The 61,048-nt window shown below is 42.3% G+C and overlaps 3 protein-coding genes across 10 annotated transcripts; all 3 read right to left on the reverse strand.

Moving 5' to 3' along the window:
• Positions 1–1,039: 1,039 nt before the first annotated feature.
• Positions 1,040–18,435, reverse strand: LOC143158973 (glutathione S-transferase A4-like). 2 transcript variants are annotated; one of them, XM_076335439.1, is made up of 7 exons: positions 18,419–18,435; positions 9,656–9,762; positions 8,894–8,945; positions 5,230–5,362; positions 4,741–4,882; positions 3,574–3,702; positions 1,040–1,323 (listed from the first exon to the last, which is right to left on the reverse strand). In XM_076335439.1, exons 2-7 carry the CDS (start codon positions 9,740–9,742, stop codon positions 1,201–1,203), a joined length of 666 nt encoding a protein of 221 aa, XP_076191554.1. In that variant the 5' UTR covers positions 9,743–9,762; positions 18,419–18,435; the 3' UTR covers positions 1,040–1,200. The 2 variants fall into 2 exon arrangements, with proteins under 2 accessions (XP_076191554.1, XP_076191553.1); XM_076335438.1 differs by lacking the exon at positions 18,419–18,435 and adding an exon at positions 14,511–14,593.
• Positions 18,436–22,328: 3,893 nt separating this feature from the next.
• LOC143157840 (glutathione S-transferase 3-like) lies at positions 22,329–33,708 on the reverse strand. Of its 3 annotated transcripts, none has more exons than XM_076332922.1 (7): positions 33,653–33,708; positions 30,744–30,849; positions 28,844–28,895; positions 26,893–27,025; positions 24,961–25,102; positions 23,676–23,807; positions 22,329–23,125 (listed from the first exon to the last, which is right to left on the reverse strand). In XM_076332922.1, exons 2-7 carry the CDS (start codon positions 30,828–30,830, stop codon positions 22,982–22,984), a joined length of 690 nt encoding a protein of 229 aa, XP_076189037.1. In that variant the 5' UTR covers positions 30,831–30,849; positions 33,653–33,708; the 3' UTR covers positions 22,329–22,981. The 3 variants fall into 3 exon arrangements, with proteins under 3 accessions (XP_076189037.1, XP_076189038.1, XP_076189039.1); XM_076332923.1 differs by having other exon boundaries at positions 33,649–33,697; XM_076332924.1 differs by lacking the exon at positions 33,653–33,708 and adding an exon at positions 33,429–33,504.
• Positions 33,709–35,003: 1,295 nt separating this feature from the next.
• Positions 35,004–60,740, reverse strand: CILK1 (ciliogenesis associated kinase 1). Of its 5 annotated transcripts, XM_076332927.1 has the most exons (15): positions 60,654–60,739; positions 60,117–60,197; positions 56,895–57,074; positions 54,944–54,998; positions 53,277–53,398; positions 51,223–51,302; positions 48,674–48,806; positions 48,035–48,206; positions 47,310–47,477; positions 44,599–44,895; positions 43,314–43,504; positions 42,538–42,689; positions 41,004–41,132; positions 39,138–39,251; positions 35,004–38,672 (listed from the first exon to the last, which is right to left on the reverse strand). In XM_076332927.1, exons 3-15 carry the CDS (start codon positions 56,993–56,995, stop codon positions 38,518–38,520), a joined length of 1,869 nt encoding a protein of 622 aa, XP_076189042.1. In that variant the 5' UTR covers positions 56,996–57,074; positions 60,117–60,197; positions 60,654–60,739; the 3' UTR covers positions 35,004–38,517. The 5 variants fall into 5 exon arrangements, with proteins under 5 accessions (XP_076189042.1, XP_076189041.1, XP_076189044.1 ...); XM_076332926.1 differs by lacking the exon at positions 60,117–60,197; XM_076332930.1 differs by lacking the exons at positions 35,004–38,672; positions 60,117–60,197 and adding an exon at positions 40,414–40,438 and having other exon boundaries at positions 39,152–39,251; positions 60,654–60,740.
• Positions 60,741–61,048: the final 308 nt, after the last annotated feature.

The raw sequence follows: 61,048 nt of genomic DNA on the forward strand, positions 1-61,048 counted from the left end.
CAGTGCTGCCAAAGCAGCAGCACCCCTAGCCTGCCCGCATTTCAAAGTGGCAGCTCAGGCTCAGGTTTTGCCCTCTGGAGTTCTCCAAAGATCACATCAAACACGAGGCAGTGCCAGGGCACGGACGCTGGAAGACGCTGTCTGTGTTACTGAATTGTAAGCGACTCGCTCAGGGGTTATTGGTCTGTGCCCGCTGCTCTTGCCCACATGGCTCCCAGCTACAGTCAGTCCACGCCAGGGCCCAGCTGCAACAGGCCATCTGGATGTGGTTACACAGCTTTGGGTAATAAGAGAGTTTAATAGTGTGTATATGGCCTCAGAGCCAGGGAATGGAGCCTGGGGCTTCTTGTTTTACTAGGACTAGCCGTTGGTATCCAGAACTGGGGCTAGGAAGCAGCTGAGAGTCCCCCAAAATGACAGACAAATGCACAGAAAGAAGCATGAACAGATACTGAACCTTAGTGATCGTCTGTTTGACGATGTGGCTCTGCCCTCCCCATCCTCTGAAGAGGTTCATCACGTGAAGAGGTGCACAGACTCCAATGCACTGGGAACAATGAACTAAGGTGCCTGGAAGAATCACATTAAAAAGGTAGAGGAAGAAAATAATGGAACATTGTAAGAGCTGGTTCCTAGGCAAGACCTGGGAAGTGTGAGAAACCAAAGAGATTTGGCTTTAGTAACAACAGATGAAACTAATACTAAATTAGAAGTTTCACTCACACAACACTCTAAAAATAATGCCATGTAAGTACTTACTCACCAAAATTGCTCTTGAAACAAGTCTACTTCTTTAAAGGATAAGTGATTCAGTGAGTCTTCTGCTCTTTCTTCTCTTCCATAGCTCTTATTCGGAAGCCTATTTTCATCCAGAAAATATCTTCTTCAACAAGTTACATTCTGACAATACTAACACTGCATTGGTCTTTTTCCATAAGAATAAATTCCCTACCCTACAAATAGTTCTTTGCTTCCATACTCCTTTGTTTTCATGTTTTGCCAAGAATTTGATATCAATAAAGACAAATCTGTTGTCACGTTGCCAGAGTAATCAGAATGCTTTATTTCGGTTTTGGGGTTTCTTTTACCATTGCTTTTAACTACAATGATACTAATTTACTGAGCTTTCTGCTTCCTTTGGTTTGGGGTTTGTTTTTTTTTTTTTCAGTGTTTTGGGTCTCACCAAAGGTAGCAAGGCATTCATTTCTTAAAAATCTTCAACACAGTTTCTATATAACATTCATCTGGTGGGGGTTTCCTTGGGCTGCCAGGCTGCAGGAACTTCTTAATTGTAGGCATATTGCTCATTCTTATTTTAAAAGCCTAAAAAATAAAAACAACAGAGTAAGAGAGAAATTCCAGCTACTCCAGTAGCAAACAGTGCTCCTTGCACAGAACAACTGCTTCCTCCTGCTGCTAGAAGACATCCTAACATTCATTCAGATCTCGTGCCGTCTACAGAGTCTCCTTCTGTCCAACAGGAGAAGGACCCAGCTGCTGCAAAAAGCCTGTTCTTACCAATGAAGGCAGTACTGGAGCAGAAAACATCTAAATCTCTGCTGCCTGAAAGAAACTGAAGGCAAAAATTCAGTATCCGGGAGCACCAGAGGATAGTTTTGAAGGTACAAATACACTAACCCAGCTCATGACCTTTTTCTTTTCATTGCTGGTTCTGATGGTGCAAACTCCCGTGTGGGCAAACCACGATATATGTTAACATGATTTCCATTTTTACTACATTATGTAAGTATCTGAGCTCTGTTTGCATCTAGCATGGCCACTGTTGTCCCACTGTCACAGCATTTCTAGGATTGCGTGGCTGAAGGTGAAAAGGCTGGAGGCATCCTTGGCTCAACTCAGTTGTCCAGTAGAGCCTTCTCGTACTGTGTTGTAGCCTGAGGTAGCCAAAATATCTACATAGGGCTGGCAGATATAACACAGCCCCTCAGGGAGACCTATTCCCTTCTGGAGCAGTGGCTGGAGGCCAGGACTAAGATTAGGGAAGCGTTGGGCATCTCAGGTGGCAAGAGATGCCTGTATTAAGGCAACTGAGTCAAGGATCCTGAGACATCTCATTGTACAGACAGTCAGAGAGGACTCACTGGTGCAGATTGCAAGCAGCTGGAGACCCCACAGTTAGCTGAGCAATCTTAGATACATAAGAACCTCTTCTAACAATGGGGCTAAGGGCTTCACAGAGTGACAGCCAGTTCTTGCTGGCAGATGTATGAACATAATTTCCTCTTCCTTACAGGCAGTGGAAGGATAAGGGGGAAATACAAGAAGGAGCAAGAAAAGTAAAAACTGAAGTAAGTAACCACCAATTTTAGAAACTTTTTCCCTTCTGGCAGTGAAGGAATCCCTCCTTCAAGGCATGGCTTCAGCAGAACTGTGCCCATGCCTAGTGGCTAGGATACTTTGCTAGAAGATGGGAGCTAGAGGCAAGAATTACCTGAGGCTGCAAAACTGCATATGGGATAAAATCTGACACGTTACTGCCCACTTCATGGCTGAAGTGCCTCATTCTGTCACGCTAAATTCAGGCTTAAACTGTTGGGGTTGAGATTTAAAAATTTTTAAAAAGTAATTTAAAAAAAAATCAAAACCCTTTTCCTCATCAGTTCCAAGCAGAAAACCTAACTGTGATAGTCTGATGCTGAACTGTTTCTTTTGTTAATGGGAATAAGACCAAAGTCTTATTCCCCTCAAATTAACAGTTCGTAAGCACAAAGAAGCATGACCTCAAGCCTTGCATCCTCAACCCAGATTTGCAGTGCCTACACTGCTTTATTACCATGATTACAGGCACATGGGAGGACTGCTGAACACTATCTGCTTTTTTCCAGTCACAGACTACTTGGGTCCACTGTATCTCAACTCTTAATGACTCTTGCAGGTCATGCCCTAGGCTTGCCCATGCACTGTGCTCTATAGCATGCTGCACACCTGGAGGCTTCTGATTTCTGGTCATGTCTCACAGCAGAAGTGCCTCACTTCTGCTTTGTTTCAGACTTTGTACATGGCACAAAGGCAGAGAATTCATCCTCAATTGTATCGAGTTGTTTATTGAAAGAAAAGTGGCTTAATGCTAAGGCTTGAGTTTCTAGTCATACTGTAGAAGGCAGAAGTGAAGTGAGGTTACTGGGATCCCAAAATTGTAATACCAGCCAGTACAGAAAATGGCACACTGTACCTTATTCTAATGTGTCAACCTGTATCACAGACTTAATTTGTTATCTGGTATTAGATAGCGTCTACTGGCAGGAAGCAGGAAAATGAAAACAAGGCAGCTTAGATCAGTGATTCCCTTGGGATGACATTAATTTATTTCTATTGAGGAGGCATATACCACTCAAAGAGGGATAGGCATACCTGAACAGGGTTAATCAGGAGCACAGTGTCTTACAACAAACCAGCTAAATCAATTCCTTCTTGTGCTTGATGTTAAGCAAACATACGATAGTGACAGTTCCTCAAAGAGCCCACACTCCTGATTTACATAGCATGGAGAGATGATCACTTCAGGATTGCCCTCTAGCTCCTGAATACAGGCATGCTCAATAACAAAATTACCTGCAACTGAGGAAACCCCGACAGCACAGCAGGTATTTTCTCCTCCACTGCTAAAATGGCTTCAATTAGCTGCACATCTGCCCAGCTGAATTTGTTGCCCACGAGAAAGTCTTGGCCGTGTTTCAAAACCTGTAGAATACAAGAGAATGTGGGCTGCAGATGAGAATGGGACATATGATGCCTGGCAGCTAAGCCTCACAGCACAACTGTAGAACTGAACAGCGATTATATCTGAAATTTCAGGGTGGAGTTTTCAGCTGGAAGCTGTGAGCCTAAATCATTTCATTATTGTTGGGAAAAAATCTGAACTCTTGTAGTACACAAGCTTCGGTCACTCGGTAATGATGAATGATGATAGGCACTGGGAACAGGGACAAAACCATGCACTTAAGTAGACTAGTAACAGTAATAGAATTAGAAATAGGGATAATGGAGGAACTAAAGAGTAGCTTGGAGAATTTATAAAATTGCCATTTAGATATTTCATTTAAAGTTATGTCCAGTGTTGACACCAGGAAGCAAACTTAGAAATGCAGAATTACAATAGCTAACCAAAGAAAATCCCTGCCTTTGGGAATAAGTTATTATAGTCATAAGAACTTCTAGGACATTCAGCCTTTATTGTTTTCCATCAAGACTAGATGAATGTTACAAAAGTGAGAAATGTTGCCAGATGCCTGAGTCATATGGGTTTGGTTTGTTGTTTTCAAAAATGGGATGTGCAGAAATCTATGACTTTTGTTTTTCTAAAGTACTCCTAATCTCTCTACCTGATTTATTTGCAAGGGATTTTTGCATTCTTCTAATGAAAATGTTCCAACTGAAATTAAGTATAGCAGAGAGATGTGCTCTAAGCAAATGTAAGTGTGGAACTATCCCCTCAAGGAAAAAAGAAATCATACGTGCTTGCTTTTACTTTAGTGAAAAGTTTTGCTGTATAGCTGAGAACATATTGCTTTGTTTGCTTTGTAGATGTTCAAATAACACAGCCCTGACAATACAAGCCAAGAAATAGAGAAAATGTGCTGCTGTATTTCCCCTCCTTTGAAAGAGCCAAGAAAGCTGAGGATTTGGAACTGACCTGCACTACAAACATGTTCTTATTTTGGGGAAACTTTTTGATATGGTAAATACAAGTTTTATAGACACATCCTCACTGTCACTTACCTTTTCAAAGACTGGGAAGTACCTGTTAATTGCCCTGTCCTTAATTGAGTCAAGATTTTTCTCCTTTGTCTCAGGTGGAGAGAAAGGAAACACCAAAATCATTTGCATCAGATCTGTTATGCCTTCCACATACATGTCAATCCTATTGGTGGGGGAAAGACAGTAGAAAAGAGCATAGAAGTTATTTCATCTGTTTTCCAATTAACTAAGGCAACTTACAGAAATTTCATATCACCACCGTAGTGCCAATTTTCACAGCCAAAACTAAACATAAACTAAACCTAAATATTTTTTAAAAGGACTAAAAGCCTGTTTCTGTTCAGCAGCATTTCAGAAATAGTGGTTAAAACCTAAGCAAAAACTAGAGTCCTGGCTTTTTATGTGTTAGCCTTTCTCATGCCTTTCTACTGGATTTACAGGATTGAATTTATTATATATAATGCAGCTATCAAATAATTGCTCATTAAGTGAAAGGAGGTGTTACAGTACAGGGCTCTCTCCTTCAAGTCTTTCCCATAGAGATTGTATTTCCCTGCTATGTAGCTGAGGATGGCTCTGGTCTGCACCATCTTCATCCCATCAATCTCAACCAGAGGCACTTGCTGGAACATCAGGACTCCATCTAGGATGGAAAGTTGAGGGAAAGCTTGTTAGTTCCTCCTAGACTGCTAGCTTTACAGGAGAGCGAGAGACTGAGCACATTTCTTTTGCAGTGTAGGAGATCATTGATGTCTTGCCCTAACTGTAAAACTCCATGCAGTAAACTAACATTGTGGGAAGGATCAAATATTGACTAGCCTGCAACACACTTTTGTAGCTAGGTCATCACAGTGCAGCTGGGCCCCTCACTTTACAGCATTGCCAGAGCTTCACTGGCTGATGGGAGCTGGCACCGCCTGCTCCTTTGCACTTCTGGACCCTGCCTCATGCTGGCAGGAAAAGCCTGAACCAGCACTTTCAACCCAAGGGATCGGAGGAGAATAAAGATCTGTGTTAAATCTGAACTTAAAAAAAAAAAAAAATCCAATTATTTTTAATGCAGATTAGTTCCCTGTCAGGGACATATACACATGACTAGAAAGAATGAGAGGGGTAGTACCACAGCAAGACTGAGCTACAGGGATAAAGGAAGAGGTCAGGCCACTTTAAACATCGCGAAGCTACAGGGTTAGAGGCAGGGACTGTGACAGCAGTTGCCGTTTAAGTAAGTTTTACACAGTCACTCCAAGGACAAGAGTTTGAGAGTCCCCATAGATTTTCATTACAGACCTATCCTCAGTGTTGTTCCACAACAATTTAAGCCTATTTAGATATGTCTTCGTAGTCCCATTTTCTCCTGGTGCTGGTAGGAGCATTTGTCTGAGCCTTCAGTGAGGCAGCTCTGAGAGCTAAGCTGACGTAGACATTCAGCATAGCAAAGTCAGTCTTTTCTAGACCAGTTTTCTGCTGGACTAATTCACTGTCTTCAGAGATAGTCCCTCCTCCACTTACACATTAAGGGCATCCAGAGAACAATCCCACCCTGTTAAAATCACTGCAAAACTCCAAATCCAGCTAGGCAGCTGCCACTTTGCATTGCTTGAAGTTAATAATTTTTTTTTAATTGCTCAATTTTAATCCATTCAGTGCATCCTTCTTTCAGGTATAAGGGTTCATTTTAACAGGCACATCTGTTTACTTTTTTCTCCACAGAGCTATTAAAATACTTTGCTAGTCCAGAATTAATAAACATTCTTCACTCATTCTATATTATTAATTTACAGTTTAAATTCAAAGAGTAGTTCTCTCTGCAGCAATGAATAGCCTGTGTTTGTTTCTTGTAAACATTCACAGAAAGATCATGTGTCTTCATGTCCTTCCAGAACACACCTCTGCAGCTTAAGGAAGAAGTATTACTTGGTATCTATCTAGCAGAAACACAGTAGAATGGGAAAACTAACAGCTCTGCAAGGATATTTTTCAGCAGAAAAATGTGAAGTGAAAAATAAAATCTGACTTTCTGGCCCTTGACAAAAAGTGATGCAGCAAATGTAAGTGAACGGAATGCACGGTTTGTTTCTTATCTACAGAGAAGAGGTATTTCTCCCGTATGACCAGTAGCGGACTGCTTCTTTTCGCTTTGCAGTGAGAACCACTTCACATAACCACTGCATAGAATATATATGCAAGATTAAAAGCAGTTTGCCAGTCATTTTGCGGATTGAATTGTGCTGTCGGAAGGTGGCCTGTGGAGCATACATTAAAAAACCAGTAATCTAGACCTACTATTTGTCACCGACCAGCAGAGCGTGTTGAAATCCAGGTAGCAACTTGGGCAACCCGTGGCTGCACAGATTGAGCCAAGCTAGTCATCCCTCAGGCCAATGGGTACAGATCTGGCCAGGCCAATGCTATTTAACTCTCTCGGCCTCCAAAACAACTGTCTGTCTGCAAGCTGCCTGTTGGGAACAGCTCCTGGCCTAGGCTTCATCCGGGACGCTGCTGGGACATTGCTTAGAAGATCATCAGCTGGCATGGGCCAAAGTCACGCCTGGACCATTCTAACAATGTGGTGGTGTCTAAACACAGGATACTCTAGCAAAAAGCATGTTGGTAGGAAGAGAAAAAAATTAGAGGGAGAGGTAATGTGGGGTTATTTGTGTTCAGTCATGCCCTGCATGACCGTCAGAATTCCAGAGGTCCCTTTATCAGGGTGACTAACTAATTTGTCTTTCTTCAACCCATCATATTAAACCCAACCTTTTTCTTTGTGTTCTCACCCTCTTAAGCTCATTACATACACATAAAAGCCCTTGATCTTTATAAAACTTCCCTATCCTTTTCATCACCATTTAATTCTTCTCTCTGGATATGGATAAGCTTGGAGACTGTATCCAGGATTGTACCACTCTGTCTGGATTAATTAGTCCTGTGAAGCAAATTCAGATTTGGGCTTTCAGTACCTGAGCTATCATATTTAGAGCTACAACTGCTGTCTTTACACTGCACTGCCCTCCCAGGTTGTCAGATTCCCAGCCAGCTGGACCTGCAAATTTAATTCTGATCTTCTTGATACCCCTTCTTTTTTATTTCGGTCATTTTAGTTTTCATGTCAGAATTTCTTTGAACACAGCTTTTCCTTTCTGAGCAAGCAGCCAGAATGCAGGTGAGTCCTCTTCCAAGTCTCCTAGTATGTCTTGGCAAGCTCAGCCTGCTGTGAGGTTTCTCTTACATGTCTTGGGCAGCAGGTCAACTGCAGGGCAGGTGTGTTCTGTATTGCTCCTCACAGTCCCAACTCCTTCCCTACACCGGCAGCAAGGTCTTATCCTTCCAGGGTGGCTGCGGAGGGGTTCGCTGCTGGATTTAATCTGGCCAAAAATCAAGGGCAGTGGCGGGGGGTATGCACTGGTGTTTGGGAACTGGTCTCACTCACAAGGTTGACACGAAGCCTTTGTGGCTTGCTGCTTTGACCATGTCAGACTTTCCGCAGGTCTCCCTGCTGGCTACCTGTTTTTTAACTGGGGGAAGCTTCATGGCTCAGGCTTGTCCTGCTCAGGACTGTCACTAGTGTGTTCGCACAGAGCCTAGCACAAAGGAGAACTGGCTTTCCTGGGGATTTTGGTGCCTTGCTGACCTTTCATTTAGGGGCTTATCTCACTGACGTTCAGAACCAACATACAGGTACATCTATACTAGTCAACAATAGCTCAGGCCAGCTGGCACAGACTGGCCACATTCACTCTATTCAGCTGTCTCTGCCTGTAGAGCATGGTGGTCACATCTAAATGACATCTTGGAAATGGCCCTTGGCCTGGGAAAACTCCCAAATGATGCCTAGGAATTGCTTCGGGAAGCGCTATTTGCCCTGAACCAAAAATGTGCTGGGAACCATGCTAACAGTTCAAGAGCATAGATAATTATGTTGCATTGAATAGTAATGTTTGCTATCCCTGTTTAATGTACTGCAATAAACACAGTCACAGAAGCTATGGCTTTTAGCTTATAGGATTTGTTTGGCACTGGAAAGAACAGGTTACTCAAAACTAGTATTTCAGTATTCTAGGTATACACCTGGAAGTTTGCACTGGTTTAAATAAACTAATTTTAAACCACAATTTTAGCTAAATTGGAGCAATTTTTTGAGGGACTAAGTCTCAGGTGTTGGGATTCTTACCTTTGATTAACTTCTCATACTGCTCTCTTGTTTCCAAAAAAACTTCTTCAAACTGGAGGAGAGAGAATAGTGTTACATTGCTGTATTTGAACATTTTTCTTCTGTAAGCGATTGCACATAACCATGCACAGAACGACCAAACCAAGCAAAAGATAATGGGCCGGATCTTCAACTGCGCTGTTTGGCCGCAGATGTCCTGAGGATCCCCCACGCATCCTCGCAGCCAGGGAGGAGCAGAACATCCTGGCCACTTCTGCCTCAGGGCACTGATTCAGAAATAACCTAAGTGCAGGTAGAAACAGAGTACAGACATCTACAGGAGGAAGACAGGCTGCAGCCAGTGCCAAGGGAAGCACAAGGTAAACCAACTATTTCTAACCCCATGCCAGGGCATGTAACTCAACAACACTCTTTTGTTTATACAGATTGTAACTGCAAACTAAATAAGACTGAGTTAAGGTGGTTTTGCACAGCTGGAAAACTCAGGTTAATTAAGGGCCTTTAAATAAATCCCTATTTTGACCCATTATGATTAATTACTTCAGGGGACTGATACTAGCTCTAATAAACTCCAAGCTCCCCTGAGTTTGCATCCCAAATATTCACCACTGAACAAGGTAGTTACAAACATGCAGTGCCACTGGCCAAATGAATTTAGCCACCCTCTTGTAGCCATTTATCCTCCACATGCATGTTAAATTGTTCCTTACTGAGGCCAGTTGAAAACACCAGTCTGGAACACTGTACTGAGTGTCAACTAACCTCCACACCGGCTGCTGCCAACAGCCATCGTACGGGCTCCATTCGCCCCCTTCCATTACAGTAGGTAAGCCTGGGCTTCCCCGACATGCTTCTGAGCTCCTGGTTCCCTGAAAAACATTAAGCAGAAAACAGCGTCTCATAAAACTGGTGTAAGTACCATTATTTTGAGGGGAGAGAGAACCTTTTATTCTCACTATGCCTGTTGAAGTTTAAACTTCATCTGGTTTAAAACAGAAAATGAGAGATGGACCAGTGACACCACACAGCCTGTGCTAGGAAAGGAAAGATGTGCAGATCTGTAAAGCCTTCCCCAGTGCTACTAGGGAGGTTTGTTATGATTATAAGCAAACACAGACATGTTTAAACAAGTGGCATGAGTTCTGAGCTACAGGGGGAACCTCGCTGCATTTTAAGACAGTTATACAAAGCCACTGAAAATCCCACCACATCCTCAGGGAAGTCACTCACTCACCCTCAATGCCATCATCCTCATTCAAAAGATGAAAAGAAGAAAAAGAAAACATGTTTTACTGGTAGGCTGAAATTTGTCAAGCTTTGTTTGCCAGATGTTGGAGCACATTTTGCAGCTTCAACTGCCATCCACTTCTTTCCTCAAGTAGGGGCAAATGAATTGTTAATCTTCCCTTTATTCCATGAAACAGGCTGAGCTTCCTTGGCTGTCCTATTGAATGGCTACAGCCTGTTTCCTTACTGCTTAAGGCAGCCTTGAGGTGTCCCTCAAAGCCAGATCTGGAACCTAGTTGCATTGGCTTCAGGTGCCCCCAAAAGTATCCCCCAGGGCACCGGGGACCTGCGTGTCCAGGGGACTGGCACATCGGAGGCTGTCTGAAGCTTGCTGTAACAGCACCTCTCTCTGCGCCACGAGCAATAGAGTGTGTGGCAGAGAGAGCGTGTCTGTACTGAGCTGTTTCATACATAGGGACAACCAGCTGGTCTATTTGCGCTGACACTTGAGTATAAGTGTTTGCAAAACCAGACCTTAATTTCTCTGTGCTTCATTGCCCTAATTACTAAAGAAATGGGACTAGCATTCCCCCTTCACAAAGATGTTAGTATCATATGCTAATGATTGGGAGAAAAAAAGCTTAAAAATGGGTATCTTAATCATGTCCTAATGGCTCAGAAACCAGAGTAGAGTGCCTGATTTTAAAAAATAATTTTACAGATGACCCCAGTTTTCTCAGAGCTAAAAACCAAAGCTGCAACATTACATCTGTCACACTTTGCATCCACCTGACATTTCCCATTCGAATCAGGTTCAGTATGCTCTAGTGATGTGTTTTCTTCAAGTCACAGTGCCTTGTAAGTCTACTTAAAGTGCATTTGGAACATGCTTTGCCAAAACTTGGTTTTAAAGAACAGTCAGATTGAGAGTTCTCCCTTGAGCAATTCTGGTAACAACCAAGTCATCTTACTACAATAAATAGGGATATTTTGGGATGTAATTTAGACAATATAATCCCAATACACATAAAGGAAAATATTATCACCTCCAGTTTTAAAGTGCAAATAGCTGTTGCTAATTACAATGTTTTGCCTCTAAGTGGTTTTATTAGTTTCTGCACGTTGTGCGACTATCTTTCACTATATGGCAGTGCAGCTTATCTGTGTAGTTCACAACAGCTAACTAGTGCCTCTTTCATTATCGTACTTCTCAGATACATTGCATCCATATCATTTCAACACACATTGCCCCAACTCGTAATGTGCAGAAACTTACAGTAAACAAGTCTTTCCCTTTAACTAAAGAAGCCAAAGACTACAATACCAAGAATATGAAACTTAATCCTCTTGGAAAATATATCTATTTTTTCCAGAACAAAAGCAGAAAAGCCTTAGGTATCATTTTATCATTTTACATGAACAAGAAATTCTATATGGCATTAAGTTACGTGAGAAGAACAATGACAAATGCAGAACAAAAACCTGTCATCAGCTTCATTTTTTTTTTTTTATTAAGAGTAACTGTCAGCTGTAGGTGGATTTTAATTGTCTTAAGCTTCTGACACAGAAAAAAAACCCTTGTTTTTTGGTAAAGTCTCCTCAATCTTTAGATCCACTGAATATACCTCCATTGACTATACGGGGACCTGACACGTAGCTCACATACGGCTACATTTCAGTGCCTTGGGTCTGGACCTGAGTCTTGCCCTGAGGGCTCAGTTTAGTTACCCATTCCTATGTGTCTACTGACACTTGAAATTCCCTAAAGGTGGGCAGATACAACCCTCGACTTACTGGAGACGGGACAACATTTTTCGCCTTAAATCAGTATACCTACTCATCCAGACTCTCAATGCCTTTTTGCATTTATTTGGGGAAAGGTACAGCTAACATAGACAAGGCTGCCTCAGGACTTCACTCAGTCCTCCACTATTTTTCTAAAATTTTAGTAAAAGTTTTGTACGATGTTGTGTTTTAAAAAAAATTGATCTGTTTTTGATACAATATGTTGATGATTTATTAGTAGCCAAGGAATCTTGTACAGCTGACACCCATTCCTTACTGTTTGCCTTAGCTGAAAAGGGCCATCGGGCCTCTCCACATAAGTTACAATTTTTATAAGAGAAGTGTAGAATATCTGGGTTACATTCTCCAACAAGAGGAGTGGCATTTATCTAAAAACCATATTAAAACCATTCAAAATCTTCCCTGACCAGTTACTAAAAACAAACGCAAGCCTCTTTAGGAGCTGTAGGATTCTGCCACCCCTGGATAGCTGCTTCCGAGGAAATGGCAAAACCCCTGATACCGATTATTGCTCAAGATGCTGGAGAACCCATTCAATGAACAACAGACAAGGTAAAGACATTCAAGCTTGTCCTGGTTTCGGCTGAGATAGAGTTAATTTTCTTCCTAGTAGCTGGTACAGTGCTGTGTTTTGGATTTAGGATGAGAATAATGTTGATAACACACCGATGTTTCAGTTGTTGCTGAGCAGTGCTTACACTAAGCAAAGGACTTTTCAGTTTCTCATTCTGCCCTGCTAGCGAGTAGGCTGGGGGTGCACAAGAAGCTGGGAGGGGACACAGCCAGGACAGCTGACCCCAGCTGACCAAAGGGATATTCCATATCATATGATGTCATGCTGAACAAAAAACTCGGGGGGTTGGCTGGGGAGGCGCGGCTGCTGCTCAGGAACTGGCTGGGCATCTGTCAGCGGGTGGTGGGCAATTGCATTGTGCATCACTTGTTCTGTGTATACTTTTATCATTATTATTATTTTCCCTTCCTTTTCTGTCCTATTAAATTGTCTTTACCTCAACCCACGAGTTTTACCTTTTTTCTGATTCTCTCCCGCACCCCACTGTGGGGGGAGTGAGCGAACGGCTGTGTGGTGTTTAGCTGCCTGCTGGGTTAAACCATGACAGTCCTTTTTGGCGCCCAACGTGGTGCTCGAAGGGTTGAGATAACGACAGATCTGACCAGAGTGTGTTAAAACAAATTTGTTATAAGCATTCATTGTATTAGGTTAATAGTCGCTGGCCGCAATGTTGATTTATTTGCTTTCAGAGTTGTTGTGCTTGTTCTCAGAGTTGTGTTATGTGACACCTTACTTGCTGTATATGTTCCCTGTTTTGCTGTTTATCACCTCTGGGGGCTGGGTCAAGGTTATCATTTTGCTGTACTTTGTAGCACTGGCTTATGATATGATAAAATTACTGGTCGTGAGACTAATCTGGTATTTATACTCAGCATTGCTGTCATCTCCGTACTTTGGGAACCATCTCTCAGAAACTATTAATAATTACACTCTTTACCTTTTCTCCTCGGAGAGCCAATTTATGCGGAAGACAAGGGGGGACACTTTGCCCCGCTCCTTCACCTTCCCCTTCTCCTCCAGGCTAGTCACAATAGCTCTTGAGAATTTTGAATACCCTTGGGATGTTCAAACCAGCATGTTCCTATTGCTGTGTCTCCTGAATGTGGTTCAGGTCTTGTTTAAGGTTAAACAACTATTCAAGAATACCACCCAGAGATCTGCACCGAAGCTGGATACTTGTGAGTGGCAGGGTGTGTGGGATGGTATGGGCAAGTACCTAGGACAGTGGGCACCTCCAAAGTTTTGGAACTTCACCCCTGAGCAAGTACAAAATCCTGAAAAATTAGTAGATATTTGGAAAAAGTATGCTGTCACCCTGGCAACTCCAGAGAGACACAAATCACTGCAATGTGCTGGGGCCTGGCCCATGCCTACCGTGCCCTGTTCAACACTTATTCAGTACCCTCAAGGGGAAGAGAAGGTCTCTGGGTCTGACAACAAAATGACAGGCCCTGTGGTTACTCCAACCCTGGCGACAGGCACTGCAGCTGAACCAGAGAACCAACCCGTGCCAGTATCAGTCACCTCTATACACAAGAAGAAATATTGGATGCGAAAGTCAGCTCGTTTAGTAAGGGAAGAAACTCATCCTAAGAAAGGGAAGGAGGAAGAAGTGGATGAAGCAGGCTACTCCGAAGCAGGGCCACCACAAGAACAGGAGGAAGAAGAGGCAGAACTCATAAACGAGGCAGTAACGACCAGATCCTTATCCCTGAGTGAACTGCGAGATATGCAAAAAGGTTTCAGCCATCATCCAGGCGAGCACGTTGTCACCTGGCTGCTCCAATGCTGGGATAACGGGGCCAGTAGCCTGGAATTAGAGGGTAGGGAAGCCAAGCAGCTGGGATCACTTTCCAGGGAAGGGGGCATTGACAAAGCGATTGGAAAAGGGGCACAAGCCCTCAGCCTCTGGAGGCGACTCCTGCAGGTGTGAAGGAAAGGTATCCCTTCAAGGAAGATGTCATATGTCACCCAGGCAAGTGGACCACCATGGAGAAGGGTATCCAGTACCTGAGGGAATTAGCCGTGCTGGAGGTGATTTATGATGACCTCAACAACGAGCAGTTATCCAGAGATCCAGATGAAGTCATGTGCACATGACCCATGTGGCAGAAGTTTGTACGGAGTGCACCATCGTCATGTGCCAACTCATTAGCAGTAATGACCTGGAAAGATGGAGAGGGACAAACGGTGGATGAATTGGCTGGTCAACTCCGGCAATACAAAGAAAGTCTCTCTTCCTCCCTACAGGCCTGCATCTCGGCTGTGGAGAAACTGTCCCAGGAGTTCCAGCAATTCAAAGAGGATATGCCCTACTCCTCATCTGTACGGACCAGTATCTCATCCATTAGGAGTAAGCGTTCCTCTGCTCAAGAGAGAGGACGTAGTGGGTACACACCATGGGGCACCCTGTGGTTTTACCTGCGTGACCATGGCGAGGACATGAGGAAGTAGGATGGAAAACCTACCTCAACCCTAGAGGCACGGGTACGTGAGTTACAAGGGAAAACAATCACAAAAGGGGGCTCTTCCAGGAAAATTGCTGCTCCAGTTTCCAGTGAACAGTTCCCCAGACAGAGTAGAAGGGCTGATCCTACTTCAGATCTTAATAAAGGGAATTCTGATCTGCATTTACAAGAAGTGAGTAACGAATACTATGACCAGGACTAGAGGGGCCCTGCCTCCAGCCAGGTGCAGGAAAGGGACAACCGGGTTTACTGGACTGTGTGGATTCGGTGGCCTGGCACATCAGACCCACAGGAGTATAAGGCTCTAGCAGACACCGGTGCACAGTGTGCCCTAATGCCATCAAGCTATAAAGGGGCAGAACCCACCTGTATTTCTGGGGTGACGGGGGGATCCCAACAGCTAACTGTATTGGAGGCCGAAGTGAGCCTAACTGGGAATGAGTGGCAAAAGCACCCCATTGTGACTGGCCCAGATGCTCCGTGCATCCTTGGCATAGACTACCTCAGGAGAGGGTATTTCAAGGACCCAAAAGGGTACCGGTGGGCTTTTGGTATAGCTGCCTTGGAGACGGAGGAAATTAAACAGCTGTCCACCTTGCCTGGTCTCTTGGAAGACCCTTCTGTTGTGGGGTTGCTGAGGGTCAAAGACCAACAGGTGCCGATTGCCACCACAATGGTGCACCGGCGGCAATATCGCACCAACCGAGACTCCCTGATTCCAATCCATAAGCTGATTCGTCGACTGGAGAGCCAAGGGGGGATCAGCAAGACCCGCTCACCCTTTAACAGTCCCATATGGCCAGTGCGGAAGTCTAATGGAGAGTGGAGACTAACAGTAGACTATCGTGGCCTGAATGAAGTCACGCCACCGCTGAGTGCTGCCGTGCCGGACATGCTAGAACTTCAATACGAACTGGAGTCAAAGGCAGCCAAGTGGTATGTCACAACTGATATCGCTAATGCGTTTTTCTCAATCCCTTTGGCAGCGGAGTGCAGGCCACAGTTTGCTTTCACTTGGAGGGGTGTCCAGTACACCTGGAACCGACTGCCCCAGGGGTGGAAACACAGCCCCACCATTTGCCATGGACTGATCCAGACTGCACTGGAACAGGGTGAGGCTCCGGAACACCTGCGATACATTGATGATATCATCGTGTGGGGCAACACAGCAGGAGAAGTTTTTGAGAAAGGGAAGGAAATAGTCCAAATCCTTCTGAAAGCCGGTTTTGCCATAAAACAAAGTAAGGTCAAGGGACCTGCACAGGAGATCCAGTTTTTAGGAATAAAATGGCAAGATGGACGTCGTCAGATCCCAATGGATGTGATCAACAAAATAACAGCCACATCTCCACCAACTAGCAAAAAGGAAACACAAGCTTTCTTAGGCGTCGTGGGTTTTTGGAGAATGCATATTCCAAATTACAGTCTGATTGTAAACCCTCTCTACCAAGTGACCTGGAAGAAGAACGATTTCAGATGGGGCCCTGAGCAACAACAAGTCTTTGAACAAATTAAACGGGAGATAGTTCATGCAGTAGCCCTGGGGCCAGTCCGGGCAGGGCAAGATGTAAAAACTGTGCTCTACGCCGCAGCTGGGGAGAACGGCCCTACCTGGAGCCTCTGGCAGAAAGCACCAGGGGAGACTCGAGGTCGACCTTTAGGGTTTTGGAGTTGGGGATACAGAGGATCTGAGGCCCACTATACTCCAACTGAAAAAGAGATATTAGCAGCAGATGAAGGGGTTCGAGCTGCCATGTGGTGTTTAGCTGCCTGACTGGTTAAACCACGACAAAACTTTTGAAGCAAGCTGCATCTGCCCTGGGACTGCCAGACTATGGTAAACCATTTACCTTATTTGTACAAGAAGGGCAAGGAACAGCCTCGCTATGATAGCGTATCTAACACGCTGAACCCTGCTACTGTACTCCCTTCACCTGGGGAAGAAACTCCACATCACGACTGTGTAGTAGCCACCCATGAAGCCGAAAAGACTCAAGAAGAATTAACAGACATGCCGTTTCTAAATCCCAATCTGGAACTATTTGTTGGCACGTCCTCATTATCTGAGCAGCAACTAGGTTACAGGTTATTCAGTAACTACTGTGAATGAAGTAGTGGAGGCTTCACCACTCAGTTGGAAGCTGAGCGCACAAGCAGCCGAATTAATTGCATTAACAAAGGTCTATCAGCTGGCCAAAGAAAAGACTGTAAATATTTATGAAATATATATGACTGAAATATTTATGCTCATTCTCAATATGCATTTGGAGTACGCCACAGTTCTGGGCAGTTACGGAAGCTGCGTGGGTTTATAACTTCTAGTGGAAGTAAAATATCAAATGCTCCACAAATTACTGAACTGTTAAAAGCTATACAATTGCCAGAGAACCTTACTATGATTCATCAGCCAGCCCATACCAGCGGAAGGACAAAAGAAGAGGTAAGAAATCATCTAACAGGTACTGGCGCTAAAGCCACAGCACGACAGCTGTACGAAACCACTGGGCTTACAAGCAGTCCAGCGGTCTGACCTGATGTTGCTCACTCCTGAAAAGATATGTTTGACTGTTCCTGCTGAAGAAATTGACTCTTGCAAAAGGTACAAGTGACCAAAGACTCCCAGGAAATATGGAGAGCAGATATGGAAAACCTTCCTATTTTACCTAAGCGATACCTGATTCCCATAGAAAAAATGCATCACAATCCAGGGCATTTTGGGACTGCTGCACTAGCCCAGACACTGCTGAAGAATTGGTTCACACCAGGAGTTTACACTGGAGCCAAATAAGTAACCGTGTCTTGCATGCATTACCTTTAGCCTTAATTAATATTTAGCAAAGACCTCAATACAAAATTTGTCTATATACAAATGTTTTTACTGCTTTTGTCTAAACTCCATATTTCCATCCTATTTCCTAGTGAGCCTTAATGACATGCCTGTCCTGAATTTCTCTGAGGATGCTTCTCAGCAATGTAAGAACTGTTTAAGAGGGAATGGTCTTTCAGAAACAGCATTATCTGCGTTCAGTGTGAAGTGCCCTTTAGCCCTGGAGCTGGGAGCGGAGTCCAGCGTACCAAATGGGCCAGCTTTCCTGCTCAAACCCAGAAGAAACTGCCACGGTGCTAGAGGCTTGCACTGTGTTCTCCCACCCACCTTTGCCTTCCCACACTTTGTCCCCTCAGCGGTTTTATGGCTGCCTTGCTCAGCTCTGAACTGTACTGCAGGATTCATTTCCTGGTTAAAAAAGGTCTTTCTCTTGCTTTCTCTCTCCTGCAGCTTCCAGCTGGTGAGTAACTATCGAGCCATGCTTAGTCTACCTGGCACACAAACTAAAGAGAGCAGAGAATTTACATTACGCCAGCAGATGCCCTAATAAATTTGGAAGTAGCTTCACTATAAATAGTTGCTCAAACGCTTTAAGAAAAAGGAATTTGTAAGTTAGTACTTACCTTCTGACCTTAACTCAGCCTCCGCCCAGCACAGGCAGGTTCCCCAGGGGTGTTTAAACTTCGGAGCTCGGAGGAGTTTCCAGCCATACCCAATTAGAGAGAAAAATCTCCCATTGCTATTAAGCTGGCACTACCCAGCTTAAAGACGTACATCTCTGAAAATTGCCATCCAAGGCAGAGACTGTCTTTCTTTTTCAGTTTGCTGATTTGACTATACCATGTGGGTAGCCTCATAGCTTCTATGGTAGCCATCTATTCAAACTGCTCTCTTGGAATTATTGGGGCGTTTTACCCAAATAAAAAGGTGAGACACTTTAAAACACTGAGAAAATTATAGATTTTTCTGAGTCATATTTAGGGTAGCAGTAACCATTTAAAGACTAACCACTGAAGTTTCTAGGCTTATTTCACTACTTAATAGTAACCCAGGTTTTTATTTTCAGTGCTGTACGGCACAGGAAAAATACCCAAAGTATGGGATAACAGTGCTCAATTACTTTGAAATACAGTTTGCCAGTATCGAACTTACTTAGTGATAACTTGGTATAAAAAATAGATGAGCAGTTTATGTCACAACTCACCCCATGTCTTAAGGCAATAGCATTAATTTTGGAAATTGAGTGTATGTGGCTAATACTCAGTTAGAGATGAAATAAACTACAATTTTCCTACCCTGTTTCCATGAAGAGTAACTGCTTCAGCTTTGCTATCTACGTTTCAGGTGAAAATACTAGAACTGAAAGTGGATGTGAACAGACACAAGGATGGCATAGCAGATGGGAAATGGGATTCGGGTGCCGAAGATCAGGTTCTCACCTCTAGCATAGACCCACACGTGGTGCTGGGCATCACTTTACACCCCTGCAGCAGATGTCAGTACAGCTAATCTGAAGATCTGTTCACAGAACCCATGCTGTTACCAAAATTGTATTTACCAGTCTAAAGCCATGGCTGTACTAACACAGCACATCAAGATGGGGAATCTCAGGACAAAAACCTCTAGGTAACTATCTTGAGGAAATCCTCCCGAAGCTGCTACTTTCTTTTTTCCTCACAGTTATGGTTTCTCTGCCTGGCAATTGCTGGCAGTCTCTTCTAGAGGATGCGCTTCCACTAGAGGCTTCTTGCAAATTTCTAATTTATGTGCTTCAAAGGTTGATGGTGTCAGCAAAAAACAACTGTATGGTGCTTCTTTACACTTTGCCTAATTCTAACTTTCTCTCAGGTTCATCATTTAGTGAATAAAGCACAGCAGTAAATGTATGCTTCTGTATTGTTTCTGTGTCAAACCCAGTCACCACCCCCCAGAAAATTCCCAAGTATGGGTCGGAAGTCCAGCACAGGCCCAGAACTGTTCCCAGCGGGCAGCATGGATACGGCACCCTATTTTGGAAGCTAGGAGCATGGTGTAAATGCATGCTGTACCACGCTAGCTGGCAGCAGTGCCAGCCAGTGGTCCCCGTATGCCTAAACCACTAATGTAGATGTGGCTACGGTAGGAGCGCGGCACATGCACGAAGGGATATCCGAGGAAGAAAGGAGCATTTGCTCATACCTGTCCATGATGGCAGCATTGAATCAAGATTAATCTGTTCCTGCTTTTGAGGTCTTTGATATCAGCATGTACCTGAGTGCAAGAGCTGGTTCAGGACCAGTGACCACAGAAGAGCATGCAAGTAACTACTGTCTCCTTGTTCTTTCTGCAGCCTCAAATGCTGCCAATGGCAGCAATAGGCTTGATGGCAAAGAAGAAGGGGAGGAAGAGGTCTCTGATTTGAGGCTCAGGGATGAGCGGTCAAGCAAAGCGTTCTGATCCTTTTTGGATTTGCTGAACACAGCCACATTCAACTTTGACTGTTGTTCCCCCTCCACACATTCCTGTTTGCCAGAAAGACTTTCCCCCTTGTTCTCTCTCTATTTTGCTTCCGGCACAGCCTTTCATAATGTAATTATAAAGCTCCTTTGACATCTAAAGGTATTGTATCAATGAGGTTACTGTTATCTATAACTTGAATAGCTGGTCTGTAAACCTCTAGAGTAGAAAAGAAAATTAAGTTTCTTTTATAAATAATTTGTTAAGCCATGCCCGTGAGTATTCAGGCAGCTGGCATGGAGCCCAGGTACCACTTCAGTGGTCTTGGGTTGGGCACAGGCAGGTTTTCAATAGTGTATATACCATGCCCTGGCATGTCAAGTTCCCACTGCGCTCTGTGAACACGCTTCATTGTGCTGTAGGTTAGGCAAGTCCAAAGTCTTCTCGAAACGTACCTGCCTGCAGTCCTCACAAACCACTAAGCAGCTGGCTTGGGGTCCATGCCCGATTCCAGCTTCCAGCAGCGTCCTCTCAGAGGCGGGGGCAGGGTACATAACTAACTGCCACTAGAGAATTAAACAAGGGGGGTTAGGAGGATTCTCCCCATGCGGCTTATCAAGCTCCTAAACTGAAGCAGAACACCACTGTGATAAAAAATTAAAGTCCACATGGATAGTTAAAACAAGTCACGCGTCACTCAAGCCTAGACTTGCTGCAAACCTTCAGCCACTGCGCTGGTCCTGTCCTGGAAGCTTTACTGACCGCCCGAGGACAAGGTTAACCAAGCCTGTATTCACCCTCACACATATTTCTGTAAGCTGTTTGACACTTATCCAGACCAGCGTCACAGAAGAGTCTGAAAACAGTTATCCTAATGCTGATTTACACCCCTTGCGCTGCTGGCGAGGAGAGCTTAAATGGAGAGCCAGTTTACAGAATGTTGTTATTTGGATCATTTAGTCTTTACTGATACAAGTATCTCAACCTGGTCAAAAGGCTGGTTTATACAGGCACAAGGTAGGCAAGATCAAGGCTTCAAAGCCAACTGAAAAATAACCTTAGGAGTACAAATTTCATTGTGAAGTATTTCTCTTAAATAACTCATGTATTATAACGATTTCATATTTTGATAGAAACTTGTGTATGTTCCCTCTATTTGGTCTCTGGCGCGTGCTGTGAAACTTTCTAAAACTCTCAGTTTATGTGCATTGTCACAACTAAAACTAATAATAATCTAAGCTTAGGTTTAAAGAATCTTTTTATTTTCAAAAGAGGGTGTAAAGAAGTAAACCAGAAATTTCAATCCTGTTTTTACCTGATGTTGACCAATTATAAAGCTGGACAACAAGGTTTTGTATTAAACCAATCTGAGATTAAACCAAGGACTAAACTGTAATTGCAATTGACATTAGGAAGGCAGGTGACAGATAAGCCAGCGTAGGTCAATGTAAACCTTGTATTCCTGGCAATGAGGGAAAAGTATTCGTAGTGCTGAGAACTTGTCGCGCTGAGGCTGGGGACATTGATGAGCTCTTAAGTGGGCAACTCATTCATCAAATATCAGACGAGTGTACTCACTGCATTCCAAGGTCAAGCAGCATCTTATGTCTCAACCCACAGCTAACACAGGAATTAAACAATGCCATTAGGGATTGAGCACAAGTCTTTTCCTGTAAACCATAACATTAATATAGAACTATAAATTACAGATATGAAACCCCAAGGTAACATCCTACAGAGCAGCTTTTCAAAGCGTAAGTGCCACTTACTGGAGTGATTAAAAACATTTGAAATTTCTTTGTCAAGTCATCTGCTGAAACCATAGATAAAAAAAAAAAAAGAGGAAAAGAAATAACATTTTGAGTTTGGCAGGTATTAGGCCTTAGATAGGAACTATACCAGGTTTGTGTGATGGTTTAATACCTCTCCTTCACATCTCCCTTCTCTGGTTTATAAATGCAAATGAAATGCCTTTGCGTGAGGCATATGGGTTAACAAGGATCCCCTTCGTATCAAGTATAAAGAACTTATCCTCCAAGGAAAGTAAAAATGAAGTTTGCAAGCCGCAACTTTCATTCATGACACATCATAACAACATGACCACATAAAAATAAAGTTTATTTGATTAGAACAGATCCCTCCAGATACAGCAGTTACACAAAAATGCCATTTGGCAGTCAATTTGTTTCCTAATTCAGTAATGAAAGAAAAGCGCAGCTTAGTTATAAAGGCACAATGCTGACATTTCAGACAAGTCACTGATGTCCAGTAGAACTGGCAAGAGAAACACCTCCCTCCTACTTTCTTTAAAAAACACTTGTTTCATTTGCCTACAGTGATATTAAAAACAATAAAGACCTGAACTGGAAGCAATCATGATACAAAAATCCGATCTGGATCTCAGAAAAAAGTCTTCAGAAGTAGCAGAACATGCTGAAGCTGTCAGTCAGCAACTCACATTTCTTTCTTTTTCGCTCTTCCAAAAAGTCTCCAGGAAGACAGCATGCTTGCTGCCATTTCACTTGCTTAAAATTACCAGAAAAATCTCAAGAACAACAAAGGAAAAAAATAGGCTAAGTAGTAAAGTGTTATGAAAAATACCTGCCTACTGTATTTTGTAGGAGAGAACACGAGATACTGACCATTGACACTCCTTTCAAACACCCCTTCACCTCTCCGCAGTACAACTGTACAAGTGCAATCTGATAGCCCTCGTCAACCAAGCACAGCTGTTGTTTTAGCCAGGCACACTAAATCGCTTTTATGTCATAATACACGCGGAGAACTCTCTTCACAGTCTCCACGTATTTGTCATCAGGAACAGGTTTTCTCTGGCTTCCTGGCTCTAGAAATTTCTTGATTGTGGGGATGCTGCTTATCCTTGCTTTAAATGCCTAAAAGGTAAACAGTAAGTACATGGTATTTAAAGAACAGAAAGTAACGCAAGAAAAAAACAATTTTACTGATTTGTGTAACATCCTTTAACAAGTTGTATGTGGAGGCAAGACAGGAAATATAGTTTTAGCCGTGGATGAATTTTACTCCCCCTCACTCCAACCTTGTTATTTTAAACAGTAATAAAAGAGCCCCCTGTCTTGTATTGATATGGGATGAAGCGGAAACAGTTATCTGTGGTTTCAGATGTGTACTTTACTCAGATCACTTTCTGTGATCCAGAAAATATCTTCTGCTTAAAGGTATCACAGAACTGGGGAGGGGAGGGGAAAAAAAGGGAGGGTGAATTTCTTCGGATCTGTACAGGGATTACTCCAGAAAACAACAGATTCTCTAGATGAAACATTACGACGTTCTTTCTAAAGCAAGACTACAATGAGAAAGGAGTGACAAATGCTCTTGTTTTGTGGAATTATCTACACGCAACAGACTTTGAAATATCATTTATCACATTTCCAGCCATATGAGTGTATTGTTAGTGTAAGGTACCTGTAACTGAGGAAAGCCTGAGAGCACGTCTGACTTCTTCTCTTCTACCATTAAAATGGCTTCAAGAAGATGAACATCTGCCCAGCTAAAATTGTTGCCAACAAGAAAGTCCTGCCCATGGTCTTTCAAAACCTAGAAGTGTCGTAAATGAAAACGTTCAGATGTGGATAGCCAGCTGGGGTTGATGTTTTCAAAATGCACAGGGACGCCTTCTTTGACAATACTTACTGCCTCCTCTTCCTTTCACCTTTCTCTCCCATGCAACTAGGGATACTACTAGTGTGGGGGACGTGGGCCCAGTGCCTGCAGTCACTGACCATTTTACGGGATATCTATGAGCAGTCCTCACAGCGGCAATCTAGAATCGCAGGGTTTCCCTTACCCTTCCCTCCTTCCTATATCCCTAAGTAACCCCACGTACTGGACTACAGGGTTAGATACCGCCTTGGTATTCACTCCTTTCCAGTCTAATAAATCTTGAATTTTTCTGTATGTAGTTACAGCTTCAATGGGAAAATAGAGAATGTAAAAGAGAGGTGATCAGCCTAAAGCACTGGGGCTAGGATGCAACAAGTGGAATCTAGGGCAGAATGAACTCTGGCAGCCATCTATAGGAAAGCTGGTATTTAAGTGGGAAACTGTCTTCCCTGTAGTCTTTAAAGCAGAAAAGCAGCTATTTCTGCCAGATCATCCTGTCTGTGTATATTAATTTCCATTGAGAGCACCTCTTGGGTCCTGTCTCTCAAAGGATCAGTTAGAGAAACACCAAGATTCCAGTACGGCTTAAGCAGCAGACCACTCAGACTAGAAGACAGCAGTGATAGCTGTGTATTACTGTGGTTAAAAAAACACGTAGATGTATTTGAAATGTTAAACGAAGCTGACAATTAGCTAGTCTAAAATGGCATTGCCTTTGCAATGCATGTTACACCGTTTCATTTCTCCCCAAACCAGGAAGTTGCTATTTTAACTGTATATAGCTACGTTTACCCATTCATTGGATTGTAACAGTTTCGAGCCCAAGGGGATACTTGGACCCTTCAGTCTGAATGTTGATGCTGCTCAGACCATGAAATCTCACTTAGGAATTTCTGCATTTAACCCACCCCAACTTGTCTCATACTGCTCTGACCTCCCTCTCATCTCTCCAGCCTGCAGACAGTATGATGTCCTGGTTTAAAATACTGCGCTGACACCTTTCCGTTTCTTCTGCTTTTGGTAAAATACCCAGTGTTCCCATTGTTATCCTTCCAGAACAACGGAAGGAAATGATTCTCCTGCATACCTTTTCATATGCTGGGAAATACCGGCTCGTCGCCTTTTGAACTATAACAGCACGTTGCTTCTCTTTATCCTCATCCGATAAGAACGGGAACATCAAAATGAAGCCCATAAGGTCATCGGTTCCTCCAACATACATATCAATCCTTAAAACCAAAGCAAACAAAAACCTTAAATAAGAAGGCACCTTCATAAGCAGAGTTTTCTTATATTTGTGTTGTCATAGTAAAAGTTTAATTTCCCACCTCCCTCATGAAAATAATTTTTGCAGTTAAAAAAAAAAAGTGTCACAGCCTGAGTCTCACTCATATTTGTAGTGTTGTTGGCACTTTACTTGCCTCATTGTGCAGGATTAAACAGCATTGTACAGAGGTTAAAAAAAGTTTAACTTTGGTGTTACAGATCACTTCAGAATCACCAAAGAAACACACAGCACCACGAGAAGTCATCCCCAACTGGCTTAGTTGTCTGGATGTATCCCAACTTCAGGGTTTCATCCAAAGTCCAAGTGGTGCCAAATAGATTAATAATGGGGTTGGAAACCTGAAGTCTACCAGGTTCCGCATCTAGCTGAACTATTAGTACAGCAGTTCTTCAGATCGTCCCTTTTATCCATTTTTCCAGAGCTCTGACAGCAGGTTTTATACTGTAGACAAGACTCAAATTTAAATTAAGTCCTCATGAATATGAATAAAATATCTGGTAAAATAGTCTAACAAAGCCTTCTAACCACCCTATGTCATAAGAGATTTGAGTTCCTGCTGTGTAATAAGACTAACTGCCGTTTTTGTTGTCAGGCAACAGCTTCTTGAAAAAGCCTCTGTAAGGATTAAACATGTTATGTGCAAGAAGCTATCAGATATTCCTGCAAGCCTTAATGTATGCCAGCTTCTCACCTGCATCTATCTGGTCTTCCTAAATTGCACTTCCACACTGTACAAGACCAGCCGTCCAAAGTTCTTAAACCTGGAGCTAATCACAGCAAGCCTTCCTCCAAACACTGATGCTCCCTTCCCCCGGCCCAAGAACAAATCAACAAATATACTTCATTTATATTTGCTGGTAAGACAGCAGGAATAGGCTCCAGGCTAAATCTAAAACTCGATGGAAGGGAATTCCGTTTGAAGGAAGAGGTACGCAAGGAATGCAAGCTACAGGAAATGATGGCTTATTAACAACACAAATAAGCTGATAAGCTATGACTGAGGCTCCTATCTGAATATGCATTCTTTTTTTTTTACTTCCCTGAACCTGCTTCAGCCAATTCTTCCAACCATTAGCACTGTTTAAGGCAGTTTATTGTAAAATATCTATTAAAGTTGGATGCTTTACTAGCTGACCTTTAGTTTTCCTTCTTCTGAAAAACAATAGGAAATGGACATTTAAAGGCTACACACTGAGATAGCCCAGTCACTTTTTTTTTCCTTCACACAGACACAACATCAAGACCTGGATTTAATTTCACGTGAAACCAGAAGTTTTTCAACAGCTTTTAGCTGTTCTTTCCCCAACTCCCAAAGACCTAAACCGTGCGCTTTTTACAGTGCTGTGGAACATCATGCAATCACAGATAACATGAATGACAGATCTTATTTTGCAGCCAAAAGTTAAAAACTAAACATTGCTTTCCAAAAAGCTTTCTGTTTACAAAAGTAGTTCAACATTTACATGCCAGTCACCTCTCGAATACCTGCGTCAAGCTGTATTAATCTTTTACTAAAGCACAATAAACCCCTGCTGCAAATATTTTTATGTAAAAATCATCAAATTGGAACAAATCAGTTGGCTTGCATCTAACTGTGGCCTGTCAGGCTCACTGCAAGTTGTGTGTCACTGAGGAACACAGGTGATTCTTTGGGTGTGCAAGTATGCAATTAATTCCAGATACAGCTAAGCTACTATAATAAATTCAAGAGCAGTAGTACTGTTACAGTACAGGGCTCTCTCCTTCAGGTCCTTCCCGTAGAGGTTGTACTTTGCTGCTATGTAGCTGAGGATGGCTCTAGGTTGCACCATCTTCATCCCATCCATCTCCACCATGGGCAATTGCTGAAATAGCAGGGATCCACCTAAAGGGAAAGCCACACATTATTCTACCAGATCTACTAACTCCACATCAGATTTCTTGCTGTCTTCAGAAGATCATTACTTTTATGGTAAGCTTGCTGTGAGTAGTCATTATATTAAACTGGGGTTCTTCCATGCAAACAATAAATTACAGTGGTGCAGACAAATTAAACTGCAGAACACAATTATTGTGGATTAACATCCTTCCTTTAAAAAAATTTCACTGAAGTTGCAGTCAGAACTGTGTACAGCAGCTTTTATGCTGAAATTGAAATACAGTGGAGACAATCACACTAAACGTATCAACTGAGTAAAAAGTGTCTAATTCTAAATACATAAAAAAAATTCTGTTCCATTATTTAAAACACAATTGAAGCAAACCCGAATTTCTCCCTTACAATCGGTATCTTAAGCTAAATCAGGACATTCAATGAAGTTTTAGGATAAGTTTTTGCAAGTTACTGAAGCCCAGAGTAAGTTTGTGGGACCAGGTGAGACACGTAGACAAACGGAGAATAGAACAACCCAGAGGCCTGGGAAATGCTCCAGGTTGGAAAGACATTCAATTTTCAATTGCATCTGTGGTGGGTTGACCTTGGCTGGACACCAGGTGCCCACCAAAGCTGCTCTATCACTCCCCTCCTCAGCTGGACAGGGGAGAGAAAATATAATGAAAAGCTCATGGGTCGAGATAATGACAGGGAGAGATCATTCACCAATTACCGTCATGGGCAAAACAGACTCGACTTGGGGAAAAAAATAAATTTATTACTAATCAAATCAGAGTAGGATAATGACATATAAACCCAGATCGTAAAAACACCTTCCCTCCATCCCTCCCTTCATCCCGGGCTCAACTTCACTCCTGAATTCTCCACCTCCTCCCCCCCAGCAGCACAGGGGGACGGGGAATGGGGGTTGCAGTCAGTTCATCACACATGGTCTCTGCCGCTCCTTCCTCCTCAGGGGGAGGACTCCTCACACTCTTGCCCTGCTCCAGCCTGGGGTCCCTCCCACAGGAGACAGTCCTCCACAAACTTCTCCAAAGTGAGTCCTTCCCACAGGCTGCAGTTCTTCATGAACTGCTCCAGCGTGGGTCCCCCACGGGGTCACAAGTCCTGCCAGCAAACCCGCTCCAGTGTGGGCTCCATGGGTCCACAGGTCCTGCCAGGAGCCTGCTCCAGCGTGGGCCTCCCACGGGGTCACAGCCTCCTTCGGGCACATCTACCTACTCCACCATGGACCTCCATGGGCTGCAGGGGGACAGCCTGCCTCACCATGGTCTTCACCACGGGCTGCAAGGGAATCTTTGCTCTAGCACCTGGAGCATCTCCTTCCCCTCCTTCTTCACTGACCTGGGCGTACGCAGAGTTGTTTCTCTCACATATTCTCACTCCTCTCTCTGGCTGCTGTTGCGCAGGTTGGTTTTTTTTTCCCTTCTTAAATATGTTATCATGGAGGCTGTGATGGGCTTGTTATCACCGTCATGGATGGGCTCAGCCTTGGCCAGTGCCGGGTCCATCTCAGAGCTGGTGGCATTGGCTCTATCGGACAGGGGAAACTTCTAGCAGCTTCTCACAGAAGCCACCCCTGTAGCCCCCCCTGCTACCAAAACCTTGCCACGCAAACCCAATACAGCATCTGTCTGCATATGGGAAAAAAATCAGCCTCTGAAGCTGTTCACAGCTCTCAGTTTTACTCCCCTCTCTGCTGTGTGGAAAGAAAGTCCCACACAGTCTTTAAAGTCTTCTCTTCACACATCTTCTCTGAGACTAAGTAAAGTCTGCTCACACTTTTCTTGAGGTTTCACGTGGACTCACCTTGCAGGAGCTTCTCATACTGCTCTCGGGTTTCCAAAAACTCTTCTTCAAACTGACAAAAAAGAATGAGGAAGAAGAGGAAATGAGCGTCTTTTCACATTTCTAGAACAGATACACTTTTTAAGCATCATAAAAGAAAAGAGAATATATATCATGGTTCCTTCCATTCCAGGTATGGCTCTAAGGGAGAAAATACCAAGGGCAGAAACACTGGCAAAACCTCTTGGACTGTCACATTTACAAATGCTGCTAAACGCAACCCTAGCAGAAAAACAGGCAATAAGAACTGGAGTGAGGATGGTTTGTTTAGTATTGAACAGGCAATTTAATGTGAGACTGTCAACAACACACACTAGGCTGTCCTTAAAATGCTTTCTTGTATGTGGAAAAAAGCTCTGCTGTGGGATATTTTGATTTGGGACCTAGGCAGGAACAAATTCTTAGAAAGTTAAAACAAAGCTTTTACAAAATAATGTAAGTGTTATGCCCAGCAAGAAGTTTAGTACAGAAGCATGTTTAGGACACCTAAAAATGAATTATTCACCAGGTGAGAAACAAAAAGATACAGAATTGCCTATGATCAGAATGTTGTAGTTATATTCAATATGGTTGAGAATGGCTGGTCCAATCAGTGCCACTTATGGAGGAATTCAGTTCAAGATTAAGACACCAAAGTTAGATGTCTACATGTACGTGTTTGCATGTGCCATACATGTCTATAGTCACTGCAGACCATGGAGACTAGAAAATGATTGAGCTTACCAATCCCTAGATGCCTAGGTATGGACTCCCAAGGATCCTTCCTCAGTCAACCTCTCTCAGAATACCTGTGCAACTTATGTTAATAATTAAGACTTGCTATACTAGGGAAACCCCCGAAGATTAGGCATACTAATACTGTGCCAATGTTCAACCATAGTAAGTGTGATCACAGAGTCTAAAATTCAGAACCCAGGTTTCTGCTGATGAAAAGCTGGGAAAAGAATATCCCAAGGAAAAATGTAATAATTGGTACCCGTCAACAGGGTTTTTTTTTTTAATTAAAAAAAAAGAGAGGGAATTAAAACATAGGGACAAACGATGCAGGGAAGCAACCAGTTGTGTCTTCTGTAAGGCCTTCAAATAAAGACTGGTGGTCTTTTTGAAAAACTCAGGTTCCTTGTCTCAGTACAGGGGTAACCATATGACATGTAACAGCCTACTATATAAAAGAGGACACTCGGAGCAACTACTAGTCCTGAATTATCAGTTTATCACCAAGATAGATATCAAATGAATAAGTAAATTATATCCCATAAAAATAATTATTTTAAAGCGGTGTCTTGCTTCTCTGGTTTACCCAAGTATTTTTCTTCCTGCTCTGAGATTTTTAATTTTCCTACACATGTAAGTCAGTTTGCTCACTTCACCCTGTTAAGCCTCATCTAAATGATGCAAGTAAGACAAAATGTACTTTGTGCTATAGCTTATTGTGGAGGATGCAGCCAGTGGAGTGAAAAATAAAACAAAAATCTGTGTGTGAGCATCCAACTGAAAACAGAAAAACTAGAGAAAGCAAATTCGTTGCTGTTTTACCTGGCACAGATAATACTTGTTATGCCAGGAACACATCTATCGTTCAGCTCAACAGCTCTGGCTCAGTAATCGAATGCTTAATTAAGCATTACGCATTCTTGCATTAAGCAAGAAACTGGTTTACAGTGTCAATGCTCAGAAGACATGTAACTTGAAGCCATACTTTTGTGTGCCTAAAGTAAGAGTGTTTAATTATACTGAATAGGCAATGCCCATTTACTACTGCATCTTGGGATGCCTTTTCTTTTTTGGTTAATAACCTGCAGTCTGCCTCAAAGACAAGCTTACCAATGTGCAGCTTAAATTTAAAACCACTAAAACAAACCTCGACCCCAGCTGCAGCTAACAGCCAGCGAATTGACTCCATCTTGCCTCTTCCATCAAAGTAGTAAAGTTTCAGTTTTCCGGCCATGACTTCAAGCTTCCGTTACCTAAAATAGTTATAAAAGATAGTAAGTTAATAATGCTACAAAAATCTGATGGCAGCTGGAATAATGGTTCACAGGCCACTCACATAACAAAGATTTAAGTTAATTTTTGACAAAACATTTCACTGAAGTTTCAGTCTAAACTGATTTGGTTTCAGTCACAGTATTTCATAGTCTTTTCATTCCCCTGAAATTCAGGAAAAGTAAGCATCAAGTTGCTAAGTAAGAGATAACAGAAAAAAATAAAGTCACCACTAAGGAAATCCTTAAAACTTTTAGAAAATGTAAGTTTTAGCACTAGAGTTAATCAATCACCGCTGAAAGCCAAGTTTTGATCAAAGGGGAGAAGAGGCAGTAGACAGGTTTTTCAAATCTGGCAGTCCTTATATCAAAGAATGCCAGAAGTATCTAAACATTAATCCTATGCATACTTCGGTGAAGTATGGGAACGTATTTTCAAAGCCTCTCACTTTTCTTTCTAGCTGTGGTGATCCAGGGTCAGTATGTGATCCGGAATCAGTAGAAACTTCAAAAGAACGACCAGTTTCTTCTGTAATAATCCAGAATAAAATGCAAAGATTCAGAACTGGTGCACTACTTATCCTTCTACTGGTCGCATTTCTTGCTATTAATAAACCCTGTTGCTAAGCAAAACTTTAGACTTTTCAGTTGATCAAATAGACCATGCTTTGTAAGCAGCATTTTAGTTCTTGAATGGCTTCATAAACAAGGCTATTAATTGTTATTTTTTGAATAGACTAGTGTTTAGGTCTCAGCAGGAAATGGATTCCACTGTAGAGCCATAAGCCAAAGGAGCATCAAATTTCATCATACTGGCATTTCATATGCAGAACTCTGTAATAGCAACTCCTTGCTGCAACTGAGAGCTGTTTTCCCTCTGTAGGGAGATTTCTCGTCACTCCAGTCCACAGTTCAAGTAATCCTGGAAAAGAGGCTGTTGGCACGCGAACAATAACCTCCAGTTCCCAATGTTGCAAGCATTCCTTCATAAGCGGAGGGAAAAAGTGACCTTTGAAAGACCGTGAGCACACACAAGGCAATGATCCGCTTGTTAGCCAACAGGCACGAAAATAGAACACAAAATATGAGACTGCATCTGACCACAGGAATTCAGATGAGCCAGGCTATTCAGCCCTTCAGGCCTGCTTAGGGGCCTCCCTTTCTTCTTAGGTAAGTCACTGGGAACTCAAACATTGCTGAGTAGTATCTACACTGCTAATAAATATAACAGTGCATGAGAAACAGAAAAAAAGACTGAAGAAAAGTATCAGCGTGAACTACGTGAAAGAACAGAATGAAACAGGAGTTGCTTGTAATACAGCTAAATTCACAGAAGAAAAAAAACCCCAAAGGTGATTTTTAACTTGAAGTTTAAAAAATTAAAGAAACAGAAGAGTCACTTTTCTTCAGTGCACCTTCCTAAAACATGCTCCTAGCAGGCCAACTGACATGTCACAGGAGATAAGCAAGTCACTGTTGCCAAGCACATATCAATGCAGCAAAGGCAAACAGAAGGTAAAGACATGGTGGTTGCTTATCTTGTAAATACAGGGGGATCAACAAGCTTTGACGTGAGCTGTAGTGTTCTGGTTCCTAAGACTGAGCCTGCCATGCAATATTGGAAGAGAAAGTCCAACTTGTGAACTGAAATCTGATGGAAAGAGAGCACCCTGGGGATGGGCAAAGAGCTTCTCCCTTCCTCGCTCTTCTCACGAGAAGTAAAGGAGGGAAAATGGCAATTTGTGGTAGCTGCAATCATAGGGAGGTTGCCGGTCATTCCCCTCAGCCTGGTATCTCAACAGCAAAAGGGACTTTGGGAAAAAAGGATCTGAATTTACTCCCTTCTTGTGATTTATGAAGGCCACCTGGGCTAACAGGGGGAAAGAGGGAACATAAATATCTGTGCAAGAAGTCATCGCTCCCAAGCTAGCCACACAGACCAGAAGAACATGGGTGAAGAGGGCCAGGAGACCAGCTGCGCCTGGCACGTCCTGCATATCCAAGACTCCAGGACCCGGTTTTCACTGCTTGCATTCAGCAGCCCTCAGCCCAACAGCGGCCGCTACCTGCCTCACCTAACACCAACCGGGGGGGGGGGGGGGGGGGGAAGTCCCCTGCTCAACGTATGACAGGTAGTAGCCCCCCGGGCCGCCAACTCCAACCCCTTCCATTCGTGACAGGTTCTTCGTAGACACGAGGTGAAGAGCGGTTCATGGTACCAAATGGGAGCCATCACGCCGATAGTTGGCGGCGGGGGGAGGGCTTGGAGGCAAAGAGCAGAACAGAGCAAGCCCTCACATGAGATGAGGAATGCTGGAGTGCGCGTTCTTGTACAAGCGCTCGTTAAGTGCCGGGCGAGCAGCCCGGCACCAGGGAGGTTATCTCCTGATCAGACACCCGAATGCCAACCTGAACCCAGCACAGCCCCTCCCCCGCCCCCCATACCACAGGAGCCAAGCGAGCCGGAGGACACCAGGGTGGTGGTGGGAAAAGAGAAATCACAGAAACCCGCATTATTCACACAGAGAATGAAGAAAAAAAAAAAAACCAAGCGAACATACACGGCGTTTAACTAGCGAGGCAGCAGTGATTCCCGCCGCAGACCCCCGCAGGCCGCGGGGCGACACCCGCCCGCAGCTGGCTGCCACCCCGTGAGGAAAACGGCCGGGCCGGGCCGAGCCGAGCCGAGCCGAGCCGAGCCGAGCCGAACCGAACCGAACCGAGCCGAGCCGAACCGAGCCGAGCCGAACCGAGCCGAGCCGGAGGCCGGCGCGCACCTACCTACCCCGCCAGCAGCCGCAGTCGCCACCGCCCCGCTCCCAGCCTCAGCGCTACGTAGGCGGTGACAAAGCGGGACAGCCGCCAATGGGAAGCCGCTACTTTGCATATTTCGCAAAGGCTTCTTGCAGGAAAAAGTAGCAAAAAAAACGTTAAAATTTTTGAACTGTTTAGCCCGAAACGTCTTGGCGTCAGAGAAAGATGATTCCATGGTGTGTGTGACCGAATGTTCGGCTTCGGCGGCATCGCCATAAGGTGAAGATGGTCGGGCATCGTGACCCGTATATGCCGCTGCGGACGGAGTTGTGTTCTGGATGTGAGGGCGATCTGGCTGCGACATCTGTCACCCCATTGATCGCCAGGGTTGATTCGGCTGATCTGGCTGGCTAGGCGGGTGTCCCCTTCCTCCCTCACCGCTCCATGTGCGTCCCTCCCGAAGCTGCGCGCTCGGTCGAAGAGGACGACCTTCCCCGATAGAGACGTACCGTTCATCGGTCAAGGGTATACGGTAGCTGCGCTCCCCTGCTAGAACCTCCAAACAAGCTCAAGGTCCATTTGTAGGAGAACGTAGGGTAGTCAAGCTTCCAAGACTGCAGACACATCCAAGTGAGGCACTGCATGGGGCAGTCTGCCATTGTTTTGCACCGCTAAACCCACCAGAAACAGCCTTTTCCAGCCCGCAGAAACTCCACTTAGCACATACCCTTATTCACACTGCGGCGGGTGGTGCGTGCGCGATGGGGAATGCTAATACAATATATCCACCCCTGCGGGCCATGCTGTTTATCACTTCTCCCACTTCCATCCCCCAGTCACCTACGAATCCTCGAGCACATGCCGGTTACAGCCTGGCATCTTTGCACTTGTATTTTTCACCTGGTTCATCACCTGTACAATTCATTTTAAGCCCACTTGAACAGTTAGCAAAAGGGCTGGGTTTGTAAGTTATCAGCTGTCTTCAGCTTCTACTGCCTTGAAAGCAGTGGGAGAAGGCTGAGGAGAGGTGACACAAGACACAGAACAATTTAGAACAGACTATTTCAGTTGGAAGGGATGTACAATGATCATCCAGTCCAACTGCCTGTCCTTCTTCCGAGGTGTTACCTGTTTTAATTCAGCGTTATTTAACTCAGTGCTTGACATCCAAGCACTAAACTATTAGCTTTACACAGAGCTCAGAGTATACTGCAGAAACTACATGCTTAGACTCGAATCACGTGGCCAATGAACTTGCAGAAAGAGCACGGCTGCCAGGAGGCGGTACCCCTCCGAGAAGGCACCAAATGTAAGGCTTACTTGAAAAAAAACAACCCACAACTAAACAAACAAACAAAAGCCAAACTAAAGCGCTTTTATTAAAAACTGAATAACAGATCAAGACTTTAGTCAATATTTCTTCAAGAGAACTTTATTCTGGGCAGGAGACTTGACACAGAAGTAATGAAACAAACATTTATAACATTTTTAACATTTTTTGAACAGAAACACTGAATAAACAAGAACCGTTATTTCTTTACTTACTCTGACAATTCCACCCTCTCCTTCCACGTAAATTCAATTAATTATATGTTTTCCTCCTCGCATTATGGAACATCCTACTCATATCAACAGCCTTATCAGATACAGAAATACCGTGGGTTTTCTGGCTTGGGTGTGGTTTTTTTTTTGCTAACATCATGGCACTTACACAATACTTCTAAGAAAATCTGGATTACAGAGGTGAATGGGTCCACTGTCAGGCTTCTTTATTTCCAACGGTCATTATTACATGTTATGCGTAAGCCTGAGAAAATGTAAACAGTAGAATTCTAAAAACATTTCGCATAAAGATGCTGCTAAACATTAAAACACAAAGTAGTAGGTTACGTATGATAAATTCTCAGATATGCTGCTTGTCCAGATTTTGGACCTACATCTTTTCCATATCCGTATTGCACACTGAAACAGCACAGTAAAATACATAGCTCAGTCAACTCAGTCCTTACTCAAAAACAACTCTTTCCAACTTCAGTAGGAATTTCCTTGAGTAAAGGCTACAAGTGCTGCCATTATACTTAGCTAATTTTCTGCTCCACTAAGGCAAAACTAGCAGAAGTGATTCTGAATATCCAGATTATTAGCTTTTTTCCAAAATAAAGGCTTTAATCTGGGAAAGGAGGAGATATGCCAAAAAAGTACTACTTCTTTTTCTAATATTTTTGCTGGACTGACCAAAACCTGAATGTTACAGTCAAGAAAATCACTGCAGAGCTGATAATGGCTCAGCGATTAGAGGCCAGGCTCAGATTCATCCTGTATTACTTTCAGCATGTGGAGTAGTCCCCATCCTTAGTGGAGAGACCCAGGCATCTCCAGAGGGCTACTACGTTCTCAGGTGAGCCGAATTTCTCTCGAGACGATTCTCACTCACCACTGGTTTAAAGACTCAGCTCACAATAAAGGAGCTCACGCTTAGGTGCCTGCAGTTAGGCAGGATGAGTCCACGCCTCAGCAGCCCATTCTCGTGACTTCTTCGTCTCCTGCTTCCACCAGTAGGAATTAAGCGTATGGAACAGACTAGTTCAATTGCCTACTTAGGTCTAGGAATACTTAGGACAGGTTCAGGGTGTTCCCTCTTGAGACCAATTATTCAGTGATAAAATAAATTAAATGATATCTAGAAATAAATACAGATGTTTATTTCCACCAAGAGAAACAACTATCTTTCCTCACAAATATACATATTTCCCTTTCCACTTACCCAAAGACACCATTGGTGTGTGCTTTAGAAATCGAATGGTGCTTTATTTTACCGGTATGCATTGGCATCGCTGCTTTGGAAGCAGTTAGGTATGGTTTGGAGTTAGTAGTTGCCATGAACAAATAACGGAGTAGCTGGACACACAACATGTCCTTGGCATGTGTAAGTCTTATATGCATACTTTTTTTTAGCGCATAGACCCTTTTCCTCCCTTTTTGTCTTGTACTGTCTCACTGTGGACCGAGTCCATAAAAGCAAACGGCGACCAGTGCCGCTCACGGTTCCGCCGTAGCACTGAGCCAGCAGCCTACTCTAGGGTACAGTTTCCTCGAAGTCCCACACGTTCTCCATGGGAAGTACTGAAAAGGCCAGCATGCGTGATCAGCCTCCAGTCCACAGCGGCTGCCCCTTGTGGGTGCCGGCAGATCCCACAGAGAGGATCTCATCGACACACTAGCCGTTCAGCTCCTTCGAAATGGCTGGATGCTGAGAAGCATACCTGCTCTGATCCCTTTAGACTGGATTTAAGTCTCATAAATACACGATTTGCCTGATCTGTTCATAAAATGAGCTCAGAAAGGTGAGCATTTCTGTACACTTCTGCAGGAAGATGCATTTTCACAGCAGACTTCAGCTTTGGTGGTGCTGTTCCAAAACACAACTATAAAAGATGTTCTCCCACAGCACCGTACTGTTTTATATTTCTTCTGTGGAAGGAGGTGCAGGAACAGCCAAATGCTGACTGTGATCTAAATTAATCTTTTGCTGGTGGCTGGACTCTGGCACTCCTTTCCGGTGCAGAATTAAACCAGACTATGGGGCTATTTTCTTTTCTCTGTAACCTGATAATTCATTTTCTCTTATAAACTGAGTTAAACTGTTCAAAGACCTGTACCAGTTTCTGTGAAATCAACCACAATTTTAGAACGTTTTTTAGCAGGACCAGGTAGGGTCCCATTTTTCCCGGTAGGGCCTGATTTACAGAAGCTGACATATTCTTCACATTGTAAGTGAAGACGTATTGAAGTGAAGAAAAACTGAAGTAAGCTTAAACTGACTCATTTCCTCTGGATTTTTTTTTCCAGAAGTGGTTTAAAACAGTTGTGAAAATTAAGTCAGCTGCATAGATATTGTTTCCTTAAACTCTGCTGCTGGCATATCACTAATACTTTGTTACTCTGAAACCAGCTTTATAATTGTTAATAGTGTCTTAAATATGTCTTCAGATCTTGCATTTGCAGCAACAACAAAACAAGAAGAAACAGAATCTGATCATTCTCCTTAGAAATCATTAGAACATTTAAATGAATTTACCAGAGGTAGGTCCACATTCTATTTCATAGTGAACAATGCCAAGCAGCAACTTTGAAGCAGGACAAAAGAGCGCTGTGTGAGAAAACGGACCTACAGAAGGCTATTCACCCTTCACCAAACAAGAAGATTCCCCAAATTTGGTAAAAGCAAAAGAATGGAGCTGGAAAGCTGGATAGCAGTCCAACAAAAACCGTTTAAAAACAAAAATAAATTTAAAAAAGAAGCCTCCCACTGAGTTTCAGCAGTCTCTCAGTGACTGCAAAGGAGAGTTTAGACTGTTAGTCACTCATTCCTTCGATGTCAGTACAAAGCAAATGAGTATAGGACAACAGAAGCATGGCATCAAGATGTGGCATCGCTGAAATTATACAGCCTCGTTTAGCACATAAACTTCAGAAAATGTATAATGAATGCCCCTTCCTTAGTACTTCTCTTCCACTGCAATATTGCACCACTTTGCTTTTTTTTATCCACTTTTATAAAAAAGTTGAACTAATAAAGGAAAAGTTAAATTTTAAAAAAGTTCATTATAAAAATTTATCGTATAAAAATGCTCAACCCCTAAGCCATATATACAAAATGTATCAGATTTATGAAAATAACTGGACCCAATTATATAACAAAACAATTTTATACAAAAAGGTACAAGATTGCATTCAAATTAATACAAATAAAAGTTAAAAAAGCCTTCAAAATGTCTCGTTCATAGAAGATCTGTTTCTTTTAAATTTACAGGTATATAAAACAGTATCAAATTGTCTCATGTTAGCCACCATTTCGTGGGAAACACGCACTGGTTCAGAGAGTATTTCCACACGTCACCGGTGAGCACCGTACTTTGCAGACCAGTCAACACGCCCATGGATCGGCTGGGCTGGTGGTGGGAGAGGCATCAAGCTTGGCGTGCTTTTTGTAGGTGAATTGAACAACGGCCGTCCAAGATGGGGTCTGACAGACTTCAGAGAAGCATAATCTAAGGGACAAAAGAAAATGCCATGAGATAAAGGTTCAGTGAGTAGCTATCCACATTGAACAGCAACTGGATGCAGGTCCAGATCCTTATTTCTTCAGGAAATAAGCCTCCTTTTTTAATAGAATTTGCTGATGTGAAACAATAGTGGATCCAATCCCTAAAACCTTCTCAGACAAGGAGTATTTCTATCACTGATTTGACAAATGTGAATTCTATGCCAGCTCTCACACTAACCTCTAGGTCCCATCGAAATATGCTGTGGATAAAACCACATATTTCATTAACAAAGTAAAAATAAACCAAATCCTTGTCCATATGAAGTTCTGCAAGGTTACAAACTCTAGTTCCAGTCAGTCAAATATTTACAAATAAAGTAAAGCAAAGATATGTAGTTCAGTGCTGCATATATACAGCATTACCCAAGTAATGAGAGAGGGACCAAGACAACTTCGGTACTATACTTACTAGAAGATGGATCCACAACTGGTGCTAACTGAACCCTCTGCCCAGCAGAGCCTACTTCCTTCTTCAGAAATGAAGGGATATAACTGCTAGTTAGACCGCTTGATCCTATGAGCCCTGAAAGAAATGGCAAGGAACACTTGAGCTCAACACAATGGATCTCCCATACTATCAACAGGTGACAAAGGTGTGCACTGATGGGTCATATTCAAGATCAAGCCTGATCATGGACTGATGAAAACAAGACTTCACTGAAGGCACTAGAAACCCACAGCTCCTATATATACCTGCATTCAGGAGACTGTCGGCATCAGACTGCATTAAAGATGAATGGAAGACAGGTACAAATTGTACTCTTAGTAGGACAATTTCTGTTTCTCCCTGACATCTCAGCTTTTTCAAGGTTTCTCAAAGCTTTCAAAACTTAGCATTTCAGTTGGAATTATTTTGTTTGACTTTCAGCAACTGGGTCCTATGAATATACTCACTCGATTTCTGCGCAGCGAGTCTGGGGTTCTGGTGCTACACAAAGCTCTTACTGAAGCCAGTAAGAGCGCAACTTAATAAACTGGGACAGATTCATGTTCCAAATTTGGAAAGTCAGGTACAAAACTTGTCCCTAAGATGAGCAGGAACAGATCTGACTGACCTGTAGGGTAAGCCGTAGAAATTGGAACAAAAACCAGTCTAGAGTCATAGCGCAGATGGACACTAAACAAGTTAGCATGCACAGATCAGATCCACCGCACACATGCCTATAATGTACTAGAGCAGTAGAGCAGTGGCAAAGCATATTGTGGGAAATGATGGTAATAAGTAAAAAAGGGAAAAATCTAATGATATGCTATGCAACTACAAAAGAAGCAAAAACTTGCAGAAGAGCCAAGAAGGAGCTCGTATATAAAGGTTCTCATGTAGTTTAGCCATTTACAACATCCTCCCATCTTGAATCTTTAAAGAACAATTTTCTGATTAAATTACATCCAAAATTTTAAGTTTTTTATTTTTTAAACCAGAGTTTCTAAAGGCCCAAAATGTTTCTTTGGGACAAGATTCAACAGAAATTTTCTCAATCAAACATTTTCGTAACAACATATGCAAAACAAGTACTGCACTGCAGAACTGTAACATCACATGAAAACCTGAAGCCAAGAAAGATTTAGAGAGGAAATACATAGATACAGTCTAGAAACATCAACATGTTTAAGTATATCTGGTAAAATCTAATGTAAAAATCTACAAATTAATTACTTCAAATCAAATAATAGGGATTAAATACCTGAAATACCAAATGCCCCAAAAACCTGAAGAAGAAAAATTGAAGAGTTTTGCTTTTTGTCTGAATTTTTTAAAGCTATAATAATTTCACTATTTTAAACAGCATCAATTAAAAGACATGATGATAAATGATAGATTTTATTTGCTTTATTCACATAACAAGAATGGTGTGTATGGCTAGTTCAATTTAGACCAGGTTCCTCCTCTATGACAGTCATTTATGTACCAGTTGGGCTAAAATAATTTGGAAACCTGAAAATACAACTTACAAAAACTGACGAGGCAAATTGAAGGCAAGATGAAGTATTTCAGGTTGAACAGACCTAAGCTGTCCAACCTGCTACGCATGTGGTACTTCAAACCAGACTTTTGGGGATTCATTAGAAGAAATTACTATGTTTCAGTTTAAGGTAGTCTCCAAATCCAAGGAACAGTGCTCATAACTGATTTCAACAGAAAGAACAGACACGGTAGCAAGTATCTCCAGAGCTGACAATGTACTAGAAATGGGTGACCCCAAACTACAGCTGCCTGGAATTGCAGAGACATCACCTATTACCTTTTTTCAGAGTGTTAAGCACAGCTTCTTACCTGAATTCATCCTGTTAATACTTCCTCCCAAACCGGAAGCTTTCCCAAGCAAACCAGAACTGGGCCAGGGATTAGACGGAACGGACTCTTTGTTTGAAGTGGAGACTATGCTATTCCTTGTGCTTATTCCTATTGCAAAAATGCAAAAATTACCACGCTGAAATCTCTGCTATTACACAGGCTTGTATTCATTCCATCTGATGCACAGTCCTAAAGCAGATGTCCAGTCTAGTGGACTTAACCAAACATTTTCACTCGACATGCCTCTGGGTTACTTCCCATCCTCTCATACGGGAATGCTATGACTAGCCATAGGCCCTAATCCTGCAAAGATAATAGTGTAAGTAGTTCCACTAGCATCAATGGCTGCTTATGTCAAGGGACAGGATCCTTACATCAAGGCCACAAATATTCTGAAGTCACAGAAGGCAAACCTTGCTACGTAAATGAAATCTATGCTTCATATCAAACACAGCATTTTACAGCTTTTAGCCTAACAGCGACAAGATAACCTGAGAGTAAATAATGGTAGATTACATTTCTCATAGTACTGTACTCTCCTTTGGTGTATCTACTGAAACCACAGATTGTGCAAACAGTTTGCAGTAGAGTTCATATGTCACATATTATTTGTATTTAATATACATCCCATATTTAAGCCACATACCTAACATGCAAGGATGCGCTCACAATTTATGGTAAAGCAAAACCAGGCTTGGGATCAATGTGTTTTACAACCTCCTCTAGTAACACAACTTTTAGCTACCAAAACTCTACTTAAGTGACCCAGTTTGAAAGTCATTGAAATTAATTGTTTCAGTAAAAAAGACTGAGTTTACCATCACGATACCTTCTAGTTTCCTTAATTAATTCTGAAGTATTAGTATTACAAGTGAATGAACAGCTAACACTGCCTTTACAAACAGAAATTATGAAAGAGGATACATTTATATTCAACTCATTTTAAATACAGGCTGACATGCTGTCCACCTCCTGTACTTCATCCTGCTCCAGTGCTGGTCTCAGTATAGCAGAGGTTAACATGAAGACAGGCATGCAATTCCTCTACAGAGACATGGATTTGCATTCTATTTAACTCCAAGCTACAGCAAAGCATATTCCCACTATTAGTTAGCTTCCATTGTTCATGGTATTATATACTCATGAGGTAAACGTAGGGCACTTTCTTTTCTAGTCTAGAAGACCAGTCTTATCCTTCTTAGGGAAACAGGGAATAGCTTGGCACATTAACAGACATGTTCTAACACACTTCAAAGTATAAAAGAGTATCCAGCAGGAGGAAGAAGTACCAACAGTTCTGTCCCCTTCTTGTAAGCAGGATTTATCTCAGTTGCTAGACTGCTAGAACGTAGTTTGTATCATGGCCACCTACATTAGCAAAGCTCTTGCTCTCCTCATTTTCTTTAAGCAGTAGCCACCCTCCACAAGCTCAAAGGATAAAGCCTAATGTACCAATGACTATTTCATACTGCTGTTGGAATTACAAGAAGAAAAGGAAGTATTTTTTACTAACCAGGTAGATACCTAGAATGTCTCAAGTAGTGTTGCTTTGCTGCAGAAACTCTCAATGTGGGAGTGTCCTGCCGTAGAAAGGTTGCATGGGAAGGTGCACTGCTGCCAGAGCCTACAGCATCTGAAGGCTTCAGGTCCAAAATGCTTTCAAATCTATAACCGAAAAATTGCTAAACTTAGTCCAATTCTTATAACATATGTTTATCTACAGTTGGCCTTCTCATCTCCATCCCATCTCCAGGAATCATTTCTTCATACTGTGTTTGCTACAGCATAAACACACAGACAACAGGGAGTATTTTCAGCCTGAAGCCATACAAGTGCCCCTGAAAATCAGATTTGCGCTTCTAGTTCCCTTATACATTGCTTTTAAAAGTTTTTATAAATCACTCAGTAAGTTCTTCTCTACTGTGTATGATCCATGGAAACTGCAGCCTAGAGTCACCCAAAACAGGTTATATGCGTGGAATATGTCAAAATGGTTCATATGTGAAATAGAAAGTATATATTCAAAGACTAACTTGGGAAGACTTAAGCTAAGCATCATTTTCAGTGGGGAAAAATGAACAAGGAATTGTATAGAAGGGTGCACTGTCCATCAAAAAATGTGTTGCAATTCAAAGGTCAGCATTCAACAAGGAGTCAAGGCAAAGCAGGAGAGAGACAAGCTGCATATCCTTTACCGGCCTGGATATATGTTTCTAGACCCACAGAAAGCATAACGAGCAACATTATGAAAAAAGAGGTGAAGCTTAAGGAAAAAAGAAACCAACTTACCTACAAAGAGTTTCATTACTCTGCCTCTTCTTGTTTTTCAAGTCCATCCTCGTGACAGAAGAGCTGAAATCAAGGTCTTCCAAGTCATCCCAGTCTTCAGAACTCTTGACTGTTCTAGCAAGATGTCCCCACCTTCGCCTAGTTTTTGGTTTAAGTTCACCATTTATATTCTCAGTCCCAGCTGATGTTTTCTGTTATAAAGATTGAAAAGAAATAAACCCGTGCACTTACGCCATAAACCAGGTGACAGGAACAAAGAGGACTTTTTTTTCCTGTCTCAAAGAGTAATAGTGGTAGTAGAGCTGTAACAACAGAATCCTAATCTTCATTAAACATGCAAAGAACACAATCTGTAGCCTGTAGACATTATTACGTAACTTCTGCATGTCATCCTGTAATAAAGTATCTTGCACTGACAGAAGAATAGATTTCTTAGGTTTCAATTCCAATTCTATTTATATTTCACCATACACCTCCCAAACAACTAGCTCACGCTTAATTTTTATTTCTTGACCCATCTTGGGAGTACAAAACTGCATGCATGATCATGTTTCCACAAGCCTGTACCTAGACATTTATAAAATGTGGTTTTCTTGCAGGACAGCATAGGTATAAATTTGTGTCTCCTCAGCCATTTAAGCTCATCAGTGCATTTCAACCTTGTGCAACTCTTGTACATGGCCAGTACAGACCCTAATTAAGACCGATCTCTTAGCAGCACCATTCACACTGTCTGCTCTCATCATCTATCTTATTAATCCAGTCTCCCTGTATAATCAACAGAAATGGTAGGTTCTTACGCTGAAAGAAGAATCTGTTGTTTTCCATGGCCAGTATAGAAGCCCAAAGGGACTATTATTCTCAGTCACATAAATTGGATGCCTTAAATGGATGAAGGCAATAGCCCTCCTCCCCCTCATTTCAATACTATTTAGCTTAATACTTTTCTCTCTGGCGTCAATCCTATTAATATTCTGACCACTGTACATCCTTTTTACTCGTATGAAATCACAGTGTCATCCTTTAAGTGGTGCTTTGCAACAAAGGGAAGCATAAAATGGCTTTGAAATGAGAAATCGACTTGCTTGTTTTATAGCAAGTGCATTTAGATTTCAATAAAGTAACTTCCAGTTTCTAGCAGAAAGTTATAACTATTCTTTATCCTCATTTCCTGTTTTTTTAGTAAAGTATAAGAACCTTGAAAGAGAACAAGAAAAAGAAACACAATTCAGGAAAAATCAGGCAGTATATCAGGAAGTGTATCTTATGCTAGATGGACCTTTACCTGCTGAGGAACCTTATTGTGAATTGCAGGCAGAAGAACCTGGTTAGACTTGTCCTCCTGTAAGTAGTTACTGTGCTCAGCCCCAGAGTTGTCTGTCTTATATGGGTACGCCAAGTGCTGAGAAGACTGGCTTTGTTGAAAAGGCCTTGATGAAATGCGGGCGTGAGGTTTCGGAGGGGGTTGTGCTGGAGGGACAGGCTTAATATGCAGAGACGATTTATTATGCAGTTCCTTTTGTTTCCCCAGTTCTTGAACGCCCAGGGCATGCCCAACCTGGAAGTATGGATATCGAAGTGCCTAAAACATAATAAAGATGTTAGGATCCAACTTAGGAAACCAAAGTTTTTAATTTACCCTAGCCCTGTGTGATGGTACAAATTTAATTTCCTCTTTTTCTGGGGTGGTAAACAGCAGAAGACCCATCTCTCAACACTAGATTCTAGTGAGCACAATCCATTTCAGAATAATGCTGCAATAGTAGAAAAGTTTCAACAGATACCAAGTTATCAAATCCTCTGTGGACTTGCACAAAAGGAAAAGGTTCTGCAGAAGTAAGATACTTAAGCAGGTATATAGCATCTAGAGGCATGTTTCATTATGTGCTGTCTCTTCGTGTGTGTGTTCATGCGCATGTGCAAACACATACACACCAGTCATCACAGATTCAGCCATCAAGACATGAGTGACCCCAGAGACATCCCATCTCTTCCATTCTCCAGTTCCAAGACTGAATCAAGTGAAAGAAATATAACCCCTTGGAAAATTAGCCTCTCTCTTTTTTGGAAGACATGTTGGTAAAAGTATCTTTATCCTGCCTTACAAGTAATTAAGGAGTTGTCACTAAAGGCAATTCATCTCTGCCCACCTCGCTGTTTCAGGGATACTCATCTTCCCTTCCCAAAGACCTCTCACTGCAAAAAGCTTCTAAAAGCTCAGATTCCTCACCATATTTGTACCTTACTGTAAAACATTTGTTAATGGCTCTTAATACCAAGTTATAGTCAGCATTTTTTGCTTTTCATTACCTTTGAGAGTTCTTCATCTATTTTACTTTTTAACTGCTTTAATTAGCTTTAAAGTTTTTTGTTACAATTTGTACTGAAGGTCTGATATAATCACAAAGGTTCAGCTATGGTCCTATTGAAGTCAAGTCAGATTTGAACCCAGAATCACATCTGTTTTTCAAAAGGTGCCCTACTCATTTCATTAGTTGGGTACTACCACTACAGTACTGATATCTGAAATCAGTAGCTACCGTCAACAACATCAACTGGACCATTACATGTGCAATACTGATGACTTGGGCTATGCTTATGTACAGGATGTTGGGACGTATCTACAGTGCAACTGAGCTGAGACTGCCCTGCAAACTGCCTTGCACAAGCTAGCTTTATCCAGGCAACACTGGGATGGAGTGAGGTGGACTGAAAGCTGGCTGAACGGCCAGGCCCAGAGGGTGGTGATCAGTGGAACAAAGTCTGGTTGGGGGCTAGCAGGTATCGGTGTACCCTAGAGGTCAATACTGGGGCAAATACTGTTCAACATCTCCATTAATGATGGCGATGCAGAGTGTACCCTCAGAAAGTTCGCTGATGACACAAAACTAGAAGGAGTGACTGATACACCAGAGGGTCGTGCTGCCATCCTGAGGGATCTCGACAGGCTGGAGAAATGGGCTGACAGGAACCTCATCAAGTTCAACAAGGGGAAATACCAAGTCCTGCACCTGGGGAGGAACAACCCCATGCACCAGTACATGCTGGGGTCAGCCACCGGGAAAGCACCTTTGCAGAAAAGGACCTGGTAGACACCAAGTTGAACATGAGCTACCAATATGCCCTTGCTGCAAATAAGGCTAACGGTATCCTGGGATGCATGAGCAGGAGTGTTGCCAGCAGGCCGAGGGCAGCAATCCTTCCCCTCTGCTCAGCACTGGTGAGGCCACACCTGGAGTGCTGTGTCCAGTTTTGGGCTCCCCAGCAGAAGAGAGAGATGGACATAATGGAGAGAGTCCAGCAAAGGGCCATGAAGATGATTATGGGACCGAAGCATCTCACATCTGAAGAAAGACTAAGAAAGCTGGGACTGTTCAGCCTGGAGAAGAGAAGGTTCAGGGGGATCTTATCAAAGTATGCAAATACCCGAAGGGAAGGTGCAAAGAAGATGGAGCAAGGCTCTTTTCAGTGGTGCCCAGTGGCAGGACCAGAGGCAATGGGCACAAACTGAAACACGGGAGGTTCCCTCTGAACACCAGGAAACACTTTTTTACTGTGAGGGTGACTGAGCACTAGCACATGTTGCCTAGGGGGTTGGACCAGATGACTTCCAGAGGCCCCTTCCAACCTCAACCATTCCGTGATTCTGTGGCATGTAGCAATAGCAATGAAAGAACGGCATCACAGCCTTCAGCCATACATCCTACCTTCACTCTGCTGCTATTCACAGTGACTGGATTATATTCAAGTGTACTTACATACACTGCAGTCACACGTTTGATCATTGAGCACACACCCCATGCAGTTGATGTTGCATGCAAAAGATTGATTACTCTCTTTTAATTACTCCACTTTGTCTTGCAAATTGTTCTTGACTTCTGCTCTCCTCCCTTCTAAGAACTGCTCCCCTGAGCAACTGTTAATGTCTATAAAAGGTGTCTTGCAGTGAAAGGAAGTGTCATATGCAGGTGTGAGAAAAAGAAAACAAAACCAAACCTGACTAGCTGTTGGTCGCTTTTTGGGGTCCCACTGCAGCATGTCTCTCATGAGCTGCACCGCTTCACTGCTAGCATTTGGTATGAGGGTTTTTAGGTTGTTAGGAACACACTGAGGCCACCGAAAATTCATGGAGGCTGAAAGTTGGTAGCCTTCAGGCCAGTCGTTCTAGAAGAATGAGATTTCCAATCACAAAGAAAGTTCAGCTGTAAAATATCATAGAGCCTAAGCAACTAGCATATATTCTCCTATCAGTAATAGACTGTGTCCAGCTTACTCTAGACTATATTAAAGATTTCACTAGAAATTTTCACCTCAAACCTCTGGTGAGAGGAAAGTCTTGCTTTACATCTGACCGAGTCAAAGGCACAAATGGAATCAGGAGATAGCAGTCTTGCCATGACTCCAATTTCTAGCCTCTTAAACCATAGGTTTACACGCAAGATGCAAGAGAAAATTAAATTTCTGCCTAATGAAATCACAGTCTAATGAGTTTGTTTGCTGTTCAGGGGTCTATTTCTTCTCCTCTAAAAGTCAGGTTTTATAGCATAATTACATAATGCTTATTTCACAGAAAATAAGTTTTAATTTAGTTTACCATATCTGAGATCAATACCATACAATAGCAGTGAAAATTGATTATTTTTATGCTTACTGCTATTGCACCATTCTGTATTGTAGAACACCTCTAGTATTATTGCAGTGTGGAATGTCACTTTAGCTACCTTTTTTGGCGTCCCCAAGACTTGGCAAATTTTGAATATAGTATCAATTTCACTGGCGCCTGGGAAGAGAGGCCTCAGTGTGTAAACTTCTGCCATTATACAACCAACAGCCCAAATGTCTATTGGAGAACTATAGCTGGTGGATCTCAGAAGGACTTCAGGAGCCCTGTACCTGTAAGAGAGAGAGAAAAAAAAAAAAAGAAACAAACCCAACAATCAACATAATTCAAACAGACATACATGAAAGCATTCAGCTCTTCATTCTTTGCTGTTAAGAGCAAACATGCCTTAAAAAGCTCCTATCCTCTCCTACCCTATACATAAGACTTCATTTTTTTTCCTAGAATGAAGAATTAAAAGCTACGTAAGCTCTTGTAAGCTCTCTTATGCCTTCTTGACATGCAGCAATCCCAGCATGTCCCACCTGCCTTATCAGGCTCCCTCTTTGTTCCTGTACTGCTGCCATCTGTAAACTGTCTTGCACTAACTGAAGCTTTTTGAATTATGCCAAACTTAAATAAAAGTTTCATAAAGAGGAGGCATCAAAAGTGGTATTACATTCAGCACAAATTTAATACTTTACTTCTTTAAAGGCTTGATTATAAGTTTCACACAATGTAGGTGAATACTAGCACTTACCATCTTGTGGATACATAATCGGTGTAAGGAGGTCTAGATCGGATTTCTCGAGCTAAGCCAAAGTCTGCTATTTTCACAAGTTCTGGTCCCATGCAAAGGAGGTTTTCAGGTTTCAAGTCTCTGTGAAAGAACCCTAAAATTCAAATGAAATATTGATGTGCATTGCAATGCCACCCCCAGCTGTAGCTTTTATTTTCTACCTGGACTGTTCTGCTTTAGTTCTTATTGCTGAAGCTTCAATAGCACAACACAGAGTTCAAAGTCTCACGTGATCAACAGAGCTAGTCAGTATGATGGTTGTTCAGTCAGACTGTGAAGAACAGTATACACAAGTTGACTATCTTATAACAATTCAGAGCATTCAGTCAGATAGCTGCCTTTCAAGTGACACCTCTTTAACATAAAAAAATTTACACCATTTTAATGTTAGTTTCATTCTAATTGTGTTGGAAACTGTGCAACGAAGGCATCAAAAAAATTACTTCAAAAGTTCTTTTAGACAGAATACAAATTAAAACGCGAGATAATTTTTTTGCACTTTGAAACTTCTTTTTGAATCTGGGAACATAATAATCTGCAAGCACTCAGTTACTCATCGCCCTATCAGACAGAGGATCTCAGCGTATTTTTTTAGTGCGCTCTGCATTCAGCAAAACTTGATTACAAATGAGCATTTGGTAAGAGCTCTTTCAATACAAATGAGAAAAGAGGGCTAAAATATCACTGACTACTGTCTCTGAAATTTGCTTCCACCCTTAGTCTGGAAAACTTGTCCTTATGCTTCTTTCTTGCCGGCATCCGAGACCACTGTTTCCTATATGCAGCTCCTTCTGTAGTACCTTACTAGAGCTCTATGACCTTTTCAGAGACCTTCCAACATGCTTAGTTTTTTCCATGGCCTTGAATATGCTCCCAGAGAGAACAGAATAAACACTCACATAGGATGTGTCTACATTGTCAGGTATAACTATATTAACTTTTCTTTGTTAGATTAATGCCTGACAGCATTGAAGACACAGTGCTGTAGCTGTCTACCAACCAGCAGATTACGTCCTTCCTAGGGATATTAAGTAGCTGTTCTGGTGCCAACTTGAACTACTGCCTCTTTATGGAAGGTACCAGACAGAGCAATCAAGGTCGTTTTTAGCATTTAGTACAATCACTTCTGTATTTTGCTGCACAGACACGCAATGCACCAACAGAATGCTTTTGAAGCAATTTATTTCACGGCAAACTTGTAAAAAGAGCAATCAATTGTGTATTCAAATGTGAAAAGATGCTTAGAGTTTGGATGAACAAAGAACATAAAAGGTTTACTTGACAAGCATTTCTATGCCATACAGGAGCAGAATAGAGAAATAAAGAGAGGTGAAAAAAGTTCATGTGATTCTTCCAAAACTGTTGCAGAGAGAATCTTGGGACACCCAGTCTTACACTGTGAGCCACAAGACCATCAAGACCATCCTGTCAGGCTTGCCATAAATTTCCAGATCTTTGTAACTACAGATTTGCAACATCTTGGCAGAAATATCAGTCTAGTGTGTAGCAGGTCAGTGAACAAGACAGTTAGTTTCGACACAGAATTGTTCATTCTTTATAGCTATAGTAAGTCAAATAGCAGTAAAGGGTATTCGGACAGGTTGCGATGCATTTGACAAGTTATTAAAAAAAAGTGGCTTAGATTTTTGCAAATAAATCATGTTATTTTTATGTTTTTAAGTATTTTGTATCTCACTGGAACAGCCTGGAATTTCTAGTTTGGTTTCAGAAGAGTATCCAAGCCCCATTAGAACAGAGAGTAAAGCCATTAGCTTGAAAATGTTTTGCAAAACAAAGTTAAATGTGTTCTTCAAGTGAACTGAAATGCTGGTCCTACTACAAGCCTTTCACTTCCAAGACTTTGGCCACTGATGTTAGTTCTCTTCTGATAACCCCGAGAGCTAACCAGCAACATACACTACAGTGTATTTAGCAGGCAGAATTGCAGAGGGCAGCAAAACATGATGAGGAAGTTATCGTTAAAATAAGTACTTTTTTTTATAGTTAAGTGGGTCTTGTTACTACTGGCTGGAACACCAGCTTTAGCTTTTATCGTTGTTGTAAAAATTAGTTGGAAGGCCATGCAACGAAAGCTGTTTGTCACTCAGACTTTATTACTTTAAGTGTATCTTACAGAGAATGTGCATTTTATTTGGGTATTTGTGCGTACCTTGAGAAAAAGAGTAATTTTTCCTTTTTTCTCAATCTCAGGGGACCTCTAAATCTATCAAGAAATATGCCCATTAACATGAGTTTTAGAAAGTGGCCAGCTGACAGTTTGAGAAAGTAGAAATCTACAGAAAAGGAACTGAGCAAACCTCCAGACTAAAATATCGGGCAACTATAAAATACGGATATTTTCAGTAATCTGAACCTCTCATATAGTGCCATTCTTTTTATCACTCCCTTTATTAAAGTTAGTAATGTAATTGTTAGCGTACTCATTAAAAAACTTACACAGACACTATCTTGCTCTAATTCAAGATGTTTACAGCTAAAACATAACCTACCATGCTTATGGATAAATGCAAGTCCTTGCAGGATCTGATACATAATATTCCTAACTGTAGACTCAGGAAACAGTTTGTTTCTGTGGGATAAAAGAAAAGGGAAGAAATAAATATTAATGATTTAAGTTCACACATTAGCTGTTGCTATCTAATGAACCAATGAGAATAAAACTGTAGATATATTTTAAGCACTCTCATGTAGTTTATTTCTCCAACAAAATTTACACAGTATTTGCAGAACTGCCCTATTACGTTATATTAAGACCATGTGACATCGTGTTAAGACTACGTGGGACAGTGAATTAAAAAAGGGAAAAAAAGAAAAAAAAAAGAAAATTGGCCAAACTGAACAAACCTTAACATGTACAGGTCATGAGGCATGCTCCTCAAGACAGCAAGGGTTCATGTTAATTTAGTGCTTTTCATGCACAGTTTCTTCTGGCCTCTCTTCTAGAGCATATACAAGCCATACTTTTGACTTTCCCTTGTTGTTATCTAACAGCTGATGCGCTACTTCTTTCTCTTCTGTTATCTGAAAAAACAGTCTCATTTGCTACCACTGAAAACAAGAGGCTCTTCTCATAATATTCAGGCGAGAAGATCAGCCATGGCAGGCGGTTTAATGATAGCCCCTCTTACCAAGAGAGGATTCTGGTCAAACAGCTCTATACCAGCTGCCTCTGCGCATGCCAAAACACAGTAGAGATGGATTGGGGCGGAAATCAGTGACAATTTTATTCAGAAAGAGCCTAACAGTGAATGAAGAAGATGGTCTGGGCCTTATTCAATTTCCTGAGCTTGATTCCTCTCAAAAAAACTGACCATCACATATTTCAGAAGTGAGATCAGCTACTAGAGTCAGCTTTTCATATTTGCTTATTTTTTTAATTACAGCGGAAAGAGAGTCATATTTCCTCTACAGTCCGTTCCAGCAAGACTGGCAATTTTAACTACGACTTAAGCAAATAAATCGCATTCTTAAAGGTTTGATTTATACAATGTCTAACCAGTCCAAGGCCTTGCTAAACCGTAGAGAATATGATGTGTAGCATACTTTTACAGACATCTGCCCTTTTTGTTTTCATAAGGAGGTAGGATATATCAAGCATTTCTAAGAAATTCCTAAAGATAATCGGTTTGTATGTTAGGCACTTGAACCATTTTCTCAAGGTTCATCATTTCATATAATTAAAAATCAGCATCCATATGTATGTGCCCAATTTAGTTAAAGTTGTTCTATACCTGCGCATGCATAATAAGTATTTTTATGCTTTAAAAGGTATTTTATGTAGTATTCACAGAGATACGTTGTAAGAATAACCTTACTTTGTTAAATCAAGTAAGATTACTGTCATCTCCCAGGCTGATTCTATGGTCCATAGAGAGAAAATGGCCTCCTCGGAGAACAATTCAAAGCAGGGAGCTATTTTGCTCCAAATTATCCTCTGGAGGATGCTATCATGGCCCAAAGGCTAAAATTAAGACTTTATTAATGCTCCAGCAAATATCAAAAAGTTAGATTTCATTGAGAATGCTGACAAATAAAATAGGCAGTCTTTGGAAAATGTCAGTTCAAATTGCAAGGAAAAAAGAAATTCCTAGAAGCAATTCAGAATTTGACCCCTCATGATTACCGTTTCAACTACTTTTTATTTATTAATTTATTTGAGGAAGCCATAACAGAAGAGGTGATGATACCACCCTCTAACAGAAAAAGCATTGCTGGTTGGAGTACTTAACTAGAAATCAAAAGTTCTAGGTTCAATGCCTCCTCAGCATGAGGGCTGTTAAAAGTCCACAGTTCCTAATTCTTAAAAGAGTGCCCTACTTATCTGCCAGGCTAATCTGGGAAGAGAGACTGGAAACTCTCACTAGACTGTTTGGGATATGCTCAAAGGTGACAGCCACAGCTCCTACTGCAGCACACAGCTTTAAGCCATAGTGATCTAAGCCTAAACAAATGATCCAAAGTCCTTTGAAAAGTAACAGGGGTGTTAAAAGCACATTACGCAAGTAATTAATTTATATCAGGAATGGGTGATGCTGTTACATACCTTTCTTTCATTAACTGATAAAGATTTTCCTTCATGTATTCAAACACAAAATACAGATGATCATTTTCCCTGATAACCTCTTTCAGCTTTACTACATTGGCATGGTTTAATTTCTTCAAAGACTAGAAACAGAAAAAACAAACAGGATTTTACAAGGGACTTACTCTGATGAAAAAGAAAAAACTATTTCACTGATGCAGAAGACGTGGCTTCAAAAATTCTTCAATATTTTAAAGGATCAGACAGCTCTGAGAACAAAGACCAGATCTCCATGCGTTACCAGATACATATACAGTATACGTATCAATTTAATGCACAGGTCATTCAAAAGCCAGCTATCTGGCATCACAGTAGGCACCAAAACAATTGCATTTTCTTTATAAGTAACTTCCTACTGGCAGAATTCACACTCTTCTTGTACTTGCATTGGCAATAGTCAGGTTAGATTCAGGACTAAATATAACCCTGGAAATTCTTCTTTGATATTGTGGATTAACCCTGGTGGGCAGCTGAGCTCGCTCATCCCCCCCGCTGGGATGGGGGAGAGAATCAGAAAGGCAGAAAGTGAGAAAACTCGTGGGTTGAGATAAAGACAGTTTAATAGGTAAAGCAAAAGCCACACACACAAGCAAAGCAAAATAAGGAATTCATTCACTGCTTCCCATCAGCAGGCAGGTGTTCAGCCATCTCCAGGAAAGCAGGGCTCCATCACGCGTAATGGTTACTTGGGAAAAACACAGTCACTCCGAACACGCCCCCCCCTTCCTTCTCCCTCCCCCAGCTTTATATGCTGAGCATGACGTCATATGGTACAGAATATCCCTTTGGTCAGTTGGGGTCAGCTGTCCCAGCTGTGTCCCCTCCCAGCCTCTTGCCCAGCCTCAGCCTGCTTGCTGGCAGGGAAGCATAAGAAACAGAGAAGGCTTGAGGTTGTGCAAGCACTGCTCAGCAGTAACTAAAACATCCCTGTGTTATCAACACTGTTTTGGTCACAAATCCAAAACACAGACCCATACAAGCTGCTACAAAGAAAATTAACTCCATCCCAGCCAAAACCAGCATACCTGGGTCTTCATTCTCCCTCCTTTTTAGAATTTCCGTGTATTCTACATTCATTCTTGCTGTAACAACACAGTACCAATACGTGGTACTGTAAGAAAAGTGACCAAGGTTGTCTGCATGTTTACAACAGTAATAGCAAGGACTAGAAATTAAAGGAGGTCCTTAGAACATACCCTTAAAGCTTTGCTGGTGTCAGAATTTCATGCTAAATGTCTGTCCCCAAACCAACTATCCAGAAACAACTGCATGTACAAAAGTTACTGCTGAGCAAAGGGCATGTGTTCTCAAGCTCTGAAAAACAAACACCAATCAACTCCAGGTTTTGTGATAGGAAAGCTCTCTCTCACTCACCACTCACTGCAAGGAGGAAGCAGCTCTCTACAACCAAATGATTTTTTGTAAAACTACAGAACTTTAAGAAGAATTTTTATAAGACTACAGACACCCCGTTCGAATGTAGAGCCAGGAAACAGAACTGTAATGCTATATGCCACAGCTCATGTTGGGGGCAGTTTTTGAGAAAAGGGGTGGAAAGAATTTGATGTTACCCCAAAATGTGACAGGGATCATCTAATTTAAAGCCAACCATTGAATGAAACAAGTACCTTAACCTCTCGAAGGTTCATGCATTCCTCCCAGGAATAAAACTTTCTCTTCATTCTACAATAGTAGAGGGAAAAAAATGATTAATTCATGGTCAACATCAGCTGGTCTTAGACCCATAAATCTCATTACATCTTAACAATTCAGTTCTTCCATCAAAATATAACATGTTATCTCCTTTGTCCAAAAACTTTACATCTCTAGACAAGGTACACTCTAATAGAATTTAAAAGCATTACTATTACACAGGACTGCCTTTTTTTGTATATATATCTTGCTGCAAAAATTTCAGAGCCTTCAACAAGTCAGGACATGCTATTTTTCTTTCCAGTATACAATGTGGTGGAGTAGAGTCTAACCATAAAAAGGACAAGGGTTATGACAGTTATGAACAACTCACACTAAGTTCTGAAACAAATCTAATGAAGACCAAATTAAATCACTTCACTGGGTCTCCAATTTTATCATACTCTTCTTGCTCCTCTTCTCTGTATTTTGATTTCTCTGTAATTTCAATACCTTTCCCCTCTAAGTTGTATTTCTTCATTTTTCAGTGTCCACTGCTCCCCATGTTTCTCCCTTGCGAGCTACATCTATCATGCCAACTGCTTTTTGAATTCTGCCTTTCCTTTCAAGCTTATAAGCAACTCTGCTCTAACAGAAACAAACTGCATGGCAGATCTGTTTTCCCCTAAGCCAGAATGTAACTCTGAACACAGTATTTTTGTGTAACATATGGTCCTATTTGTTCATATGCATTTTGATTATGACTCAGTTGTTTCACACATAACTCTATGCTTTAGGACCAACAGGACGAAGGCTCACATGTATGCACACACACAGAAGAGCACAGATTAAACTTACAAAAATACCCAACTGCTTAGAGTCTGGATTCAGAGGGAGTTAGGCACCCTTTGAAGATACGAGTCTCTGTCAGACTTCAATAAAAATTCAGTATTACTTATTATTGCAGTAAGTTTCCAGTTTGAAATCAGCTCTTATAATTAGAATAGTTTAAGAATTGCAAGCCCTTCATTTCGTGAAGGGGTCTGGATTTTTTTTTTTTGTTTAAGCAGTGTTTTTGCATTTACTGTCTTGTGCGTTCAGCCACCAGGCCATTTCTGTTCTTAATAATGGATTGGCATTAACATGTAAGCTAAGAAAGTACCACCTTCTGGTTTGTTCCGAAATGTTTCAGTTTCTACCATGTTGCAAAATGAAAATCAAAGGTGCCTCTGGCAAGGTTTGATACAGGAAAAATACCCTCAGCACAGAGGATTTAGAAAGTTGCTAAAGCCAGCTATTGACTGTTTATATAATACAGCATTGTACTGAAAGGTCTTTTGACAAGTATGTCCCTGGGTCATGGTCGGTATTTCAGGAAAGTGCCTGCAATGCTTTACAGCTGTCTCTTACCACAACGAGGACAAATAAGCCATTTACAAACTGAGGTCACTGCTGAAGCAGCAAAGAAAATCAAGTGGATTTCTCAAGGAATTTTAAGAAAATCTTAAGCTGAAAAGACCAATACATAATAGCATATAAAGATACAGATAATGGACAATGAGATCCATTGTGTTAATTATCACTGCAGTATTAACATTACACTGGAAATTAGACCATGAAATGCATGTTCCAAGTAAGCAGCAGGGAAGGGGCTGCAGATTCCAAAGCAGCATTGCAGAATACTCTAAATAGTACACATAATATATGTTTGGCTGCACATAGTAGCAGAGCGCTGTTACAATAAGCGTATATATCTCACCCTCTTTATCTTCTGCTGGGGCTTTGGAGGATACAAGGAACTTGAGCTTTGCATGCTGCCCCAATACAACTCCAAATACAAATGTTGCGTGGAATGTGAAGTACTCAAACCAGCATGACCAAGTGATGCGGACCATAGAATGGAAAACCTGGACCATCCACTGTTAAATAACAAATGAAAATACTTACTTTTTAATGGCTATTAGCTCTCCAGATTCAATGCTTCTCCCTAGGAGGACAGAGCCGTAGGTCCCATCACCAAGCTGTCTGATAGTTGTGTACCTATTCATGATGAGGATACTTTAGCTGCAAGCGCATTTCAGTCCTTAGTGTTTCTTGTGTTTCTCCTCCGAGTGTAACCAGTTCTTTCTGTGGCAGCATAAATATAGAGCACTCAGGACAGTGTGAACAGTTGCAGGAATCATGTTTTCAAGACTTAGCCTTTGGTCTGAAAGCACAGAACATAATCCGCTTGATTTCTGTACCCTTCCGAGATTGCTTGTTTGCAGACTCCATTCTCCTCCAAGAGATACTCCTTGTAAGCTATACACAAACACCTGTCTTGGTCTCTCACCAGAAAGGGCCAGCCTGTATCTGGATGTAACTGGGTATGTTCCCCAAATCCACTCTTACACTAAGGCTAGAGGTACTTTACAAGCAAGCTTGCAGGCAGCCCTAATGGGAGAAACTATTACTAAAAGCAGAGGATAAAGTCTCATAGCTTGGAGAAAACAGTTTGCTATCAGAAAAATGAAGCATTACAGTAAGATAGGAGGGAATCTGTTCTAGCCAAATTATCAGACAGGTAAGTCGCCATCTCGTAAGTTGTACTGCCAGCAGTTAAACCAATTTCCTGACTTTCCATAAGGTCCTATGCTAGAGATATAGCCATATGTATTCCCTTAAACAAAGTCTTCAGAGGAAGAATATTATATTCATGTCAGATAAGACCAAATGTATTTCACTACAGTAGCCCTAAGCACGAATCAGTCTCTAGAAGCAGTGGCTACATCAGATTATCTATCCAACCTTTTGTCCTGCCACTGCATGAGCAACAGAATGCTAGATAATAAAGCAAAAAAGTTCTTATTCCCTCATTTAATCTAATTGTTGCTAGTATTTCCTACACTTTAGTTTAGAACACGTGATCTATGTAAATTAACCATACATTTGGAATAAAACAGAATTCCCCTGCAATGAGGGTTTGGTCCCTGCATTCTCTTTTTCTCCAACTCTAAGACGACAGCAATATTCATGGCTGGTGACTTTTGCCTTCTACAACCTGCATTTAAACTACATTTCCACAATTTTTTTTTTGTAGCAGCCTTAAATCTCTCCTCCAACTTGCCTTACTTCACAAAGGCAAATTATGATTTTAAAAGTAATGGGATTATGTTGCTTGAACTCTGAACCAACATCAGTGCAGAGCCACAATCCTGTAGATGCAAGACGTTGTGAAGATCCTTTGTTTTCAGTCTTCTAAGCCTATTAGTCCCACTAACACTGATACATGAACAAACAAACAAAAATGAGGAAATATGATGTTAATATACCTTTTGGCAATTTTACACATCATACATGAAAAAGAAACAGCACGTCTCTAACACTATCTTATACACTGGGTAGCATTTCAGACAGGCAAGAGGAATTGCCCTCTAGCAATACCCGTTTTTCTCCACACACTACTACAGAGAACCACGACTGAGCACCTTAAATTAGAAACCTAATCCCACATTTTGTACTACCTGCCAAGGAACACAGAGCCTGCCTGTAAGAACGGCACTTTAGAGTACCAGTTTCTTTTTGGCTGGTTTTCAGGCTGTGCACCTACATAACAAAAAGCTATGTTTAGGCAATGTTCTGCATCCAGGTTAAAAAGCTCGGTTACTCCAGCTGGTCAATGACTGGATGGCAACTCCTTGGCTCCCAGGCCTTTTATTCAGATCCTTGGTGAAAATTTCAAACAACAACAAAGCCTTGCATGGTCTCCTAGTCTGAAAATGTAATGTTTATTAGTATCCAAACAGATAATTTTATACAGTAACTTCAAATCGAAACAGATGGGACTTGTGGATTTTTCAGCACATACTCCCCTAGTGACAGAGTTCTGAAATCTTAATCATAACAGACGTGATGGCTTACAATTCATGGACCATTATGTTGCCCCTGGCTTACCTTTCACACATCCCTTTCCAGGGGACTGTGACTGCAGAGTAGAGGAGCACCTTTGCCTCATGTTTGATAACAACAGCAAACCAAAAGATGCATAACACTGCTTGCACATGACATTGCTAGTAATAATCACCAATGGCTATCACAGACAGATCGTTTGTCTGATGTCTCTTGACTAGATGAAGCGGTGAACACAACTGCCTATTCCTTACTGGGGGCACTAATTTAAGCCCCTCTCCTTTCCACAGCCACTGATTTTCACAAAGCTTGTAAGATAATTATCTTTGTGATTCCAGCTCTGCTGTCGAACGTGACCAAAACAGACAAATGAATTGAAATATTTTTGAGGCATAAAGGCAAAGCAAAGAACCTAGAGAGGAAAAAACAGTCAGAAAATACAGATTTCAGTGAGGAAAGCATGTTAAAAAACATAGAATCATAGAACCATTGAGGTTGGAAAAGACCTCTAAGATCATCGAGTCCAACCGTCGACCCAACACCACCATGCCCACTAAACCATGTCCCTAAGTGCCTCATCTACTCGTCTTTTAAATACCTCCAGGGATGGGGACTCCACCACTTCCCTGGGCAGCCTGTTCCAATGTTTAACCACTCAATGCCAGGATGCAAAGAAGTTAACATGGCTCCTATGGAAGCACAAATCCACCTGTATGAAAATCCACTGAACAAAACGTAAATAAAGTCTTCCTTGGTTAATTAAATCAGTACCATTTCTTGTTGAGCTTAATAGTGAAGTTGTTCTTAAAAATCTATTTTACTTTGCAAGATTTATGTTCTGTCCTTAACACCTTCTGCTATCTCTCACCTTCAACTACAGGAATAAACAAAACCTTAGCCTACAGACTGTTTCACCTAAGTAGAGTCCCACTGAAATCACTGAAAAGAGTACACAAGTCTCTGACAAGCAGTTTGCAGGGCTACTATAATCTAGTCTAGATTCTAGTCTAGAACTACAATCTAGCCAAATTCACACCGTTAAAGGATGTAAATACAAACTGCAAAACTGTCTTGGAGTAAAAGAGTGTGTTGATACTAAACACAAAAAAGTAAAAGCCTTATTTTCACCATATTGTAACACCGTGTTCAGACTCTACCTCACCTATAAACTTTTTTTTCCCACAGAAATCAACCAGCAAAGCCCCTTTAAAAGCAAACCTAATTTAATGTATCGGGACTACTTTCTGACTCTAACTCAAACTTACTGTTTCGCTTACGTACGCTTTAAATAAGTATCCTCTCCCGTTTGAAGGGCTGCAGCGCTGAGAACTGAAAGTGAAACTGGCTCACCCTCTGCCAAAGCTGAGAAACGCAAACAGTAAACAATCAGCGAGTGCCTTTTAAAGTTTGTTCTGTGCTTTGGCAATAATCTGAAGGTGTTACTAGTGGGATGCACAGAGACAGCCGTGGTTTAAAGCCGCGGGTTTCAATCGATGTTGTCCTAGCAGCCGCTGTTTATGTTTGTTAGCGAAGGCTTTGGGCGTGCCCCGTGAGCTGAAAACCAAGGCAGGAGCAGTGGGAGGAATCAGCCCCTCGGCGGCAGGAGGGCCGGGGCCTTGCGCCTGTCCGCCGCGACAGGCCAGGTCGTGGCTCCCGCGCGGCCTTCACGCTGAGGCGCTGACCGGTTTCCAGCCTCGGCCCCGACACACGCGAGTAACCCCGCTCATTTATTTTACTGACAAACTACTCTTTCCCCCTCCCCGTCGCGTGCAGGCGCGGATCCCACCGCGGGCGATCACCGTGCCCAGCGGTACTCACGGCCAACGGGTTTTCCCTCCTTCAGCCGAACCCCGGCCTGCGGAAGCCGCGCGAGAGGCCCCTAATGGCGGCGCTCCGGATCTGCCGACCCCAGCGGCTGCCGCCGCGGCCCTCTCGCGCAGCCTGCGCCGCCCCGGACGAGCTGCGGCCCACGGCGGCCGCGGGCCTCGCTCAGGGCGCCGCCGGCCGCCGAGCCCATGGCGCGGCCCGCCGCGCCCCCCGCCCCGGCCCCGGCCGCTCCCCGCCCGGCGGCGGCGGGGCTCCCCGCGGGGGGATAACGCCCCGCGACAGCGGCCCGGCGGGCCGCTAGGCCGGCGCCGCTCCCCTCCGCGCCGCCCGGCCGGTCCCCTCGCAGGAGGGAGGGCAGCGGCGGGCAGCGAGGGTCCGCGGGGCTC

The sequence above is a fragment of the Aptenodytes patagonicus genome, chromosome 3 (genome assembly GCF_965638725.1).
Source record: "Aptenodytes patagonicus chromosome 3, bAptPat1.pri.cur, whole genome shotgun sequence".
Classification (NCBI taxonomy): domain Eukaryota; kingdom Metazoa; phylum Chordata; class Aves; order Sphenisciformes; family Spheniscidae; genus Aptenodytes; species Aptenodytes patagonicus.

Bases quoted from the DNA above. Each gene is read 5' to 3' on its own strand.
- LOC143158973 (XM_076335439.1), bottom strand. From the start codon at position 9,742: ATGTCGGGGAAGCCCAGGCTTACCTACTGTAATGGAAGGGGGCGAATG. The intron at 5,363-8,893 runs GTAAGAATCCCA...TTTCCATCCTAG, and splicing joins GTATGAGAAGTTAATCAAAG to ATGGAGTCCTGATGTTCCAG. The intron at 4,883-5,229 runs GTACTGTAACAC...CCCCACCAATAG, and splicing joins GACTTGAAGGAGAGAGCCCT to GATTGACATGTATGTGGAAG.
- LOC143157840 (XM_076332922.1), bottom strand. From the start codon at position 30,830: ATGGCCGGAAAACTGAAACTTTACTACTTTGATGGAAGAGGCAAGATG. The intron at 28,896-30,743 runs GTTTGTTTTAGT...CTTTTTTGTCAG, and splicing joins TAGCTGCAGCTGGGGTCGAG to TTTGAAGAAGAGTTTTTGGA. The intron at 27,026-28,843 runs GTGAGTCCACGT...CTTTCCCTTTAG, and splicing joins GTATGAGAAGCTCCTGCAAG to GTGGATCCCTGCTATTTCAG.
- CILK1 (XM_076332926.1), bottom strand. From the start codon at position 56,995: ATGAATAGGTACACAACTATCAGACAGCTTGGTGATGGGACCTACGGC. The intron at 48,807-51,222 runs GTAGGTTATGTT...TTTGAATTTTAG, and splicing joins TGCATTTATCCATAAGCATG to GGTTCTTTCACAGAGACTTG. The intron at 39,252-41,003 runs GTAAGAAGCTGT...CATTTCTTTCAG, and splicing joins TATTAACAGGATGAATTCAG to GGCTCATAGGATCAAGCGGT.